Genomic DNA, 72,089 nt, shown 5'->3' with positions numbered 1-72,089 from the left:
GTTTGTATATGGAAATCAGTTCATAGGTTCACAGTTATATAATAGGCTAATGACCACCAGGGCCTTTATAAACCTAGCTGTGCAATCCAACCCAATTGTGTCCCTGTGTATCATGGGTGTTTAAATGCACAAGTGAGTTATATTCAGTCTATCATCCTGTCTATTTTTAAAAGCAAGAACCACTATTAATGTATAATTTAACTTTTTTTAAATCTGAACACCCTAGAATGCATTGAAAATGGTTTACAGGTTGACACAATATACATATTTTTTTCAAGTGCTTTTGACACAGATTATCATAACTTATTAACAGAAAATAATTGAAATAAATCTATTACTTTTACTCATAATATGGATAAGAGGATATTTAATAGATTATGAAATATACAATGGGAGAAGAGAAATAGTTTAAAGTGTTATATACATGAGCATATTTCTTGGTGTTCTGTTCTTGGACATCACTTCTTTAATATCTGTTATGTCTGATTTCAATTTTGATAAGACCATTTTATGGCATTTATGCAGATAATATAAAATTAGGAAAAATGATTAGTTCTGATTTAGATGGGAAAACATTATAGAAAGGTTTAATATGTTTGTGACCCGGTCATATGAAACAGAATGAACAGAGGAAAGACAAAATGCATATCATTTGAATCACATAAGTGCAATAAATTGTGCCCCATAAATAATTCAGTAATGTAATGTCTGGATATTTTCTGTGATCAGCAAATGCTAATCAATCAGATGTTGACATTTGAGAATGACATTGAAAACATTCTATCTGCAAATAAAACTGTTGGCAGTATGTTATGATCATTTAAAGGTAGGGAAGAACTTCTGATGAAGTTGTTTATGAAAGAATATAGAGTCTTGCCCTGACAAGTGTGGAGAAAGAATCAGGTAGATATACTTGAGCAAGTCTAGGGAAAATTCACCAAAAAAAATAGTTTCACTATGTTATTGTATTATTAAGAGGAGATTTGATTATGCTACATAAATGTTTCTAAGCGCTTTTTATTTGAATGTGCAGTATTGCAGAGGTCCAAAATCTGGGTTAATAAAGCTTTTCAGGAAAAATAATATTACTTGTAATTGTTTTTTTATTATTACTTGTAACTGGTTTTGGCAAGTAGTGGATAGAGAATGGAATAAATGGCCTAGTTACCTATTTTAGTGAATATTGCTTTAACATATAATGACAAGCAACACATATTGTTTATGTTCCTCCTTGCACTTAGGGTTGTCTTGTCTTGTTTTGATATAGTGATGTGGAAAAAAAGAAATAATGACCTTATCAGTGATAATAACAACCACCAGTCTGTGATTTCCTGAAAGTGTGTTTAATCACTATTCTTGAAGTACAGTCAGCAATGCCAAGTTCGTATACCAAGCTTTCATCACACAAAGCTGCTCTTGGTTCTATAATTATTTACCAATATACAGTTAAAGGTGTAGTGCATATAGTAAAATTGCCTATCAAATAATATAGTAAGAGGGGGGCGTGGCCAAGATGCCAGTCTGATAGCAGCAGAAATCCATAGCTCTGCTTAGATTTTAATATCCTGACAGGAAATATACTTTAATTTTTAGAAAAATCTAGCTAAAAGTTTACTAAAAGTTAGATTAACATTGACTCTTTATTATTTTCTAAAAATGAATATAGTCAAGAGAATTTTTTAATTATTAATGTCAATAAGTTTTCTACTGGAGATCTCAAGATGAGCAACTCGAAGAACCCACACCAGGAGAGTGCAGTGAAGAAAGAACTACATCTTATAGTAACAAACATCCAAGAACTGTCACTAAAAACATGAGCAACGTGAAGAACCCACACCAGGAGAGTGCAGTGAAGAAAGAACTACATCTTATAATAACAAACATCCAAGAACTGTCACTAAAAACATGAGCAACGTGAAGAACCCACACCAGGAGAGTGCAGTGAAGAAAGAACTACATCTTATAATAACAAACATCCAAGAACTGTCACTAAAAACATGAGCAACGTGAAGAACCCCCACCAGGAGAGTGCAGTGAAGAAAGAACTACATCTTATAATAACAAACATCCAAGAACTGTCACTAAAAACATGAGCAACGTGAAGAACCCACACCAGGAGAGTGCAGTGAAGAAAGAACTACATCTTATAATAACAAACATCCAAGAACTGTCACTAAAAACATGAGCAACGTGAAGAACCCACACCAGGAGAGTGCAGTGAAGAAAGAACTACATCTTATAATAACAAACATCCAAGAACTGTCACTAAAAACATGAGCAACGTGAAGAACCCACACCAGGAGAGTGCAGTGAAGAAAGAACTACATCTTATAACAACAAACATCCAAGAACTGTCACTAAAAACATGAGCAACGTGAAGAACCCACACCAGGAGAGTGCAGTGAAGAAAGAACTACATCTTATAACAACAAACATCCAAGAACTGTCACTAAAAACATGAGCAACGTGAAGAACCCACACCAGGAGAGTGCAGTGAAGAAAGAACTACATCTTATAATAACAAACATCCAAGAACTGTCACTAAAAACATGAGCAACGTGAAGAACCCACACCAGGAGAGTGCAGTGAAGAAAGAACTACATCTTATAATAACAAACATCCAAGAACTGTCACTAAAAACATGAGCAACGTGAAGAACCCACACCAGGAGAGTGCAGTGAAGAAAGAACTACATCTTATAACAACAAACATCCAAGAACTGTCACTAAAAACATGAGCAACGTGAAGAACCCACACCAGGAGAGTGCAGTGAAGAAAGAACTACATCTTATAATAACAAACATCCAAGAACTGTCACTAAAAACATGAGCAACGTGAAGAACCCACACCAGGAGAGTGCAGTGAAGAAAGAACTACATCTTATAATAACAAACATCCAAGAACTGTCACTAAAAACATGAGCAACGTGAAGAACCCACACCAGGAGAGTGCAGTGAAGAAAGAACTACATCTTATAATAACAAACATCCAAGAACTGTCACTAAAAACATGAGCAACGTGAAGAACCCACACCAGGAGAGTGCAGTGAAGAAAGAACTACATGTTATAACAACAAACATCCAAGAACTGTCACTAAAAACATGAGCAACGTGAAGAACCCACACCAGGAGAGTGCAGTGAAGAAAGAGCTACATCTTACAATAACAAACATCCAAGAACTGTCACTAAAAACATGAGCAACGTGAAGAACCCACACCAGGAGAGTGCAGTGAAGAAAGAACTGCATCTTATAATAACAAACATCCAAGAACTGTCACTAAAAACATGAGCAACGTGAAGAACCCACACCAGGAGAGTGCAGTGAAGAAAGAACTACATCTTATAATAACAAACATCCAAGAACTGTCACTAAAAACATGAGCAACGTGAAGAACCCACACCAGGAGAGTGCAGTGAAGAAAGAACTACATCTTATAATAACAAACATCCAAGAGCTGTCACTAAAAACATGAGCAACGTGAAGAACCCACACCAGGAGAGTGCAGTGAAGAAAGAACTACATCTTATAATAACAAACATCCAAGAACTGTCACTAAAAACATGAGCAACGTGAAGAACCCACACCAGGAGAGTGCAGTGAAGAAAGAACTACATCTTATAATAACAAACATCCAAGAACTGTCACTAAAACATGAGCAACGTGAAGAACCCACACCAGGAGAGTGCAGTGAAGAAAGAACTACATCTTATAATAACAAACATCCAAGAACTGTCACTAAAAACATGAGCAACGTGAAGAACCCACACCAGGAGAGTGCAGTGAAGAAAGAACTACATCTTATAATAACAAACATCCAAGAACTGTCACTAAAAATGGACAAATTCAAAAACAAAATGGATATTATCAAACATGAATACAGTCAACAATTGGAACTTCTAAATGGAATAGTTAAAAAACAATTTGAACAGATTCTTGCCTTAAAGGAAACAATAACTGACCTAGATACTAGAGTGACAAAAAATTAACATCACAATTAATTTCTTCTGAAACAAAACAGGTTGACTGAGAAACTGGAAGACCTTGAAAGTGGATCAAGGAAAAATAACATAAGAATATATGCAATTCCTGAGAAAGAAGAGGGTGCTAACATGATTCAGTTCCTTAATACGTGTTTTTTTATCAGCACTAAACATGCCTGAATCCCTCTCTTTTGGAATTGAGAGGGCTTATTGGTCCCTGGCAATTCCAGCTTCATCTCTGAGTTCATCTAACCCCAGGTCTATAATAGTTAGATTTCTTTCCTCGCAAGACAAGGACTTAGTGCTGAAATCAACTTGGACTAATTCCCCTATCAAGATGGGTGAAAAAGTTATTTGTTTTGACAATGACTACACCTCTATAGTTATATCCAGAAGAAAGCAGTGTGTTCCTCTAATTAAGTCCTTAAAAAAAGCCAATATTAAACTCAAATTCTTTTTCCTGCAAGAATAAAAATCATCTTGCCAGAAGGAGTGAAGATATTTGATTCCCTACAAGAAGCAGTAGAATTTATCCAAAAGAAGAAAATACTGTTGGGCATAAAATACATGGAATGGTCATCCCAGAGTTTGAAGAGACAGGCAACAAAAAATGGATGGTCTGTGAAGGAAGGAGCAAACACAACTAAAAAAAAAACAAAGGACAAATGAATAAACTCATTCTAATTTTAAATGCTTTGTTTTATGAATCATAATATATTTGATTCTGGAAAGTCTCTATGCTGTAAGGTAATGTAAATCATTTTTATTATTAATTTTTTCTTTTCTTTCTATATCTACTTTTTCTAATTACATATAGTACTAAGTATTTAAATAACATTCTCTCTCTTTCTCTCTCTCTCTTCTTTCTTCCTATTCCTTTTTGTTACCAATGTTCCTTTTCTCTCTTTTCCCCATTATAAGTACTTAACTACAAATGATGTATGTCTTCTAATTCTTCAGTAATAGTATAATTTTACTTGATACCAAAGTGCATTTTTTCTAGTGGGTCAGTGGTAGGGAAACAAGGTGTTTCTGATTAGTGTTTCTAACTAGATGGTTTATACTCTTTGTTTAGATACATTTAAACATTAATACAGTACTTTAATGGTGGTTTATAAATAGCTAAATATAAGTTATATATATATATATATATATATATATATATATATATCCACCACTATATATATATACATTAGGTTCGCCTTTCTCTCTCTCTCTCTGGCCTGGTTAACTGGTGGGTAAATGATTGAAAAGTTTAAGGCTCCAGAGGGCACCCCAGCACTACCAGGCTACAACTCATACCATACATTTCGGCCACAAAACCCAGACCGAAATACAAAAGGCGGGGGAGTATCCATATTCATCAAGGATACCCACACCTCCAGGTTAGTGGCACAGCACGATGCTTCAGAGATCATCCACGTGCAACTAACAATGGGCAAAACTGCTATTCAAATTATAGCTTGCTATAGATCACCCACCATGTCCCAGGACCCCCACTCTGCATTTCTGGAAATACTGGGAAACATAAAGGTCCTACCAAACACCCTGATATTGGGTGATTTCAATTACCCAAACATTAACTGGGAGAACTACTCAAGTACAAACTTCCTTGCCCAACATTTCCTAGAATTTATGAACTCAAATGCCCTGGATCAACTGATCAACACCCCCACCAGAGGTGACAACATATTGGACCTGGTCATCACCAACATGGGTGATTGGTGTTCCACACTGGAGGTCAACCCCTCGTTGGTTAGATCTGACCATAAACTAATCACTCTGGATATCCACATTCCACCACCACCCCCGGTCAAAGAAACCACTGTGAAAAACTTTTCAAAAGCAAACTTCACGTTACTTAAGACCGAGGTGGAAAGTTTCAAAGCTCCCATTCCTAAGGATAACACTGTCCAAGCTGCAAAGTCCTTTATTAATGCACTCTACGGGCACCTACAAGAATGCATGGATCATGCTATCCCATACAAAACCAAGACTCACTCCTCCAAGAAAAGGAAACCAGTCAGGTGGACCCCTGCCATAAACAAGCTATACAATAGAAGGAGGAAACCAGTACAGAAAAAAGTAAAATCCCAAGAAGGGAAGATATCCCTGATCAGTATCAACAAGAAACTACGTTCCCGCATAAAATCATCCAAGGCTAGCTTCAAAAGAAAAACTGCCATGGACTCCAAAGATAACCACAAGGCATTCTTTAGCTATGTCAAGAATCTAAGTGGTAATTCTCAGATCTGCTCAGAGTTAGTGCAGAATGGCACAACATACACTGAACCGACTGATATAGCCAACATCCTGGCAGACAGGTTCAGTGCAAACTTCACCCCCCCTCTCACCCCCAAAAGGGCCCATAACTATACCAGAAGAATGTAGTGCCCCTGAAATTACAGACACTTAAGTTAAAACAGTCCTCTCCAAAGCCAAAAACACAGCATCAATGGGACCGGACAGTGTCCCAGGCTGCATCCTACACGAGCTCAAAGATGAACTAACCCCTCACCTAAACACACTGTTTAAACTCAGCCTCTCCACAGGCTACATGCCCACAGAGTAGCACACAGCAACGGTTATTCCACTCCACAAAGGTGGAGTCACAACGGACCCTGGGAACTATCACCCTATAAGCCTGACTAGCTTGGTCTGCAAAGCTATGGAGCGCATCATCATGGATCTCATTAACAGAGACACTGGAAACCTCCAAACACTGGAACCTACCCAGTTTGGCTTTATTAAGGGCAGATCATGCCTCCTAAATCTGGTGGACTTCTTTGAGACAGTTACCAAGGCTATAGATGAGGGAAAGGTGGTCCACACAGCTTACCTAGACCTTGCAAAGGCCTTCAACACCATTCCCCACTCAGGTATTATAGACAAGCTCTCCTGCCTAAACATAAACCCCTACATCATGTAATGGGTTGCTAACTGGCTTATGGACAGAACCCACATGGTAAGAGTTGCAGGAGCTAGGTCTGACTCTAATCCGGTTACAAGTGGTGCTCCCCAGGGCTCAGTCCTAGGACCCCTCCTGTTCGGCATATACTTCTCAGAGGTACAAGCAAGCACAGGAGGACTATGGCTGACCAAATTCACAGACGACTGCAAACTAGGGGCTGTAACTGACTCTCCGGCTGACACAGACATCCTCCAAAAGGGTCTCACTGAGACAGATACCTGGTGTCAAAACCATGACCTCAAACTAAATGCCAAAAATTGCATAGTCATCCCCTTTGGAAAAAACAAAGTACCCACAAACTAACACATAGGTGGTACCCCCCTAAATACAGAAGACGTAATAAGGGATCTGGGGACCCAAGTAGATAGTGACCTCTCCTTTAATAATCACATTGCCAAAGTAGTTAGAAAATCCTTCTATGTGGCCCACATAATCACAAAAGGGTTTGCATCCAGATCGAAAGAGGTCATTGGGCCCCTCTATGCATCACTCATCAGACCCATCATAGAGTACAATGCCCCAGTTGAGATGTACCTTACAAGACACCTGCAACAACTGGAAAGACCACAGAAGTACCTCACCAAGAGGATCATTGGCCTCAAACAGATGCCCTATGCAGCTCGACTGAAGAAACTCCAGCTGTACTCGGTTGCATACCACCTACTCAGAGGTGATCTCCACCTGACATACAAGGCCATGTCCAACCTAGAATTGATGGACATGCTCCACCTAAAGAAAACCATATCCCCTCAAACCACATGCTCCAGGGATCTAAGCCTCACCACAACAATAAATAGGATGTGCTGGAGGGATAGATTCCTGTCCCAGAGACTTCCCATGTTCTGTAACAAGATTCCAATCTACATTAGCAGAGCTCCTCGCTAACCCTCTTCAAGAGAAACATTGACGAGTGGATGGGAAACAGAAAGTTTACCCCTGGGATCACTTCAATGGCTCTGCTGGACAGAGGCACAGGGAACTAATCTAAGGGGGCGGCGAAAACCAACACATTCTGGCTAGGTTTACAAATGCCTTTGGGCAGATAGCCTAGTACCTACCTATGAACCTATGAACCTGTAATATGATTTCTGATTTGAGGCAGCTGTTGTTACTTCTAAATAGGTGTTTTTATATGAAAAGGTTATTTTTGTCATGATAATGTGTGTGAATATATTGGTGTAGATGAGGAGAGGAGTGGGTAGCTCGGTGTATGAAAGCTTGCAGGTGGTCACCTATAGGGTCAGGTATAATGCCAGAGTTTAATACTTTATTAGGATTTGATACTAGGATCCAGTCTAGTGTGGTACCTGAGGGGTGTGTTTTGTTGGGTCTGGTAATGGAGTTAGTAAGTTGGGTATAGTTAAATAGACTGATGGATATGATGGGATTAGAGTTGTTGATTTTATTCCAATCAATATGTACATCTCCAAGTATGAAGGTCTCTAGCTTAATATTGGTAGAGGTCCAGAGGAGAATTTCTTCAAGAGTAGTGGTGTTATTACAAGGGGGGATGTAGAGGACAATCATACAAATGCTTTTATGGTTATTTATTTTTAGTAGGCCTATTACTAGTTTTGCATCGTTGAATGGAGGGATAGGATTGTGGTAGGGAGTGATGGATAGCAGGTTAGAGTAGATTAAGGCTACCCCACCCCCTTTTCTATTTAAGCGATTGTGTCTGAGGGATTAGAATCCAAGAGGGAGGATTTCAGTGTAACAAATATGAGTTTTTTGCCAGGTTTCTGGGATGGCAACAATGTCGGGTAGGTTGTAGTTTAGCCAAGCATGAAAGTGAGCTACTTTATTTCTTAGACTTTGGGCATTGATGGTGAAAACTTTGAAGTATTTATGGTTGGTTTTATTGCTTGTGACAGGGAAATTGGGACCTGAGGAAGTATTTGGTCCAGGATTTGGGTGTATGTCCCCTGCAAAACAGAGGTAGTTGAGGAAGGGTAGCAGTATTTTTGATTTGGTCTTTAATAGTTGTGGACAGTAAGATATTAGTTTAGGTTTGTAGTATTTAATTGAAGGGGGAAAAGTTTTATCCTGAAGTAATGGAGTGGGTTGGGTTGAACTAGAGAGGCGGATATGTTGTGGAAGTGTGTTTTAGTGGGATGAGGAAAAAGATTGGGGGTGGAGTTGGTTATAGGAGTAGGAGGTAGTGTGGTATAAAGGGAGTAAGAATAGAATGCAGATAGATGGGGTGAGAATGGTTTGAGGTAGAAGACAAGGCATGGTAGAGAAGTATATGTGTATATTAGCAGTATAAAATGAGTAGGGCAGATTGTGTATATGTATAGATGGAGTAGAAATAGATGTTTATAGGGACTTTGATGGGTGGGGTTGGAATGGCTGTGATTGGCAGGTGGAGGTAGAGAGGGAAGGGGTTACAGTGTTGAGATGATTGGTTGGTTGAGAGAGGGTGGGGTTTGGAGTTTAAATAAATGTAAGAGAAGTGGGGGGGGTGGAAATGAGGGCAGGGTAGGGGAGCGGAGTGAGCCCATTGGGAGAACAGAGCAGGAAGAGCTGGACAGAAGGTGGCTGGTGGAAACCAATCAGCCAGCTGTAGCTGAAGCGTGGGAGCTTAGGGGAAGTACAGGAACAGCAGAGGTGAGTCTAGGCTGGGGAGTGTAGTGGGAGAAAGTTAATAAAACAATGCACAAGTCAAAGCAGGCCAGGGAGGTAAATATGCTATGAGAGTGGGGATTGCTTGGGAGAGAACAGAAAAATTATATAAGTGATCTTTACACTATAAATGGTTGAGTGATGCCACCTAGTGGCAAACTATATAAAATATAGCTTGGTGGGTAAGGGAATTAAAGGACAAAGAAAAAAACACTGTAGGCTGTGTAGCAAGTGTGGGGAAAAGCACAGACACTACAGTAATTGTAAGATATAAAGTTAGTTAAATGTGGAGCCCAGCAAGGAACAGATGTAAGATTTTAAATAAGGGAGGGACTGAGACACAGTTAGGTACTAAATTTAATGTAACAGCAGTACCAGGACACTGCCTCCCTTAGCTTAAGAAAGCTAGGTTAGGCTTAATAGGTCTTGTGGGAGAGGGGGGACAAAATAGACCAGAAAAAGTGGTGGATAACCAGTAGTATAATGAAAAGGGCTGGCCCTGATTAGGCTGCAGTTGTTCTTGTGGGGAGGGGGAGGATCAGAATACACCAGAAAAGTGGTGGATAGCCAATACTATGATGAAAAGGACTGGCCCTGATTTCACAGATATGCAAGTCTACAGAAACAATAAGAAAAGGCAGTAGGTACTCTGACTTGCTTGTTTTGCATACCTGTCTTATTGAAATAAAATAAGCCAATTTTACCAAGGAGTTATGTGGAAATTAGGAAGACAAGAATTTATAAGAGAAAGGGTTTAGTAGAAGTAGAAAAACAGCAGAGCATACAGATAGTACAGCATATAAAGACAAATTGCAGATAGAAGTACATAATGGGGGGCAGCTAGAGTCTTGAAGCAATTAAAAAGATTTCTACAGAGAATTGCTGCTTACAAAACTAAGTTAAATGACTTTAGGAAATGGATAATGAAAGAAATAGACATGTTTATGGAAGCAAGTGATAATGGTGAAGTGACTGATATTATACTATGGGACACCTTTAATGTTTATATATATATGGTAGAATAAAATCTTAGTACCTTAAAAAAAGGAGAGAGTGGGACAAAGAACTTTTAGACTTACAAAAAAGCACAGACAAGATAAAAATGGATGCAAAATCAAATAACAAAGTAGCACATAATGAAGTTAAATCAAAAATACTTAGAAATTCTGAATCATAAAGTAGCCACAAACCTGGAAAAATTTAAATTACAATCTTATGCTGTAAATCCCAAATATCTACATAAAAGTGCGGTACGATCCAAAAAAATAAACAATCAAAATCTTATTAATGAGATTAAATATAAAGGTGATGGTTCAGTTAAGAGTACGTCTAACTTAGTGGGCATATTAGAAGTGTTCAAAAACTACTATAAAGATATAAATAATAACACACCATTTTTGGAGACAGATACTGTAATAAATGCTTTTATTCAAGAAAATAAAACTAGTAAGGTGTCAATACAACACAATATATTAAATAAACAAATAATACTAACAGAAATGAAAGAACAAATAAAAAAATAAAAGATAATAAAGCTCCAGGACTGGATGGAATAATTTCTGAACTATATAAGATGTTTCTTGAATATATATTAATGAAAATGATGAGTGCCTTTACTATGGTTAAACAAGAATGTATAACACCCCCATTGTGGAAAGACTAAATTATCTCCCCCATATTAAAACAAGGTAAGGACCCCAAATCTTGTGATTCATATAGTCCAATTTTGTTACTAAACACTGATCATAAAATTTTCATGACAATATTAGCTAATAGAATAAAGAAGATATTACCTAATCTAATAAATAATGATCAGACAGGGTTCATTCTTCATAGAAAAGTGCAAGATAACATTATTAAATTACTATCATTAATAGACATAGCATGCAAATACAAAAAACAACTATTATCAGCCTAGACATAGAAAATGCTTTTGATTCTATTAGTTGGTCCTATCTACAAAAAAGTCTGATTGGTTTTGAATTCTCCTCAGATTTTGTCAACTTATTAATGAAAATTTATAGTGGGGCACAAGCTTATGTGAAAATCAGATCATATCTATCTTCACCACTAGAAATCCTCAAGGGAACTAGACAAATTGTTTGCTTTTTCAATGCAACCTTTTGCTACATATATTAGAAACAAGCAAAATATAAAAGGCTTTCAAATTAAAAAGGACTATTGTCCTAAGATAAAGTTATTTGCTGATGATATGTTAATGTTGGGTGATATTGACGGTTCTTTGCATGATGTTATAAATACCTTAAGCAAGGTTGAATGAATTTTAGGGCTTAAATTTAATCATAATAAATCCAAAACATTACTAATTAACAAAAAGATCAACAAAAACCTAAGAGAGAATAGCCTGTTTAATTGGGAGAATGATGTATTAGAATATTTGAGTGTCAGTATAAAGAGACCATGGAAAGAGTCTGTTAAACTAAACTACAATAATTTAATAACCACCATTAGTGAACTAATCAAAAGATGGAATAAAATGTTCTTCACAATAGAGGGATACGCTGTCTTTAATTGAAATGATAATTCTACCTAAAATTTTGTTTTATATACAGTCATTGATACTACCCCGTCCCAAAAACATATTTAAAAATTAGATTCCATGCTGCTTAAATTTTTATGGTTCCCCTTAAAACCTAGGATTGCATATAAATGGCACATTAGAACTTTGAACAGTAATGGGATAGCATTTGTTAGCTTAGATCTTTATTACAAATCAGTTATAATTAATGTAATATTACATTGGATCATGCCTACCTATATATCTGTCTGGAAAGCAATACATGAGATTCAAATAACTGATGTCAGAACTATAGAAAATTAATTTAAGGAAGAATATGGAATAAGTAGAGTTCATTGGCTTTTACATGAATTTTGTTTATTTAATAAGAAGTTTGATCATTTTTCTTATGGCATTAATCAAATATTTAATAACTTTAAAAATATAATTGATTGTAATTACATTAAACAATTTATATTTCTTATAGCCCCTATAGTATACTCCCCTGATTGCCTAGATTCTTTCAACATCAATGAGATGCAAAAAAATAAAGGAAAATAACTTGATATTCTGGCATTAGTTTATTGAAAATAAGAGTATTAAATCACTAAACTCTCTTTTATGTAGTTTTGATAATAGTCAAGACAGTTGGTTGTTTATACACTCATTACAGCAGTTTATAGAAAACAAAATGAGAGTACTAATCAACCTAGAGACTAAATCTATATCTAGTTTGATTCAGCTTTTTATTAGGTGTCTTGAAAAGACAGATAATCAAAAATTAAGTATCTAACCTATCTATAAGATGCTAAGAGAAGACACTCTAAAGTTTGACTCAGATTTTTGGAATTACTACATAAAGATTAATGGAGAACAAATATCTGATGAATCCAAAAAATTGTTATTGAATTCTACGTATGGTACCTCTTCGTCATTATATTGGAGATTGTATACATGCAAATTTATGAAGAGGAGTTTCTATAGTCCTCAGAAAATAAATCTTATACTCAAAAACAGTGAAAGTAAATGTTGGAAATGTGATGAATTAATAGAGGACAACTGGGTTCACATCTTCATTGAATGTAGAAATGTTCAATACTGGAAAGAATTCAGATATTTTGCAAATGCTTTATGGTCTGATAACTGCCATATTTCTAACTCACTAATCCTATTCAATGTTCCTATACCTAATGTAATACTTAAATTTCAGAGTTAGTCACTCTGGTCAGTTCTTGCAATTGCCAGAAAAGTTATTACTTTGAAATGGAAAAGTAAACAAGATTTGATGTTTAAAGATTTTATTAATTTAGCAAAAGTTTGTAAAAAAGAACTGCAAACCATTTGTTATAGAACTCATAACATTACTCATAAAAAATAGCATGGCAAAAATTGGAACACATTTTGAACAAATACTGATAACCTCTCATGGATAAAATTATTGTTTATCATGGATGAATGTAAATATTGAAATAGTTTTGTTATTTTTTTTTTTTGTATTTGTTATATGTACATTTCCGTATGTTTATAATGAAAAAATAAAAATGTTTTTGAAAAAATAATATAGTAAGACTTATTTACTTTGCTCATCCCCTTTTCTTTTTGTGCCATTTCCTGTGCTGTCATCTTATACCATAGCCATATGCATCATTAACCTTTAGCATATGAGAAAATTAGAGTGTATACTTTGGATGGATTTGCTGATTATTTCTGCAGAGTTCCCAAATATTTCTATCATACATTTAAAGCTGAAACACTAATGAGGTCACTAAAATGCTAATGTAAACATATTTCTACTCCATGGCTTACAAAGTATGCATTTGTCTGAACCTCTTATGGGAGCTATATATTTCCACCCTTGCAGTATATCTATTGTTATCTGTTGAAAAGTGGAAGAATTTTGCAGTTAAATAAACATCTTATAAAAATCAGCACTTCTTTTTGCTGTCATATATAGTTCAAGCCTTGATATTTATCACACTTTCCAAAATAAAGATATGCATCAGACACTGAGTAACCTAAATGGAAGAGAATGTTGGCACAGGGGCCGTCAGTGGTAGCTGGGTATAATGCTTGTTGTTCTTCTGAAATATCAAGTTCCACTACCCTGAGAAACATCAGATTTGCATGCTTCACCCTTGTGCATGGATACACCATGGAAAAACTAGGGGTACAGTTTATTATATCACTATATATTTTTAATTTTTTAGTTCTAATCGTACAACTTATTTTTAACTACAAAATGAAAACCTGACAAGAAAGGGACTGTAGCTGAATTTTAAAGATCTTATGCTGTTTAATGGTGATATCCTGGATATGAGAGAGCAGCAGCCATTTTGTATATTCCTGCTTTGACTGGAATATGTCATGAAAGTATGCAATGATTGCTTCTCAACACACCATGACTAGACAATTGCTTGCAGATTGTTTTTCACTGCAGACAAATAAATGTGACTAGTAACTCATGAGAGTAAAATGACGTTATATTTGCCATATGTCTTTGAAACTGATAACTAATACAGACAGACATTCCCTTCATATCATAACATAAAGCAGCAGCAGTAATGGATATGTTGAGAAAACGTCACAAACAAACCAAGAAAATGCCTGTGGATTCCTTGCAGCGAGTTAAACTGTTTATTATATTAAGCGCTTTTCATTTGGATAGTCTGTAAACTTCTTCAGATAAATACAAGTGTAATAATCCATACACATTTAAAAGCTTTAGTCACAATCACATGATTTATAAGAACCAATGTGCACACTCCCAGTAAAACCTAAGAAATCAATCTTAAAGTTATATTAGCATGCTAAAATGTCTCACTTTATACAAATGAACTGAACAGATAAAAAATAAATTTAAAATAAAAATAGAAATACTAATATGTTATTAACTGTAATGATTAATCAAAATAACTATTAAATAGGATTTAACTCTATCTTTCCAGGCTCCTCAGTTCCAATAAGCATGTAATACTGCATGCTTCATTTAAACCTGGAGAATTAAAAGCATTTAATGTAAGTTGCCAGTACAACTTCAATTCCTCTAGCAATAATGTAACTGGACCACCTCTAATGTCCATTAATACTTGGTCAATTACTCTAAAGGTAAAAGTATGACCTCTTGACATTTCACAATGTTTAGCCAAGGTGTTTTCCAGTTTACTTTTTTCTATTGCATGTAGGTGCTCATAAACTCTCTCTCTCTGAGCCTTCGCTCCATCTTTCCTATATAAAAACATAATAACTTAATAACATTTAGCATGCTAATATAACTTTAAGATTAAACAAATGAAAGGCGGACTGGAACACAATAGGAGACGGCTTTAAAATAAAAACTGATTTAATGAATCCAGATAAAGTGAGCGCTTTCGGCAAAACAAATGTTCTGCCTTCTTCAGACCAACAGCAGAATTACAAATAACACAAAGTTTTATGCTATGAACATTTCTTTAAAACCAATCAAAGACAAATGCATTATTTAATTGCTAGTATCCAAGGTAACCTTAAAAAGACATAGTGAATGCCAAGTAAAACACACATCCTATTTTCAAATGCTGCAACAACGTATTGCAAACCAAAATCATTAAAAAGTGCATTTACGTGAAATATAAAAGATGTAATGAAGTACATATTGTGTACTAAAACAGGACATAAAAATTTTTTTTAATTTTTTTAAAGAGCGTTAAGCCCAAAAACCAACATAAAAGTTAGATTTTGACGATCGTTCCCATAAACAGGTATGAACCTCCAGGATATTTACGCATCCATTCACCGTATTAATCTAAGGCCAATTAAAGTGCATAATTATATTTCCACAAACAATGCTTAAAACGACTGCAGATGTTCAAATATAGTTCAATGCAAAACAACCTGTGTAACTAAAAATTAATAAAAATTAAACTTAAACTAAAGCATCGTACACACAACTACCCATATCAAAATAATAACAAAAAGTGAAAATTTATGATAGAATAATCATACTTAAATTTCTACCAAATCATTTGTTATCTACAAATAAGAATTAATATAAATATAACTTATTATTAATTCTAAATGTAAAAAATGTATATTTGCGTTCTGAAATAAAATAATTGTTAATACTATTAAATTATCTATTATAGGAGAGCCAATTGAGGACACATTTAATTGAAAGGGTATCATTAATACCTGGCATCAGGTGAGCTCTAGTGCGAATCTGCCACAAAAGTTCATCAATTTCTAGGCGGATTTGCCATGGGCCCCCTCTTATTTCAGGGATTCTTTGCTGCAAGACAGTAAAACTAAAAGAATGCCCACTATGTTCTACAATGTGCTTAGCCAAAGCATTATTTACATCCTGCTTAGCAACAGCATACATGTGTTCATATATTCTAGTTTTTATCTTGCGCTCAGTTTTTCCAATGTAAAATGCTTTACAGTGGTTACACAGAGCTGCATAAACAACAGATTTCGTTTCACAATTATAATGATTATCTACCTTGTGTTCCTTGTCATTAATGATAAAATGTGTTCCAACCTTGATGTATTTGCATTGTGCACATGCACCGCACTTGTGCATACCATGTTGGCGATTGGAGTTGGATTTTTTCTTAGAGCTCTCCAAAATTGTTTTCAAATTGTCACCCCTCCTATAAGTTATTTTAGGTTTTTCACCTAAAATACTAGAAAGGTTCCTGTCGTGTTTTATTACATCCCAATTTTTATTAATAATTTCCTTAATTTGATGGTAGTCTAGGGAAAAGGTATGCAAAAAACTGGTGCAATATTTGTTACACTCAAGCTTATTTCTCCTAAAATCTCCTACAGTAAGTGAAGAATTCTCGAAATTGTCACTAGCTTGGTTGTTGTTGTTACTAGAAAGAAGGGGGAAAAATGACCCTCATCTCGTTTACGAGACACTTCAGAAGTAATACTGTTAATCAAATTAAATGGGTAGCCCCTAGATATAAACATGTTCTTTAATTTATTACATTCAACTTGAAAATCATAGTCATCTGTTACCATCTGTGCTGCCCTGACAATTTGACCTTTTATAACAAATCTTTTTTGGTGGTATGGGTGGTTACTGGAAAAATGTAGTAAAGAATTAGAATACGTGGGTTTTCTATAGATGACACTTTTAAATCTGTGATTAGTTGTATCCTTAATATATGTCAATGACCTATATACTGTTATACTCCAAGAGATAGGGCTTACCTGGGTGAGAGAATTTATGACTGCCAAAAAAGTTGGACGGGACACTATTTACTTAGTTGAGACCCTATTGGAGCTAGTATTAGCAAACAACTTCTTTATGTTTGAAAACAATTTTTATCTTCAAACATCAGGGGTTGCCATGGGTTCCCCCTGTGGTGGTACTTTTGCGAATGCAGTAATGGCACACTGGGAGGCTGTATTCCTTTTTAAGGATGAGGTATTTCAACAATATGTCACCTGGTACACCAGGTACCAGGATGACATTTTTTGTATTTGGGAAGGTGACAAGGAGCTCATTCCTTCATTTATCGACAGGATTACTGGAATGACAGACTTTCCTCAGTTCACCTTTAGCATAGCTGACACGGAAATCAATTACTTAGATATACTTCTTATTAAGGAACATGTTTATATCTAGGGGCTACCCATTTAATTTGATTAACAGTATTACTTCTGAAGTGTCTCGTAAACGAGATGAGGGTCATTTTTCCCCCCTTCTTTCTAGTAACAACAACAACCAAGCTAGTGACAATTTTGAGAATTCTTCACTTACTGTAGGAGATTTTAGGAGAAATAAGCTTGAGTGTAACAAATATTGCACCAGTTTTTTGCATACCTTTTCCCTAGACTACCATCAAATTAAGGAAATTATTAATAAAAATTGGGATGTAATAAAACACGACAGGAACCTTTCTAGTATTTTAGGTGAAAAACCTAAGATAACTTATAAGAGGGGTGACAATTTGAAAACAATTTTGGAGAGCTCTAAGAAAAAATCCAACTCCAATCGCCAACATGGTATGCACAAGTGCGGTGCATGTGCACAATGCAAATACATCAAGGTTGGAACACATTTTATCATTAATGACAAGGAACACAAGGTAGATAATCATTATAATTGTGAAACAAAATATGTCGTTTATGCAGCTCTGTGTAACCACTGTAAAGCATTTTACATTGGAAAAACTGAGCACAAGATAAAAACTAGAATATATGAACACATGTATGCTGTTGCTAAGCAGGATGTAAATAATGCTTTGGCTAAGCACATTGTAGAACATAGTGGGCATTCTTTTAGTTTTACTGTCTTGCAGCAAAGAATCCCTTAAATAAGAGGGGGCCCATGGCAAATCCGCCTAGAAATTGATGAACTTTTGTGACAGATTCGCACTAGAGCTCACCTGATGCCAGGTATTAATGATACCCTTTCAATTAAATGTGTCCTCAATTGGCTCTCCTATAATAGATAATTTAATAGTATTAATTATTTTATTTCAGAATGCAAATATACATTTTTTACATTTAGAATTAATAATAAGTTATATTTATATTAATTCTTATTGTTTGTAGATAACAAATGATTTGGTAGAAATTTAAGTATGATTATTCTATCATAAATTTTCACTTTTTGTTATTAGCTTGATATGGGTAGTTGTGTGTACGATGCTTTAGTTTAAGTTTAATTTTTATTAATTTTTAGTTACACACGTTGTTTTGCATTGAACTATATTTGAACATCTGCAGTCGTTTTAAGCATTGTTTGTGGAAATATAATTATGCACTTTAATTGGCCTTAGATTAATACGGCGAATGGATGCGTAAATATCCTGGATGTTCATACCTGTTTATGGGAACGATCGTCAAAATCTAACTTTTATGTTGGTTTTTGGGCTTAACGCTCTTTAAAAAAATTAAAATAATTTTTTATGTCCTGTTTTAGTACACAATATGTACTTCATTACATCTTTTATATTTCAAGTAAATGCACTTTTTAATGATTTTGGTTTGCAATACGTTGTTGCAGCATTTGAAAATAGGATGTGTGTTTTACTTGGCATTCACTATGTCTTTTTAAGGTTACCTTGGATACTAGCAATTAAATAATGCATTTGTCTTTGGTTTTAAAGAAATGTTCATAGCATAAAACTTTGTGTTATTTGTAATTCTGCTGATGGTCTGAAGAAGGCAGAACATTTGTTTTGCCGAAAGCACTCACTTTATCTGGATTCATTAAATCAGTTTTTATTTTAAAGCCATCTCCTATTGTGTTCCAGTCCGCCTTTCATTTGTTTAATTGAGTTTGCTTTTTTCGTTTTTGTGTATAACTTTAAGATTGATTTCTTAGACTTTACTGGGAGTGTGCACATTGGTTCTTATAAATAATGTGAGTGTGACTAAAGCTGTGTATGGATTATTACACTTATATTTATCTGAAGAAGTTTGCAGACTATGCAAACGAAAAGCACTTAATATAATAAACAGTTTAACTCGCTGCATGGAATCCATGGGCTTTTTCTTGGTTAGTAATGGATATGTACCATTTTGGGCTCTGAATTCATTAACATCCTTGGAGTTAATAAGTTTAATACAACAGTTTAAATTTGGCTGTCCATAGCATTTAGATTACACTGTACACTCCTAAAGCAAACTAACATGCTATGTGAGCGATGTGAATACACTGGAATTGGAGTCAATTTTCTCATGTAAAAACAAACTAGACATTAAACAGGTTGCCAGCGCACACACGCTACCTCTCAAGCAAACCTCACCTCTCACACAAATCAAGGTCATGACACATAAACCCACATATGTGGAGATATTCACTAACAGCCTACCAAAAGAACAGAGACCTCCCAAATTCACACCACACACACTCACCACTAAGCATAAAGAAACTACTACACATATCAATACACATATCCATGTCTCAACAAATAAGCCCATAAGGCAAAACACCTCAAATATGTTGGTTATAGGTGACTCCATAGTGAGACACACTGATGTCCCTCTCACTAGACTGGACAAGGAGAAGGTCACAGTCAGCTGCCTATCAGGTGACAGGATCCAATAAATCATGCATGCACTCAAGTCACTCAACAAGAAGTACCATTATGACGCTTTCATAGTTCATGTTGGAGTTCATGTTGGAGTGAATGACTTGAGACATACCTCTGTGGACTATATAAAGAGAGACATGATGTAACTCTCTGATTATGTATCCCAGACAGGTACATGGGGACAAAATGCTCCACACTGGAAGTATATCCCTCATTGGTGAGATCTGATCATAAACTAATCTCACTGGAAATCCACATCCCGCCCCCACCCCAAACAAAAAAGACCACAGTGAAGAACTTCTCTAAAGCAAACTTCACACTACTCAAGACTGGTGTGGTATCCTTCAAGGCCCCTGAGCCAGTGGAAACCACAACCCAAGCTGCGGAAGCCCTTACAAATGCCTTCTATGAACACCTCCAGGACTGCATGGATCAGGCAATCCCAAATAAAACCAAGACTCTTTCCACAAAGGGCAAACGTCCAGTCTGGTGGACCCCAGCCATTAACAAACTTTACAAGAGGAGAAAGCTATTACATGATAGAACAAAATCCATAAAAGGGAAGTCACCCCTGATCATTATCAGTAAAAAAATACGAACACTCATAAAATCAACTAAGGCCAATTTTGAGAGAAAAATTGCCATGGATTCAAAGGACAATCATAAGCCCTTTTTCAGCTATGTTAGGAACCTGGGTGGAAACTCCCAGATATGCTCAGAATTAGTCCAAAATTATACAAAAATCACTGAACCCACAGACATTGCCAACATACTGGCAGACAGGTTCAGTGCAAACTTCACCCCCCTTCCCCCTAAAGGAGAGATAACTATCCCAGCAGAGTGTAGCCTCCCAGACATCTCAAATGCGCAGGTGAAAGCTGCTCTCTAAAGCTAAAAACACAGCATCAATGGGACCGGATGGTGTCCCCGGCTGTGTGGTACATGAGCTAAATGAGGAATTAAACCCGCACATAAGGCAGCTGTTTAATCTCAGCCTTACCACAGGATACGTGCCCAAGGAGTGGTGTACGGCAACTGTGGTCCCACTCCACAAAGGCGGTGCCTCTACGGACCCTGGTAATTACCGCCCCATAAGCTTAACAAGTCTAGTCTGCAAAGCTATGGAGAGGATCATAATGGAGCTCATAAACAAAGATATAGGGGACATTGGACCCGACCCAGTTTGGCTTCGTCAAGGGCAGATCATGCCTTTTGAACTTGGTTGACTTCTTCGAAACAGTCACCAAGGCCATTGATGAGGGAAAGGTAGTCCATATAGCCTACCTTGACCTTGCAAAGGTTCGACACAATACCCACTCGGTATTGTAGAAAAACTTACCAGCTTAAATGTAAACCCATATGTCACAAGATAGGTTGCAAACTGGCTTAAGGACAGAACCCACAGGGTTAGAGTTGCTGGCGCTATGTCAGACTCCAAGCCGGTCACAAGCGGTGTCCCACAGGGCTCCCTTATTGTTCGGCATCTACTTCTCAAGTACAGGCCAACATGGGAGGACTTTTGACAAAGTTTGCAGACGACTGCAAACTGGGCGCCATAGTGGAAAGTGCATCGGACACGGATATCCTTCAGAAGGGACTCACGGAAACAGATAGCTGGTGCCAGAGCCATGGCCTGAAGTTAAACGCCAAAAATGTATAGTCATACCCTTCGGGAAAAACAAGGTAACCCCAAGCTACCATATAGGTGGCAATCCACTAAGCACAGAAGAGGTTATCAGGGACCTGGGGACCCAGGTTGACAGTGGCCTTTCTTTTGACACTCACGTTGCTAAAGTGGTTAGAAAGACCTTCTACATTGCCCACCTGATCATGAAGGGATTCACATCCAGATCTAGTGAGGTCATTGTTCCCCTGTACTCTTCACTTATCAGACCAATGATCGAGTACAATGCCCCATTCGGGATGTATCGCACCCGACATCTGCAGCAATTGGAGAGACCCCAAAAGTTCCTCACCAAAAGGATAAAGGGACTCCAAAATCTGTCATATGCTGCCAGATTGAAGAAACTCCAGCTCTATTCAGTTGCATACCGTCTGCTCAGAGGTGACATGTGCCTGACATACAAGGCCATGTCCAACCCGGAATTAATGGACATGCTCCACCTCAAAAAATCCAAATCCACCAAAACCACTAGAGCAAGCAACTTAAACCTTAGCACGGATATAAATAGGACGTGCTGGAGGGATAGATTTATCACTCCGAGACTCCCTATGCTGTGGAATAAAATCCCGGTCCATGTGAGGCAGAGCACCTCGCTGGCTCTGTTCAAGAGAAATCTTGACCTGTGGATGGGAGATCGTAGGTTTATCCCGGGAATCATCTCTGTGTCATTGCTGGACAGAGGCACAACAAACTAATGGGCACAGTATTTTTTCATATAAGGGGTGGCGTAAGCCACAAAAATTTGGGCTAGGCTTATAAATGCCTTAGGGCAGATAGCCTAGTATAAACCTATGAACCTATGAACCTAGCCCTAAGCAGTATCCTGCCCTCAACCAGGATGATGCCACAATATAAACAAAGAATGATTGACTTCAATAATTAGCTCAACTTCTGTTGTCAGTCCAGGGGGATCCAGTATCTGTCTGCCTGGGAGGATATGGTAACCAGACCTCACTGCTTTGCTAGAGATGGTCTGCACCTGTCCCCCCCCTAGACTTTCTGATACTGGCAAAGGCCCTTGCCTCCCTCATAGTTCCTTTTTTAGGCAATGTCAAAACAACAAATTTTCCAATGTAATAAAATCTAATTGAGGCAACCTCAGGGTCGTGCTGCTTAATGCTAGGAGTTTAAACATGCAACTGCACTCCCTGGAAGCACTCCTCACCTTAGAGGATGCTGATTTCTGTGCAGTTACTGAGACATGGTTCAAGGCTGCTCACAGCACCCCAGCCATGCAAGGCTACAATGCCTTCCACATGTTCAGACCTCAAAATGAGCATGAGGGAACCAAGGGTGGAGGTATATTCGTCATTAAAGCCAAATACACTTTGAGACTGGTGAAATAACATGACTCTCTCAAAGTACTCCATGTCTAATTAATTAATGTTGGGAAAGTACCATACCATATCATTGCTAGCTATAGATCCCCCACCATAAACCAGGATAAGCACACAGCCTACTTCAATTTACTGGAATCCCTCGCCGTACAGCCCATCTTAGTCATGGGCGATTTCAACTATCCTTCCATAGACTGGGGGACATACAAGCACAGAAACATGCTTACCCAGAGGTTCCTGGACTTTGTTAACAGAAATGCTCTGGAACAGATAGTCTGCACCCCCACTAGAGGCTCTAATGTTCTGGACATAGTAATCACCAACATAGGGAGTTGCTGTACTTCCCCGTGTATGATGCCCTCCCTGTTTAGCTCAGACCACAAATCAGTCTTGTTTGAAGTAACTACTGGAACTGACACCCTCACAGGAACAAAAATTATAAAAAAAACTTCACCAAAGCTAACTACAGCATACTAATCAATGGTGTAAAAAGCTTCATACCACCCACAATCACATACACTGATGATCACTATACAGAAGTGTACACAAATGCCCTGTACAAACACTCTAGTGACTGCATAAACTTTGCTGTACCTGACCGGATCAAAACCAGGTCTTCCAGTAAAAACAAGCCTACAAGTATAAACAGATTATATAACAAGCGGAAGAAACTGTTGTTCAAAAGCAAGAGAGATATCACTCTGCAGAGGAATAGTTCCCTCCTAAGCCTACACAGGAAAATCAGAAATCTTGTTGTCTTCTGAAGAAAATTATGAAACTAAAATCACATCTCTAGCCAAGGATAATCATTAGGCGTTCTTTAACTACATCTGAAGTCTAAAAGGGAATGCCCAGCTATGTGTCAAACTGGTTGGATATGGGATCACTCATACTACACTGAAAGATATTGCCAATCTGCTAGCGACAGATTCAGCTCAAACTTCACTCCTATCCCCACCTACCATATCCCAAAGCATACATGACACCAGCCCTCTGTCTAGTATCTCTAGAGAACAGGTCATCTCTGCATTCACCAAGGCCAAAAACACAGCCTCATTGGGACCAGATAATACCCCAGGTTGTTTCCTAAACAATGTAAAACAAGAACTAGTAGATCTCCTTGGCATTCTCTTTAATCATAGCTTTAGAACTGGCTATGTGTCTGCAGAATGGAGAACAGAAACAGTAATCCCCTTGCAAAAGGGAGCCATCAACTGACACTGGGAACTACAGACCCATAAGTCTAACCAGCCTCATCTGCAAGGCCATGAAAAGAATGATCATAGACCTTATTAAAAAGGACATAGACTACCTCCAAACACTGGACCCAACCCAGTTTGGCTTCATTAAGCATAGAGCATGCTTATTAAACCTTGTAGACTTCTTTGAGAATGTCACCAAAGCCATGGATGAAGGTAAGACAGTGCACACAGCCTATCTCAACCTTGCCAAGGCTTTCGACACAATTCCCCACTCTGGCATCATTGAGAAACTCTCCCAGAAAGGGATTAACCCTTATTTTACTAGATAGGTATCTAAATGGCTCACCAACAGAACACACTCTGTTAAAATTGGTGACTCCACCTCCACCAGTAGACCCATCACCAATGGACCCACTCAGGTATCATTCACCAAACTAGGGATCAATCCTTACATCACTAGGTGGGTTGCAAATTGGCTCACAGACAGGACCCATAGAGTGAAAGTTGTGGATTCCAAGTCAGACTGTTGACCAGTCAAGAGTGGAGTCCCACAGGGCTTGGTCCTGGGCCCTCTCCTGTTTGGAATCAAGTTCTCAGAAGTCCAGGCCAACACAGAAGGACTCTGGCTGACCAAGTTCACTGATGACTGCAAGCTAGGAGACATTATCAACTCCCCAAGTAATGCAGAGATCCTACAAAAGGGCCTCTCTGAGGCCAATGACTGGTGTCAGAACCATGGCCTGAAGCTTAACGCCAAAAAATGTGTTATCATCCCCTTTGAAAAAAACTAATTTCCCTCAAATTACCATGTTGATGGGACCCCACTGAACACTGAAAGGGCCATAAGAGATCTGGTCACCCAGGTCGACAGCGACCTCATCTTTGACTACCACACTGCCACTGTGGTTAGAAAGTCCTTCTATGTGGCACATCTTATAACCAAAGGTTTCACATCCAGGAAGAAAGAGATCATCATCCCCCTCTACTCATCCCTCATTAGACCAGTCATTGAATATAATACCCTGTTTGGCAGTTACCTGACCAGACACCTACAACAGCTGGAGAGGCCACAAAAGTACCTCACAAAAAGGATCCTAGGCCTTAAATACATGTCCTACATGGACAGAGTCAAGAAACTTCAGCTGTTCTTAGTCTCTTATCATCTACTTAGAAGTGATCTCTGGTTGACTTACAAAGCCATGTCTGTCCCAGCCCTACTTGAAATGCTACAACTAAAGAAATCCCATTCCCCCATGCCACACGCTTCAGAGATCGCAGCCTCATTACTACAATTAACAGAACATGCTGGAGGGACAGGTTCAGCTCCCAAAGACTGCCCATACTCTGGAATAAGCTTCCCATTCATGTCAAACAGAACACCTTGCTGGCCCTCTTCAAGAGAAATCTTGCTGAGTGGATGCGTAACAGTAAATTCACTACAGGGATCATTCCAGTTGCCCTACTGGATAGGGGCACTGTGAACTAACATCGGGTGGCACAGTGCCTGGGCAATTTTTGGGCTAGGCTTGTAAAGCCTCCAGGGCCATTAGCCTAGTACACACCTATGAACCTATAAACCATTTCAGAATTAATAGGCTTAAGCTTTTATTAGAGAAATAAACCTACAATTAAATTAGCTATTGCATACTATTTCTAAATGTAAATCCATAAACGGCTAAATCACTACTTCAGAAATTACTGAAATTATATTTGTAACCATCTTATATAAATATTATTGATAGCCAGCCCAGGACTAAATATGGTTAGGTTCAGTGGGTTAACATTTCTCGCAAGTAGGCTTTCAAGATGAGCTGTACTGAAGTCTTGATTGGTATTAGATTTCATATCCTGTACAAAAATCTTTTTTTGCAGGTATAATTGTAATGTTCATTTTGATTGAAGACTTTCTTGAATCTCAGATTTTTGTCAGTTATTTTGATGCATAGAAAAAAGGCTGTGAGCTGCTAATGAGATTCATCCTGTAGTCCAGGATTTACTTTCCTCATTCTCTGTTTCTTTCTTTTTGAGTCACTGCAAGTCATGTAAGCAGACAGTGCTCCCAGGTTACCCTTGAAACAACCACTTACCAGGTTAAAAAATAAAATAAAATGAAATATTAAATACAGACACTTTGTCATTGATTTGAGAAGAATGATGAAATATACATTTATATTCCATGGAATTTCATAAAAATATATTATTTGTGGGTTTATCTCTTTTCAAATATGTATTTATTTAATTTTTAAGTTATAGTAGGACCAGACACCTTCTCTGAGTTTGGGCATACACAAAGGTTATAAAATCTATAGTGCTTTAGTCTTTATTATACCATGAACCCCCCCAAACGTGCACGCTGATTGGCCAGCGTGCCCGTTGTAAATCGAGTTATACTAATGGAAAAAGGTCCGGTCGCCCGGACATTTTTCCATTAGTATAACTCGTTTTTTTCACTGTCTCGCTATGTTAAATGGGTTTAACATAGCGAGACAGCTTTAAAATAAGCAACGGACATCTCCGTTGCTTATTTTAAAGCTGTCTCGCTATGTTAAACCCATTTAACATAGCGAGACAGTGTTAAAAACGGAGAAAGCAAGATCTCCGTTGCTTTTTATGTTCGCTATGTTAAATGAGTTTAACATAGCAAGACAGTTTAAAATAAGCAACGGACATCTCCGTTGCTTATTTTAAACTGTCTCGCTATGTTAAACTCATTTAACATAGCGAACATCAAAAAGCAACGGAGATCTTGCTTTCTCCATTGCTTTTGCTCACAGCTCTGATGTACTGCGCGAGGCGCAGTACATCAGAACTGCCGGATGCCAGACATCTGCAGAAGGGCAGTAAACAGGCATTATACTATGCCATTATTTAAGAAAAGGAATAGTTTCTTTTCTTAAATAATGTCATATAATAGCAATAACCACTTCTGGGTGTGGGTAATGCTAAATTTACCCACGGTTGGCTTTGTTTGGTCCTTCGGGCTTCGCCCTCGGGACCAAACCACGCCAACCGTGGGTAAATTTAGCATTACCCACACCCAGGCGTGGGTTATTGCTATAATATTTGCTGAGAGAGTGCCAAGCAATCAAGGCACACCCAGAATCCCTTCTGGCATTCACTTGAGGCCAGCTATGGTGGTGCATATTTAAACAAACATAAACATGTTTTTTACTAACTTGGCTTCCCCAAATGTTGCTTAGGCTATTTTAATAATTGTGTTATATGTTCTACTAGTTTCTTTATGAAGGAAAGCATGGTGATTTATTAGTGAAAGCTTCTGCTTCACAGTGTCAGAGCTTAGGGTTCACTTTTGATATCTGGTTACTGGCTGTGTGCAGTTGGATTGCTCTGCCTGTATCTGCATGTTCTTTCACCTCTTAAACTTATTTTGCCTGGCATTCAATATAGTCAGTATAGACACACACACACACACACACACACACACACACACACACACACACACACACACACACACACACACACACACACACACACACACACACACACACACACACTACCATCAAACACTAAATGCTCAAAAGAGCTAACACAAAAGATTGAAACTAAAAATAAATAAAATAAACACTTTTTTTTTCCGGCGCATGCATACATACACACATATTTATATATATATATATATATATATATATATATATATATATATATATATATATATATATATATATATATATATACACCAACTCTGAGATCGCACAGCAGCAGGGAATGGCAAATTCTGAGACCTCACTGTATCATGACCTGGCAGGCTGAAAAACAAGGAAAAAGGAATATTTGCTCTTTTGAGCATTTGGTCTTACAGATTACAGCTAAAGATATATTATATTAATGCTTGCTCTTGTTCTAATGGAAAAATTATCATAGAAGGGAAAGAGTAATACACTTACCAGGTTAACACATAAATAATTAAATGCCTTGCTATTTTATGATTTTTTAATCTAATACTATGCAAAACACTCTAGCCCCTGAACATGGCAATTTCTATAATTAATAACGCCACTAAACACTTTACTTCATCAATAAACTCTCAATTATTGATTTATCAAGTAGTATTGGATGATCCCATGTGATTATGCCTTCCACTTTTAGTAGGTCTTTGTAATTCATGTTTTTAGTATTTTTTCTTCAATGTGTCTCTCTTTTTTTCTATTCATCACGTGGATATAATGCACATGTTCATGGAGTAAAAACATGATTGCCTGTTCAGATATTAAGAATGCCTAAAATAATAAATGTAACATAATACAGAACTAAGCAAGTTGCTGATCTCATATCACTATATTACTTGTGGCAGATTTGTTGATGCTGTTTGTCAGACATCAGTCAATATACTGGTACAGGTGTTCCTCTTAAAATTTTTCTTGCTTACCTAATGAAATGCCAGTTAATTAGTTTAACACCATACAAAGGAGTTCAGTCCAGCGATTGCATAATATATGCTAGAGATGCTGTTGTTGAGTTTATTTGAACATAGGAAAAGGCCAAAGCTCACATTACTGAATTATTTCTATATTGTGGGGAGATGTTGCAAGATGTAGTTATTTTTCCAATCCTACTGGGAGACATCAGTAGCTAAAACGTACAGTGAAAAAGACCTGCCTGCCATTAAGGAAATTACTTGAAGTAAGTAATATTTAATTTCGATGATGATATGCCATTTATTGTTACCACACTGAACTAAGGTAAGTTAAAGAAACCAGTATGAGCATGTGAGAAGAAAATTGATGTCTCCCTAATATAAATGGGTCAATTTAGTAAGGCACATAAAGGTTGTTTTTCCTCACATATGACAAAATATGTTTGTATGCAAAGTGCACTGAATTTTTGAGTCTTTGATGTCCTGTTTACATGTACCTTGGCCACATGAGTGTTAAAGGAATGGAAATTGCATTTATTCTATTTTTCTGAAGATGAACTATGGCATATGCTGAATGTGATAACATCGTTTGAAGTATACCATGCATTTTTTTATACCGGCTGGCATAAGGGGCACATTTTACATGGTCCGGTCTACTTAGCAGAACTGCAAATAAGACATGACTCTGAAAGCCAGAAGGTTGAGTGTAAGGAATGTCTGAGACTGAACTTGAGACAGACTTCATGCAGTGGAATTTTCAGATTGTTGCACACTAAATGCTAGTCTAAACAGCACATAAGAATTCTATCTATTAGTATAAGCACTTGTGGTGCTGCGGTAGCATTGTCGCCTCACAATAAGACGCTTTCCGGTTCGATTCTCAGCTAAAGCGTCTTCTGCGTGGAGACATGCGTGAATGGGCGTACCTTCATTGAAGGCTGTGCATCAGGGCTGGTAACTCAGCACTTAAACATCAACTACCAATCAGTAGCGGACCGGAGTTCTGCTGTGGCGACCCCTAACCGGGAAAAGCCGAAAGACACAACAAGTATAAGCACCTGTGGTCAGCTGATCAGGTTTTCCATCTATAATATGCATTCTGCTCTGTTGTATTATACCAAAGCAGATATTACCAAAACATTTTACATAATTCTTACTAAAGTAGTATGCTTTCAGTTGGAGCTTATGATTCTGCATCAAAGAAAATGTCATTAGGCCCTGTTTCCTCCGTGATTTTGACAGAATTTCTGTGACTTCCATGCAATTTTGTGAGAAGCACTATCTGGCATGTCGAGTGAACAGTTCACTTACTGTGGGCAGCAATGTCTGAAATGTACAGCCTGATTTGGTTAAAAGCTGTGGCTCACAGCTTCAGGGACTTGGGATCATTCCTGAGTCCTGAGCCCTGGTCACTGTCTTTGTGGAGTTTGCATGATCTCCCAGTCTTGATATCTGTTTTCGGTTATTGACAGGTGGTCTGTTCCCCCTCTTCCCAAAAACATGCTAATTGATTGGTTCTGTGCAGTATAATTTTGCATTTCTTCTTGTATTTGTCAGACAGATTGTAGCTAAAAATGTCAGAACTGGACCACTTCACTTACCTGGTTAGGAAAACAATATAGACATACATTAGTCTGCAGCATTTACATTTGTAGTAAACATAACAAGTGAAAAGAAATAAGCATACAATGGGTATGAGGAAGAAGTGCAAACACTGGAAATTAAGTTTATATAAAACATATTCATATGGCATGCAAGGAACAGGTAAGAGCATAGTACCAAAGTTAATTGTTGGTAGCACTAAACCAACATTAGCTGGCCTCTCTGAAGCACTTACATACATATACATCAATTAGGTGTTGAGTCAGCTAATGCTGATTATTTCTGGTGGGTGCTGATTCCAGGTAGCTAACACGGTCTTAGAGAAGACTGCTTCCCCTATCACTAATTTGAATGAGGTTCTCTTCAGGGAAGGAGTTCTCTGATTCTGAGACCTCTGAGGATAGTTGCTGGTTCTGACTGTTAGTTTATGGATATGGATGGGGGGGGGGGGGTGCAGTGGGATAATATTCCATATGTAACTGTTTGAATGTCAGTGAGGCACAGAGCAGGACTGTTTTGTCTATGACTAGCAACCCATTGGTTTTCTATAACTTGTAGGTAGTGAAATTTGTGGTTGCCACTAACATCTGCAAATTAACATGTTTTACTGGGTCTATTTTAATTCAGCAACAAGTTGCTACAACGAATGGTATTTCATCGGAAATACCATTCATTTTATCCCACTCATGTGGGGGGCTTTGTCTCCCTCACCCCTGCTAATTATATATACCAACTCAGATCTCACTACAGTGAGAAAATGACAAATTTCCCGATCTTCACTGTACTGCGATCTGTTTGAACAGTTCGACGAACAGCATGTTTGATGTAAGTGAACCAAAAATGCCTTTCACTGAACTGAATTTTTGCTGAACTAATAGGGACCCATTTTATTTACAGTGATTTGAATAAGCCCTGTACTATAGGAATAGTGGAGGACTACTTTTGGGAGTAAGTATTCTAAATTAAGAACAAGGAATTTAATACCTAATACTTTTCCGGCTTCAAATGTTAATATAATGGTTAGTCTACAGCAAATTCTGTGTTGCTTCAGAACCTTTGTGTACACTGGTTTCAGCCTGATGTTTAAATGTGTGAGTTGGTTCCTGCTATTTGTGTAGTTGAACCAGAGCAATGATGGAGTTAAGCAGATCTCTGACTGGTACTCGTTAGGATTCATTAAGCCTTAGTGGGATCTCAAAGATCATAGTGGCAGTTTTGCTAACACTGACAGATAAGTTTATTGGTATATAACTATTTCCACATTTGGTGATGTGTTTTTGAATGTCATTTTACACTGCCAAAGAGATCTTTCCTGATTTTAGTAGTAGACAATCTGCATAAACTGTACATTGTAAAATTAATGCATTCCAGATCAAGGACGGGGTCATTAACAGAAAGAAGAGGATAGCCCCGATACTGAACCCAAAAGGACTTCCAATTTGGAAATAGCCTATGTCTGAATAGGAAATACCAGTTGTTACCTAAAACTCATAGTCAGATAGCCTGGAAACTAAGTGACTGGTCTGCCCCCAAAAGCAAGTTATTTGAGCTTACTAATAAACAGTGGACAGCTAATGTTTTCAAAGGCCCTTCTCTTGTCTACAGATATGCCTCTAGTCAATATTTCCCTCTCCGTGCCTTCTACATGTTGTTTGTTGTATCTGTGACACACCAAATCCCTTTCAGGGTACTATATCCCTTCCTAAAGCCATGTTGTCTGTGGGGGAACAGGCCATGATTTTCAACCTAATACAGGACCTAAAAAGTATGTTTTGAAATATATTGACAGTGGATCAAAGGTTTGCTGTTGGTTGATAGTTGTAAGAGTTCTAGCTAGGGTGTCCTCTGCACCAGCTGTTCACCCAGGCCTTCGAAAAAGCAAACTGATATCAGAGTAACAGAAAAACATACCCATTAAATTGAGAGCATTACAGTCCAATAATGAAAGAAAAATAAGATAAATACTACTTAAAAAGATAGGATTCCACTTTGACTTACTTTACTTAAAATGCTGTAGGTCAATTGTTTTTCTTATGTCTTCCTTTATGGGAGGAGAGGAAGCTAAGAATACAGAAAGTATTTAATAACACAGCCTATGCCCCACAGCAGGCTTGTGATACTGATGAAAAGAGTGCATTTAGACAGCAGTTGCAGGACCTGCTGGATAAAGCAGGACAACATGAAATGGTGTTGATAATGGATGTCCTGAATGCACATATTGGGACATACAGAAAAGGATATGAGGACTATCTACTGCCTGAGTCCACATGGGTGAGGCAACAAGAATAAAGAAGGAGAAGCCATTCTAGACTTCTGGCAAATGGCTTGATAGTAACCAACACATGGTTCAGAAAGGGAGACAGTCACAAGATCACATACAAGAGTGGCCAACATACAATTCAGGTAGACTTTCTCACAGTAAGGGAAGGGCACTGGGGTAGAAACAGTGATTGCAAAGTCATTGCCAGTGAAACAGTCATCTCACAGCATAAACCACTGGTTGCTACAATCAGCTGCAAGTAATGGTCAGACAAGACTCTAAGGTCAACACAGACCATGCTGAAGATCTGGAAGTTGACTGGAGAGAAGGCACAACAGTTCAAGGAATTATTCTGGGATCTAGCACCCCACGAAGAGGAGGAAATAGGTGGAGCTGAAGAAGAATGTCAGTGCCTCAAAACAGCATGTGTGAGGACTATAGAATAGATATGTAGCTGAGTCAGGTATGGAAATAAGGTACATAAGGAAAGCTGGTGGTGGAATGTAGTAGTCCAGGAAGTCATCCAAAGAAAGAAGGAGTACAGGAAAAAGTGGGAGAGAGAAAAGATTGACCAGGCTAGGAAGGAATACTGGTTGGCTAACAAAGAGGCTAAGGGAGGTATTGCAATAGCAAACAATAAGGCATCAGAGGGACTCTACCAACTTCTGGAAAGTGACTCTGTAGATGGCACAATGAAACTATAGCAGGTTGCAAGGCAAAGACAGAAGGATAAAGAGGATAGTCAGGCACCCTTCATAATGAATGCCAGGAACAACCTGCTCATCAGTCCACAGGATATCAAAGGCAGATGGAAGAAATACTTGTAGTACCTTCTGAAAGAAGAAAATCCCACAGCATAGCAAATAGTGAGAGAAGAGGAGGAGCCCCCAATAGAAGAAGTAAGAACATCACTAAGGAAAATGAAGTCAGGGAAAGCAGCAAGATTAGACGAGGTCACAGCAGATATGATAAAGATGTTGGGTGAGATAGGGGAGAAATGGCTCCTGAGGGTACTCATGGCAGCATGGAGGGAAAGGTGTATCCAAGATGACTGAAGAATAAGTATACTAATGCCAGTGTTCAAGAATAAAAGGGACATTCAAATCTGTGGGCAGTACAGAGGTATTAAACTCCTGTTCCATTACATAAAAGGTCTGGAGAGGGCGATTGATAAATTAATATGTTTAATATAGAAATGAGGAAAGAGTTCAACTGGCCATTCCTAGACTTGGATAAAGCATATGACAAGGTCCCAAGAAAGCTGAGTTGGGCAGTCCTGCAGTAGTTCAAAGTCTCCGAAACATTGGTAGAATTAGTGCATGCTGTGTACAAGGACCCAATGACTCTAGTATAAACAGTGTTCGGTCTCACACTGGGTTCCTATTGGGAGTGGGTGTGCACCAGGGTTCAGCTCTAAGCGCACTGCTGTTCATACTGGTGATGGACTACATTAGCAAACAACTCAGTGGGGACAGGTCAACAAAGTTGCTCTATGCAGACGATGTGGCATTACAGGCAGACTCTGAGCAAGAACTTCAGTAAAGGATAGGGGAATGGAATGTAAAACTGAGGGCACATGGGATAAAACTAAGCACAGATAAGACAGTGGTAATGGCAGTAAACTGGGGAAATTATAAGAAGTTGAGAACTGAGGTTGGCTGCAGTGGTGCAGTGGTTAGTGTAGCCACCACACAGCAAGAGGTTCTCTGGTTCGATTCTCATCTGGGATGCTTTCTGTGTGGAGTCTGCATATTCTCCCTGCAGTCACATGGGTTTCCTCCGGGTGCTCCAATTTCCTCCCACATCCTAAAGATATGCTGTAGGTGGATTGGACACTCTAAATTGGCCCTAGGTGCGACCATGTTAGTGTATGTGCCTTCTGTGGAAGGTTGGGCTCTGGGCTGGCAACTCAGCACTGTAAAACTCCATTGCCAATCGTTCTGTGGATCATTGTTCTGCTGTGACGACCCCTAACTGGGAAAAGTCAAAAGTAGAAGAAGAAGCTGTGAACTGAGATAAAAGGGAAGATAATGGAACAAGTAAACAGCTTCAAATACCTGGGAGGGGTGGTTGAGGAGAAGAGAAGTCTGAATGAGGAGGCCAAAGCTAGAATCAGACGGGATGCAGCCAACTGGCATAGAGTGTCAGGTGTAGTATATGACAGAAGAATGCCAAAGAAGCTGAAGAGTAAGGTATACAATACAGTGGTGTGACCAGTACTACTATATGGCACAGAAACCTGGGCAGTAAAGGCAGAGCTGTTGTAGACCTGATGGGGATAAGTGCCTGAGACTGGTTGCAGGATGCACACTGTGGGACAGATGAAGAAATAAGGACTTAATAGCAGAAGCCAAAGTAGCTCCAATTGCAGAAAAGGTCAAAGAGAATAGATTATGGTGCTTTGGGTACATGTGCAGAAAAGCAAAAGACAATCTGGTAAAGAAGATTTAGGACCTACAGGAAACGAGGGCATTCAGCCAAGACATTGATGGATTGTATGAGAGAAGACCTGCAAACATCAGGAATGAGTGCTGAAGAAGGTTGGGCAGTGGCTTTGAATAAAAAGATATAGTGACAGTTGACATGACATTCCAACCCCATGTAGAAAATGCGAAAAGGGGGGGGTGGTTGATGATGATTTATGATGATCACAGCAAACGTCTTACTATTTGAATTACCTCTCCCTTCAAACATCACTGCAGCTGATATGCCTTCTGCCATAGTGACACAACCAACCACTACATCTCCAAAGCATACAGGAGGTTCTGTTGTGGCTGGCATTTCTTATGTTTTTTGAAGTCATCATTCTGTCTTTGGGAATATCTCTAGAGCACCTGGGTCACCAAAAATGTTAGTTACTAACTACAAGATTTGTGTATTTGTTGTTGCTGAGCTGCCATCTAGTGACGTCATGCTGCTGGATCCTTTGTTTCATTCCTAGCATTTGACAAGCATTTGCTTCTGCTTTTCTGCAGTGATGCTGTTCAATCTCACTTCATGTGATAATCATTCTAAGACCATTTCCTCTACTAACATTTTCAGGTGTTTACCCCATGTATGTCATGATCCATGTGTTCTTCATCATAAAATGCATCACCTTACAGTTTTGAGCATGGAATTTGAATTTCAAATTCTACCTTCCTGACCCCAGACCATAATTATGTACAAATCTTTCTGTAGCCTACTTTCTTCTTGGATTGTACCTACTACTGACCCAGTTTTAATGTCACCATACTGCTGTTGCCAAAGTAGTGGCTGGTGTAATACTGAAAAGGACTATCCAAGGACTGATCTTACCTGAAACAGAACACTAGGCCAAGAGCTCAATGGACCCTTCCTTCCATAGTGTACCAACTCCCTAATGTGGCTCCCACTCCCTACAACTTTCCCCTTCCTAGTGCTTTAGGTATTCCTAGTTTTCTTTCTCCTGCTCAAAATGTTATTTGCTGTCCCACATCACCCCCCCCACCACACACCTGCACACACACTCACCCTTGATGTGGAGACTCACATAGGGGAGCACATCAATATACCACTTTCTTTCCAGTAATTTCTACTTATTATTCTTGGCCTTCCCATTTCTTGAGAAAGCAGGCCTCCCCATGTATTGTACCAGCTGTTCCAGTCTTATACCTTTACTGCTATGCAATTTTAAACATTTATGTTAGTTGTTGTTGTTGTGTCTTTCGGCTTTTCGTGGTTAGGGGTCACCACAGCGGAACTCTGGTCCGCTAATGATTGGCAGTTGATTTTTACGTACCGAGTTGCCAGCCCTGACGCACAACCTTCAACGAAGGTACGCCCATTCACGCATGTCTCCACTTAGAAGATGCTCTAGCTGGGAGTCGAACTGTACAGCGTCAGAAGTCCAGTAAATATAAATATGTAAAATTAATAAGATCACATATATTTTAGATTGTATAAATTAGTGCCTATATAGCACTGCATGGAACATTTTTTTCCAGAATGGTTATATTTTGCTTAACCATATTACAGCATAATGCTTAGTCTCAGCTTTTGCTTTAAAATGTTCCTCTGCTCCTATTAAAATATACAAACCATTTTTTTTTACCCTTTGGCTTTCATATTATTTGGGATATTTTGCAGGCACCCTTTTGATTATGAACATCAGGCTGGATTTTAACTTCTGTGTTTCTAAAGTATACCAAACAATCCACTTATGCTGTACTGACAAGGTCACAAAAGAGGCTGAAACATCAATGCCTACAGCTAGTGGGTTTTGGCTTTACTGGCCTGATTGTACCAGTAAAGACTCAAAAAGTAAAAGTTCATGGGCATTCAGAAGCCATGTAGCTGAAACACTAAGTCCTTAAAGGATCATTTGCAGATATCTCATGAGCCTCTACTACAGGAGTTTTACGTTATTACACAATGAAGACTCCGGCTTGGCTGGGTCTTTCTTGCAGTTTTTACCCCTCTTAAAATGTGTGATATTTATGTTATAATAATGATTCTTGCACTCAAAAAATAATGCCACTGGTTATAGTCATGGACTTGTTAAAAAATGTATGCTAATTTAAATCATCATATGATATCAACTTTCAAAATCAATGATGCCAATATTTAAGTAAGTGTCTTGGATTATGGTTATTTATCCCTGTTGCTTGAAGAGGTTAGATACTTAAAGCTATTCACTTTAGCTCATGTTTCCCCTGTAAAAGGTTTCTAGACTCTGTATACCCTACCAGGTTAACAAAATTAAATAATAAACACACAGCATATAAGTTGTCCATGTGCTTTTTCACTTATCTCAAAAGGCATTGATATGAGGCTGCATTCAGGGAGATAACCTGCACCTTACACACACACACACACACACACACACACACACACACACACACACACACACACACACACACACACACACACACACACACACACACACACACACACACACACACCACACACACACAGTGTCACATGGGACTGTCCAATATTTTTAAATTATTTTATTGGGTTTTCCAAATACATTTAATGACTATATTACATTTACCTGCATTATTTCCATCATACCAGTAATAATTAGCTTTACACATATACTTGAGAGAATTACACAGATGTATTTAAAGTTAACAGTTTGTTACATATTACAATCATTATACAACAAACCCTGCAGAGACATTTACAGGCTTAAGCGTTTGCTATAGTTGTGACTATTCAGCCCAATGTACAGATCAGATGCTGTCCTTGTCCAGTGGTGCCGACTACACCCTAAAGAAACTCTATTCCAAAGATGGCAAACTCTCTCAAACACTGGAAAAATCCCTGTATTTATATCCTCTTTACATTCAGGTGTCCTGAATTGCTTGAGTTGTTGCATTTTGTTTCCTTTTATGGTGAAAACTGCTGCTTAAACCTCATCACCTGATGTGCACATGCTCATATTACTGGAACTCTTTATATGATTCTATAACACAAAATGGAGGCTCTGCCGAGTGGAACTTATGACATTAAAAAATGGATGCTATTAATATGGTGACTATGTATAACATCATACAACCTTTGACCCTAGTGTAATATGTATGACGTACTATTTACAGTTTACATTGCAATGGGGAAGGTCATTACATTTACGTAATCTCTATCAATACTTGCAAATGAAACACATTAGTAATGTATCTCACTAGTGCTAAACATGGCATAATAATCTTGGTGTAACATATGTCTAGAATTCTGTAACTGGTTAGCATGTCTGGTGACAGTTTCACACACACCTGCATTGCAGTTCATTTGCCAGCCAATTGGAGCAGGATTTATTTTTTTATTAACTCAGCTATTAATGAGTACAAGCATGACAGAGACAGCGGGTGTTGTTCAGGCAGGAAGACTGGCCAAGGATAACATTTTTATCTAGTAGCTTAAAGATATGATGTGATATACCATTTAAAGGAAGCTTTCCCTCACAGTGCAGTTTTATGAATAAGTTAAGACTTTTTAATTTTCTGGTAATGTATGTTAAATAAACAAATTTAGCCTCATAAAAGGTATACAAAGGTTTATAAGCAGTAAAAGAATGTAAAAATGAGTATTGCAAGAAGGGTTACAAAGATTTTGAATGGAAGATGGGTTACTTGGAATGTTAATGGTTAACCAATGCAGCTAAGTAGAATATAATTTTTTTAAGAAAGATTAAAACTTAGATTTAGCATTTCATATAGGGAGTAGTGTTTTCATTTTTTTTCGGAGGGAGGAGGGTTAGGTTATTGAGCTCATAACATTCCCTGGGATTCATAAAAGGCCCTAGCTCACACTAAAAAGACCCAGTTTCCACGATGCAGTATGTTGTGATTCAGAGACATGCTAGCCGTGATGAGGAAAGACTTCATTATTGGCTAATTTGCATGTCTCTGAATCGTAGTTACTACATTGCTGATCTGCACATCAAAGCAGTTAACTGCTGTGGCTGCATTGTATAGACATATGCATCTCCCCCCAGTCAAAATAGAAACACACACAACACAGTTGCTATACTTGTCCCTGAGTTGTCCCTCCAGTCCCCATACTAGTGTAAGTAATGTTAAGGCACAAAGGTTTACAGTACTCTCTGGTGGCTAGTGCTTCCCCCTCCTCTCTCTTCCTGTACTACTGTTGGTGCCATTATGGCAAAGGTGCATGTCCTTGTTGGTTAGTAAAGACACGCAAATAAAATAAAAATAAAATAAAAATAAAATTCGCCAAAGAAGACGAACAAAAGGCTTTTATTTCTGAGGAAAACACCTGAGCCCTTTCGTCTTAAAATAAAGACTTCCTCAGAGTGTCAGATAACTAAAACCACTATAATATATACACACACCCAGAAGCAATATGCCAATCAAAGAATACAATTAATCAACTACCATGGTAACACTAAAACACTAATCAAACTGAGCTTTAACACTAAATTAACTAAGACATAGTGCTGAACATAATAATGAGGCATAAATACACAAGGATAAAACTGCCCAAAATATGAATAAAGACATAATTATAATAAAAACTGGGGACCATTGCCTTGTAATAAAGTAATGTTATAAATAATTAAACCTTAGCAGCTCTAATCTTTAATATACTAGAAATGGAAATATTATCATTAATGCCAGGCTAAATAGTAGCATTAAGCTTCATTTACCAGCACAGTTCTTTGTAATGCAAGGTAGCACCTAAATCCCCACTTAAAGGTGTCACAAAATCCCTATTGATGGCAAAAAGGTGAATTATTTAAATTAGAACACACCTGGGAATGATGAAACAACAAATTAGTTGTCTTTTTCTTACCAATATCATAAAGATGCTCATTAATCCTGTCCCTCAACCTCCTCTTCATTTTACCAACATAAAAGGCCTCGCACAAAGAGCATAAAGCTAAATAAACTAAGTGCATGGTATTACAATTCACCTTCCCTGGACAGGGAATTGAATGACCATACTAATGGACAACAGCATATGATCCAGTAGAGCAGTGTTTTTTTTTCTGTGGGCAAAAAGACCTGAGTGTAACAGTGCTTCTGCGCATGCGGGGTTATGCGGTTATACTTTTAAATAAATATGGTATGCATAAATACATTATAAAAAAAAGTTCAGGAACTACACTAGGGAAGAGGAGCTTGGACAGGGCAGTAGGACATGTGGGCACCCCTTTGGTTCATTTGCTAGGCTGCAGAGGGTGGACAGAGTTAGAAGATCCATGGTGGGTTTCTTTTCGTGGGCTTGGGGGACCCGCATGTAATGGCTGCTTCCGTGCATGCATGGTTAGCAATTTTTCTTTTCGTGTTACAGGCAGAAAAAAAAAGGAAAAATAAAACACAAAATAAAGTTCCTCATATGCTTTTTGACTTTGGGTTCAGTGTGGCTCATTAGCTTTACAGAGCAGAGCTCTGATTTAAGATGACGCAGCAGTCAGGGATTTAAAAAAATAAATAAAAAATAAAAAAAAATAAAAGGAAAACACATTCATGGCTTGCCAAGGGGGAACAGATGCACTGCACAACAGGACAGCAGTGGGGCTGTTTCGCAGGCAGGTATAACCATGTGTAAAGGCATAAAGCTGAAACAACCTTTTGTGTTAAAAATAAACAAAAAAAAAAACAAGAAGAGACTTTAGCAGTTAGGTGGTAGCTTAAGGCTCTTGCTTCTGGCCTAATGGGCTAATAATGCATTATACTGTAGTGGGCAAGGTCCTGGGTTCAATACTGTGCAGAGCAACTTTTCAGTGGTGAATACTGTAGTTAGTAGAATGTTCAATAGCTTCAAACTGAATGATTCTCTTCAGACAGGGGCACACTTTTTAAGGAGATATGCTAATGAGGGACAGCAATCATATTTTGTGGATGTAAATTTTTTTGACTCATTTTACTTACAGTGTTCTTATCTCATTTCAGGTGTCTGTGGCAATATGGCTGATTTCCAGGCACTTCGGCAGAGGTGGGCAAACATTGTGGCCCAGACAGAGGAACTCTTCTGGGAGATGCCAGATAGTGGTACCACAATGATGAAGTTGCAGGGCCCCAACACTCATAAGAGATGGCAAGTGGTAAAGGGCAACCAGGCAGCTAGAGGCAAGAGAGCATGACAGCCACCACCAGCTGAAGATGTGGCAGCAGAGATCTCACCATTGGAGTCAACACTTGCAGCTCCACCAGGTAATGTTTGTACAGTCCCTATGGGGGAAAGCATGAGCAGGGGTAGCAGAATTAGAGGGTGATATGTTGGGAAACAGGGTCAGTAGCATAAATGCATCTCTTGAGGAGCTGAATGGAGGCCCTGGGGGTCTGCAGGCTTTAGCGGGGCAGGATTTTGGCCTTAGGGAACAGCTTTTTTGTGGGGATTTTCCAGCCATAGATGATAGTTGTGAGACACGGGATGAGGACACTGCCATCTGTCTGGATGAGGTAGAGTCAGACTTTGGGACACGAGCGGGAGATTGGTTAACTGCACTGGTGCTGGGACAAGAGGGTACAGCAGTAATTTTAACTCCTTACATAACACTTATGGTGAAGGAAAAAATATGGAAAGGAGAGTATGTGGATGTACTTGAGCTAATTGATGCAGATGGTGTCCAGCACTTGCTGGAAGCCAAGATGGCAAATGGGAAGGACTTGTTGGCAGCCTTGGCTGCCCTAAGTAGGAAGCGAGTGGGGAAGTTGGGGCAGAGGATGTGGGAAAATTGGGTATTGGGATTTGTCTATTACATGGCGGTATGGTTGGAGAGGGATAGCACTATAGCTCTTCTGCTATTGGCTTATTTTCTGATGATATGGGTGGCACAGAGGATATTGTTTGGGAATGCATGTTTGTGGTATGATCAAAACTTTCACAAGTGGAAGGCAGTCAACAGGTCTATGCATTGGGAGGTAAGACTCCCTGATATACGGCTGTCTACTATGTTGGACAGCTTCGGAGTTGGTGGTAGAGGCAGTAAGGTTGGAGAAGGGGTGTGGGAGTATGTTGGGCCGGGAAATGTTCTTGGGCAGCATGTAGATTCTCTCATGCTTGCTCAAAGTGCACAGGGATGCACCCTGTGGTGCAGTGCAGTAGGCGTGAGGGTCCATTGCTGGGTTCAACCCCATCCTTTGTAGGTCAAGCATCACCCGGGCTAATTCAGAGGGGATTGGGTGGACCGGATATGGGGTTGCAAGGGGGATGTGGCAGGGGTACTTTTCGTGACCAAAGAGGGGGGTTCCTTTTGTGGGACAAGGGGGCAGCTTGGGGGCACACTCATCTATTAAGGTGCACATTCTGCAGGACATGCCGCTGTACTATCAGCAGCCAGCAGTGGTGTTGGACTTGATTGAGGGTTTTTTGAAGGGGTCTACAATTAAGTCACGCTTGGTTGGGGATAGCAGGATGGGGAAAAATTTGAGATCAGTGGTAGGGAGTGAGGATATTTTAGAGGCTTTGGTCGAGAAAGAACATCAGCAGGTTGCTGGATCCATTCGATAGCCCCCCGTTTATCCATTTTAAGGTGCTGCCCCTGGGGTTGGTTCCCAAAAAGAAACCAGGTGAATTTTGTTTGATTCACCATCTATCTTACCCAGAAGGGAGTTCTGTCAATGACCTCAGCCCAATGGAAGAAGCTAGGGTGAGTTATGCATCATTGGATGATGTGGTCTGCATCATCACAGGTTTTGAGGATCCATGGTTGGTGAAAGTGGACATTAAGTCTGCCCTTCATCTTTTGCCGATACGTGAGGAGGATTGGCCATTGTTGGGCATGGTAGTTGGGTATAAGTTGTATTTTGACATGGCCATGCTGATGGGATGTGTACTGGCTTGTTCCACTTTTGAAAGGTTTTAGCAAGACCTTACATTAGATATGGCAACAGTAGGTGAAGAAACAGAGAGCAGTGCATTATTTGGATGATTTTTTACTAGTGGGTGAAGGGACAGAGGGAGCGGCATTGGCTATGCAGGAGTGTTTGAGGATATGTGAGGAGTTGGGGGTCCCATTGGCTACTCACAAGTTAGAGGGACCAACAAAGGCATTAGAATTTTTGAGAATGACCGTGGATGCAGGGCTAGGACTATTTCACTTACCAGAAGAGAAGGTAGCTAAGTTAAAGGAAAATATGGTTTGGATGTGGGCTATGGATAAGGTGCAGGTGAGGCATGTCATGAAACTTTTGGGATTATTGAATTTCGCCCGTCAGGCAATTCTTCCAGGGCTGACATTTTGTAGGTTGGTGGCATTTCTTTTGAAAGGGGGCAAGAATAAGCACCATTGGGTGAGAGTTATCAAATTAGTGCATGAGGATTTGACTTTGTGGCTGACATTTTTGCAGAACTTTAATGGTGTCAACTTTTGGCAGTCAGATTGGGTGGGTCAAGGGGATTTACATCTGTTCAGTGATGTGGCAGGGGGTCTGGGCATGGTAGCGTTTTTTTGCAGGGCAGTGGTTTGCAGTGCCATGGCCACCTGATTGGCCGGAGGATTGGAAGTGGGATGTCACCTTTTTGGAACTGGTGCCAATTTGGGAGGTGTTGGTGGGATGTCAGGAGCATTTGGGAGGCAGGAGGGTTGTCTTTAATTCTGATAATATTGCAGTTTTGTGAGTTTTACAGGCTTAGACAGCTAAGTATGAATGTTTATTGTTAGTTTTGTGTAAATTGGTTCTCCAAAGTTTGTTGATTAACTTTTCTTTCACAGGGGTACATGTGCTGGAGGTGAAGAAAGAGAGTGCTGATAGCTTGTCTCATTTTCAGTTTTTCAGGTTTTGCCAGGTTGCACCAATGGCAGAGGAGGACCCCATGGTGGTGCCAGTTGAGGTATGGTGGCTTGGGCAGCAGTGATCGACAGGTTGGTTCAGCAGTCCTGGGCAGTGTCCAACAGGAAGGCTGACTGTAGGACATTGCCAGAGAAGGCATGTGTGTGGTCGGAAGGGTTGCTCTAGAAATATTTAGCTGGGGCTAAAGTGCAGGGTAGGGTGGTGAAATCAGTGAGACTGGATTTGGTGGCAATTAGTGTGTTTGCTCAGATGGCAAGACTGAAGCATTTAACTAAATCCTAGACAGTCAGGAGAGTGTTGAAAGGATGGGGCAGGGAGGAAGGTTTGAGTAGGGATAGGCATTGGGCAGTGACAAAGGAGATTTTAAAGGTGTTGCTATGAGGTTTGGATAGGATTGTGAGGAACACTAAGTGTATGGATGTATTTTGGTGTATTTAGAGTGTCAGAGTTGTTGGAGTCATTAGTGTGGAATGATGCTATGTTGTTGCCTGGCATAGTTCATATTAGGTTAAGGTCATCTAAGACTGATCAGGTGGGAAAGGAGGCGCCAATAGTTTTGGGGGAAGACAGGTTGGAGCCGATGTGTCCAGTAACTTGGGCAAGGAGATTGTTTGCAATTCATAAAGGTATACCACAGGAGTTAGTTTTTCAGTCAGTAGGTGGTAGGGCATTAACAGGTGGACAGTTGAATTTCGTCATGAGAAGGGCATTGTGTAGTGTGGGCTTAGAGGGAGAGAAATTTTCTACTCATTCTTTTAGGATGGGCAGGGCATTGGATTTGATAAAGGCGGGGTAGCTCGACTGAATTTTTAAAAGGGTGGGGTGATGGTCTTCCAATGCCTTTTTGGCTTATATTAGATAAGTGAGGGTGGTTTGCTATTCTGCTAGTAAATCTTTTCCCCTTTCTCTCTCTCTCTTTTATTTTTAGGTAAAACAATTTTCATCATAGGCCATTCCTACATGTGTTGGGCAGCAAGGAGGGCTGCGGTCAGGAGTAATGGTTCAGATTTGAGATTACACCATTTTGATTGGAACGTCACATGGTATGGGATTAGAGGTCTTAAGTGGAGTCGGCTGTTTCAGATATTTAAAAGGATTCAAACTCAAGTGGGGCTTGCTCGGATTTTGTTGGTGCACCTAACAGGTAATGATTTGGGTGTAACACCAAAGCATCAGCTAGTGTATCAGATACGGGTGGATTTTTTTAGCATTCAGGAATTTGCATCCAACATTATGTTTGGTATGGTCAGAGATTATTCCTCATTTGACTTGGAGAGATGCTAGAAAGTATTCTGCAGTAGAGAGGGCAAGGAAGTTTGTAAACTTTAGGTTGTCAAAACAGTTGTGGGTGAGTGTCATACGGTATGATGAGTTTGCTGACAGGGATTCTATGTGGTTCAGGGAAGATGGAGTCCATGTTAGTGATTTGTGGTCTGGACTTATTTAATCTGAATTTGGGATTGTTTTTGGAAGGGTTGGCCAGTGATTGGAGGGAGTGAGGGGGAACAGCCTGAGTTAGGCTGGTGGGCAGAGAAGAGGGACAGGCTAGCCCCGCTTCTCTTCCTCTTCTGGTGTATAATTGAAGGAAGGAAGTTTGGAATGGCTGGAGTGAAAGTATGGACGCTGCTTGCACCAGCTGGTTTGGATGGAAATGAAGGTGAGCGGTTGAACGCTGTCTGAAGGATGAGAATAAGCGAGCAGCTGGAGTAGGCTGCTTACTCATCAGTGTTGAGTGGTTATGAGTGGTGTTTACCTTGTGAAACAGCTCTGCTAAACAGGGCACACAGCCCTCTCCTTAAGTGTGCAGCAGCCTCTCTGACCTTCCAGAACACCCAACAAGTGGCTTCCATCCAGGAAAATTACCTTGTAAAACAGCTCTGCTAAAAAGGGCACACAGCCATATCCTTAAGTGTGCAGTGGCCTCCCCCACCTTCCAGAACACCCAACAAGTGGCTTCCATCCAGGTAAATTATCTTGTGAAGCAGCTCTGCTAAAAAGGGTGCACAACCCTCTCCTTAAGTGATTGGCAGCCTCCCCCACCTGCCAGAACACCCAACAAGTGGCTCCCATCCAGGAAAATTACCTTGTGAAACAGCTTTGCTAAACAGGGTGTACAGCCCTCTCCTTAAGTGTGTGGTGGCCTCCTCCACCTTCCAGAAAACCTAATAAGTGGCTTCCATCCAGGAAAATTACCTTGTGAAACAGCTATGTTAAACAGGGTGCACAGCCCACTCCTTAAGTGTGCGATGGCCTCCACCACTTCCAGATCACCCAACAAGTGGATTTTATACAGGAAAATTAACCTGTGAAACAGCTCTGCTAAACAGAAGTGAGCGATGGGCTCCCCACCATCCAAAACACCAAACAAGTGGCTTTTATCCATGAAAATTAACTTGTGAAACAGCTCTGCTAAACAGGGTGCACAGCCCTCTCCTTAAGTGTGCAGCAGCCTTCCCCACCATCCAAAACACCAAACAAGTGGCTTCCATCCAGGAAAATTACTTTGTGAAACAGCTCTGCTAAACAGGGTGCACAGCCCTCTCCTTAAGTGTGTGGTGGCCTCCCCCACCTTCTGGAACACAAAACAAGTGTCTTCCATCCAGGAAAATTACCTTGTGAAACAGCTCTGCTAAACAGGGTGCACAGCGTAGGTATTTTCCTGTCATTATCTGTCCTGCCAGTAATTCAAGTCTTAGGAATAGATCATACTGTTCTGCTAATAAAATAATTGAGACAATTCTATACTGTGTCAAAATAACAAGTTACATGGAGGCACACTTGCCAAACTAGGTAGCTGCTTACCTAGTACAGTCCAATCAAACACCCAGTGCTGCTGGATGTTTTACTACTAAACGCTCCTAACACCGGCACTCAGTCATGTATCACTCTCAATCTAGTGATCCAGGTCACACAGGGAAAGTGTAGTTTGTACTTTTTCATAAGTTTAACTGTAGTAAGCCATTATCCCCTTTTTCAAAATGCTTGCTCAACCCTTAGTACCTCTAAGCCCTTTCCAGCTCACAGATATTATTCCTGGTCTATGACCACTCCCCCCCCCAAGGACTGGCCTATAATGCTAACTAACTTAAACATTAGGTCTTTTTTCTTTTGTAACACCCAGTAGTTATGACTGCTAAAAACAATCTTCTCAGACAGCCACGGTATTAATGTCCTACCTGGTGAGCTGACTCTGGGCTGATTGTTTAATTTCTAGCACCACTACTGTAGTCCCAGCAAGATTAGCACAGCAAAACAACACTGAACTGACTGAAATTGCCATAGTTTCTGAGTAGTTGGGAAAGCCCCCCCCCTCCTCTCCCCACATCCTGAATGTATAAAACAGGTATGGAGTACATAGGCGCTATCTTTAAAACTCTACACCTTTCTCCCCTGAGCCATGGAGCCTGCCATCCTCTTGCAAGTGTGCCCATCCATTAAGTAACTGTTATTTTAATGTAACACCTGATGTTCTAATTCTGTCTTGTTATCCTGTCATTGTATCCTATATGCTAAGCTATATAGTGATATATATGACTAGATATGAGAGCCTGTTACTGCTGATAACCACCTAGTGAATTAGACGTTAGTAGCTGTTAGTGCCTCGCTCAGTGACCTTCAAATGTTAGTTGTCACTGTGCAAATGATGGCTACTACATAAATACACTGTTATACTACATGTTGAGTATGTTGTTTTTCAACAGTATGACTGCCTAGCATTTGGAGATTTTACTTCATTATCAATCCCGAGAGTGGTCTATGTAGAGCTGTTAAGATGGTTGTCCTCACTGTGGAATGAATGATTGTTGTAAGGCTTAAGGAATGATTAGTAGCAATAGCGACATCTCACTTACTGTTGCAAAGTATTGCTAAACATGTTATATAGTGCTAAGTCCAACTAGGGCATAAAGTGCTAAGTTTCATACTAGCCAGTACATAATGTGCTAATACACATGTAAAGTAGTTCATCCTAGCTAAAGACCATATTAGGTACCCTGTATGTGTTTCTTATACAGACTTTTTCTTTCTACTTCTCTTCCAGCCTCTTCTTAAGTGTGTGGTAGCCTCCCCCACCTTCCAGAATACCCAAGTGGCTTCCATCCAGGAAAATTACCTTGTGAAACAGATCTTCTAAACAGGGTGCACAGTGTAGGTGTTTTCCTGTAGTTATCTGTCCTGCCAGTAATTCAGTTCTTAGGAATAGACCATACCATTTTGCTAACAAAATAATTGAGACAATTTCATATTGTGTTAAAATAATTTACGTGGAGGCATACTCACCAAACAAGGTAGGTGTTCACCTAGTACAGCCCAATCAAACACCCAGTGCTGCTGGATGTTTTATATTAAACACTCTTAACACAGACACTCAATCATGTATCACTCTCAATCTAATGATCCAGGTCATACCGGGAAAGCGTAGTTTGTGCGTTTTCATAAGTTTAACTGTAGTAAGCCATTATCCCCTTTTTCAAAATGCTTGCTCAACCCTTAATTCCTCTAAGCCCTTTCCAGCTCATGGCCATTATTCCTGGTCTATGACCACTCCCCCTCCCAAGGACTGCCCTGTAATAATAACTTAAACATTAGGTCTTTTTTTCTTTTGTAACACCCAGTAGTTATGACTGCTAAAAACAATCTTCTGAGACAGCCAAGGTATTGGTATCCTACCTGGTGAGCTGACTCTGGGCTGATTGTTTAATTTCTGGCACCACTACTGTGGTCCCGGGTTGGCTGTGCTCGGGCTCCACTTCACTCCCCTACCCTGCCATCATTTCCCACCTGCCCCACTACTCCTACTTTTATTTTAGCCACAAACTCACCTGACCCCACAAAACCACCACTATCCAATCCTCCACTCCCAATCAATCTAGCCCCTAACATACTTACATCACTAATTAAAGCTCAATACCTCACATCATAGCACACCCATAAATCATTTTCCCACCTCCAACTTCTAAACTCTACTCCCCAAGCTCCTTAACTGCTATCTTCTAAATGTTTTGCCACAAGTCTCACTGTCTTTAAACCCTACTTCTAAACCTCCCCTATTTCTAACCACAAAATGTGCCACTTTATCCATACTCTCTATCACTACCTCCTACCACCGCATATTCCCCCAATATAGCAAGCCAACATATTCCACCATACCCTTTCCCGCCCCCTACCCAAACAGCCACTTCAAAATATCCCCAGCCATTTACACATAATCCATTATTGATCTGACCATTACCAAGTACTATGCTACCCAAACCAAAAAGCAACCATGTCTTAAGCTTAAGTCCCTTCTCAAATCATACCTCAAAACTATAACAAATGTCACCACTCAGTTACTACTAGGAGGTGACCTCCACCTTAACCCTGGACCATCACCAGCATCAATCATGACTAGCAACTCTCAACCTTCCTTCCACTGACAACCCACTGACCTACTCATAGTTAATATTAGTATCCAACAGCATTATGAACAAAATAGAACTACACACTACAATCTCATTATATAACGCTGATATTATGATCTTCACAGAAACCTTGCTCAAGCCACACATTACGGACAACTCCATAACCCCACCTGGATATAACATTCTTAGATTTGACAGGTTAAACAAAAGAGGAGGCGTTGTTGCCCTGCTCTGTAAAACTATCTTAAACATCCAGCTCCTTCATAAAGAAACCCCAGACTTCAAAAATGCAGAAATGCGTCCTGCAAAACTCCTCATAAACCAGCACAAACATCTAAACTTACTGGGTGTTTATATACCCCCAGGCAACAACCCTACCACCTTTGAATCAATACTACATTGGAATTCTCACTCCCTTCCACAGGAAACTATACTGCTAGGTAATGTTAACATCGACTGGAATACCATCCACTCTTCCATCCCTACTAACCATATCAACCTGTACAACTTTACCCAACTCATACAAACACCCACCCGGTTCAACAAAACCTCAAAAAGGGAATCCGCATTTGATTAGATCCTCACTAATTAGCCCCATATTGCCCTTCAAAGTGGTACTCTACCTGACTCACTAAGTGATCACAACCCCACCTTTATCATTAGACACAAAATTAAAACTGGTAACCCACCAACCCTACTTCAAACTCGTACCCAGAAAAACTTCCCCATTTCTCACTTCTTAGATGCCTTACAATCATACAACTGGTCTCCTATCAAAACCCTTCCTCTAGACATAGCAGTTGACTACTTCAGTTCCACACTTCTAGATATCCTCAACCACATAGCACCACTTAGAACAGTCAGAATCCACAGCAACCCAGCCCCATGGCTACAGAAATCCACAAGATCCTTACTCAAAGATAGGGGCAAAGCTTGGAGGACCTGGCGTCAACTCAAAACACCCGCAACTAGGCAAGCCTTGCTCGAGCTCCATAATACGTCATAAAAAACAAATTAGGACAAACAAAGCCACTATATTTCACTACAAAAAAAAAAAAAACACTGTACCAATCCACAGAAATTCTGGGCTGCAGTGAACAACATCCTTCAGCCCAGTAATTCCTCTACCCGCTACAAAATAGATGGGTCAAACACCGACATAGCATCCAGTTTCAAAAACTACTTTACCTCCTCCGTACTTAAATTTATTAATAACACAAACTCCTGGAACCCCCAACCTCCTACAAGTCTAATAACTAATCCCCCATTCTCACTCAAATCAGTGCCAACATCCACTATCCAAAAACTCTCATCCACAATCAAACCCACCATCCTCACGGCTGATAACTTCCCTGCACAGTACCTTCAGCTTGCATCTAGAGCCACAGCCTACCCTGTTTCCTTACAAAGGTGGCCCCTCCACTGACCTCTTCAGCTATTGTCCTATCGCAATCCTTTCACCCTTATCTAAGATTCTAGAAAGATGTATCCACCGCCAACTCCTTACCCATCTCCTCAACAAAAATTTACTATCCAAGACTCAACATGGTTTCTGACCTAATCACAGCACCGCCATTGCCCTAATCAGCTTCACCAACACCATTAACACTCATAGGAACCAAGGTCAACTAGTCTCTGCTATCTTCCTAGATTTATCTAAAGCATTTGACACAATCTTCCACAAGAAACTCTTATCCTGCTTGTCTGAGCTCAACATGGACAACCTCTCCCTACTTTGGTTTAAAAGCTACCTTGAGAACCGCTCCCAATCCGTTAAATGGGTCAACTTCCTATCCTCCCCACTCCCAGTCACAATAGGCATACCTCAGGGTTCAATTCTTGGTCTCCTTTTTAACATTTTTACAAACCAACTCCATCCAGCAACCACCAAAGCAGACATAGTGCAATATGCTAATGATACAACCCTAGTCTGTTCTGCACCAAACATGCAGCTCCTTCAACAGTACACCCAGGAATCCTTCACCAACATAGAAAACTGGCTAAGCAAATCCCAACTAATACTGAACCCCCAAAAAACACAACTCATGCTATTTCACCAAAGAAAAATGACCATTTCAACTTCTCTATCTCATCAGCCAATAAGACCCTCATCACCCCAGTACCTGAAGCAAAATTACTAGGGCTTACAATTGACCAACAACTCAGAGTCAATAAATACATATCCCTTACCATCACCAAAGTCCACAAATAACTAGGGACCTTATATCGCAGCAAAAAGTACCTTACTTCCGAGTCTAGAATAGCTATAGCTCAAACCCGTCTCCTATCTACACTAATCTATGCCTCACCAGTCCTAATAAACCTTAATAAAACTGACTTAAATAAACTTTTCACATGTTACAACAAAACTGCCAGGTTCTCCACCAGTTCCAAATCTCGCTCACACCACTGCCAATCCTTACTTACACTTCAATGGCCTGAATTCCCAATTTATTGCACTCCCACCAATTACTTTACTATCCTGAAAAAAAAAACTCTGCCCTAGCTGGATAACTAAACTTCTACAGTACTAATAGACAACTATGCTCCGCCAACAAAGCCCTGGTCAAAATGTTCTTTGTAAAAATAGCTTTGGGGATTCTTTCTTCTGCAATGAAGTTGCAAAAGTTTGGAAAACCCTTCCCCCTGACATCAGACTTCAGAACAGTACTCCTACTTTCAAGAAACATCTTAAGTCATACTTCCTCACCAACTGGCTTTGTAATTGCACTGCTCCTCCCAAACCCCCTTAAACACCTTCTTCAGCTACTATTTCCTTAAGCTGCTTTGTGGGCCAATACTACTTTGACCACAATCAATGTACTTCTTTTCATTTCAGGACATTTCTAACTGCAGTTTGGATTATAAACTTATATAAATCTGTAACTGTTACTTTTCAAATTCTTGCTTTCCAGTTGTTACTACTGCTTTAACTTAATTTACTGTTTCCTCTCAACTGCTACTATTGATGTTTTTATTATTGATGTTTTTTATTATTGGTGTAATTTTTCTTTTTTAATTACTGTACGGAGCTTTTCTCCTCAGGCCTCCGCTAAAAATGGACACAAGCTGTCCAGCCGGATTATCCTGGTAAACAAATGTTAAATAAATAAATAAATTATGAATGGTCATTTAATGTTTGTCAATGTGCAATGAAGGAAAGTTACGTTTAATAAAGTGTGGAACATTTATTTCTTATGTTTAAGCAATAAAGATCATCAAAGGTCTTTGGGGTTTTAGTCTCTTTATTAAAGTGGAACGTGACAAATGATGTTTGGAACAAACTAATTTGTCACGGGACATCTTTAACGGGAAGGAAGGGGTAGTGAGCAGGTAAAGGATGCTGGGGTTAAGTAGGATGGGTAGGAAGGGTCTATATCAGCATTCCGAAAATTTAAAAGTTCGAATCACATAATATCGAACTGAAATGATCGAACTATTAAATTTTCAAATGCCGATATAAAAAAACAAAAAAACAAACAAAAAAATCTAAAGGGTGTAGGCAGGGGGGCTAGACCCCCTGCACCCCCAGCATGGGGGGCTGCATCCCCCACAACACCCGCTACTTAAATATACCAATTTTGAGACCGCATTACATTGTAGTAAATGTAAATCTCCCCTTATGGAGATTTCCGTTTACCCGTTCGATGTTCTGCACTTTCGGCATTCTCACGTTGACAATATCACATTCGATATTGTCAACGTTTGAGATGCTGATAGGAACCCGGGTAGGAAAGGCAGGCTTTACAGGGAGAGTGGGTGAGAAACGGTTAACTAGTGGAAGGAGAAGGGAGGAAGTGAGGTATGTAAAGGGGGGGTTGTTAGGGCTTTTGAAGTGGGGAGTTGCTTGCTGGGATTCACATTTTGGTGTGATTTTGTGTCCTGACCGTCCCTCCCTTTCTTTACTTTTATTTGGAAGTTGTTAGTGTTGAAAGATATGAGCGTTTCATTGTGAGGAGGTTTAAGGGTGGAGAAGAGGGATGGGCTTGCCCCTCTTCTGTTCCCCCTCTGATGTATAATTGGAGAAAGGAAGTTTGGAGTGGTGGAAGTGAGTGTCTGGATGCTGCTTGCATCAGGTGGTTTGGATGGAAATGATGGTGAGCGGTTGGACGCTGCCTGAAGGATGAGAATAAGCAAGCAGATGGAGTACGCTGCTTATTCATCAGTGTTGAGTGGTGTTACGCTGCCATTATGAGTGGCCATTTAATGTTTGTCAATGTGCAATGAAGGAAAGTTGCATTTAATAAAGTGTGAAACATTTACTTCTTATGTTTAAGCAATAAAGATCGTCAAAGGTCTTTGATGTTTTGGTCTTTTTATTAAAGTGGAATGTTCCAAAATGTTCCTCTGCCCCTCTTAAAATATCCAAACCATTTTTTACCCTTTGGTTTTCATATTTTTTGAGATATTTTGCAGGCACCGTTGTGATTATGAACATCAGGCTGGATTTTAAGCTCTGTGTTTCTAAAGTATACCAAACAATCCACTTATGCTGTACTGACAAGGTCATAAAAAAGGCAGAAACATCCATGCCTACAGCTATTGGTTTATGGCTTTATTGGCCTGATTGTTCCAGTAAAGAGTTAAAAAGTAAAAAGGTCATGGGCATTCAGAAGCCATGTAGCTGAAACACTAAGTCCTTAAAGGATCATTTGCGGATATTTCATGGGCCTCTACATCAGGAGGTTTAAGTTATTACACAATGAAGGCTCTGGTTTGACCGGGTCTTTCTTGCAGTGTTTATCCCTCTTAAAATGTGTGATATTTGTATTATAATAATGGTTATTACACTCAAAAAATAATGCCACTGGTTATAGTCATGGACTTGTTCAAAAATGTATGCTAATTTAAATCATCATATGATATCAACTTTCAAAATCAATGATGCCAATATTTAAGTAAGTGTCTTGGATTATGGTTATTTATCCCTATTGCTTGAAAAGGGCGATACTTAAAGCTGTTCACTGTACCTCATGTTTCCCCTGTAAAAGTTTTCTGGACAAAGTATACCCTACCAGGTTAACAAAATCCAATAATAAACACACAACATATATGTTGTCCATGTGCTTTTTCACTTATTTCAAAAGGCACTAATATGAGGCTGCATTCAAGGAGATTACCTGCACCATACCCCACACACACACACACATACATACACACAGTGTCACATGGGGCTGTCCAATATTTTTTAATTATTTTATTGGGTTTTCCAAATACATTTAATGACTATATTACCTTTACCTACATCATTTCCATCATACCAGTAATAATTAGCTTTAAACATATACTTGAAAGAATTATGCAAATGTATTTAAAGTTAACAGTTTGTTACATATTACAACCATTATACAACAAAACCTGCAGAGATGTTTACAGCTTTAAGCATTTGCTATAGTTGTGACTATTCAGTCCAATGTACAATTTTTGGGCTATTGAGCCCAGATGTTGTCCTTGTCCATTGGTGCTGACTGCACCCTAAATAAACTCTATTCCAAAGATGGCAAACTCTCTCAAACACTGGAAAGTACCTGTATTTATATCCTCCTTACATTCAGATGTGCTGAATTGCTTGGGTTGTTGCATTTTATGTCCTTTTATGGTGAAAACTGCTGCTTAAACCTAATCACCTGATGTGGATATGTTCATATTACTGGAACTCTTTATATGGTTGTATAACACAAAATGAAGGATCTGTCATGTGGAACTTATGACATTAAAAAATGGATGCTATTAATATGGTGACTACGTATTACATCATACAACCTTTGACCATAGCGTAATATGTCTGGCTTACAATTTACAGTTTACATTGCAATGCAGAAGGTCATTTATATTTACACAATCTCTATCAATACTTGCAAATGAAACCCATTAATAATTTGTCTTACTAGTACTAAACTTGGCATAATAATCTTGATGTAACATATGTCTAGAATTCTGTAACTGGTTAGCATGTCTGGTGACAGTTTCACACACACTTGCATTGCAGTTCATTTGCCAGCCAATTGGAGCAGGATTTATTTTTTTATTAACTCAGCTATTAATGAGTACAAGCATGACAGGGACAGCAGGTGTTGTTCAGACAGGAAGATTGGCCAAGGATGCAATTTTTATCTAGTAGCTTAAAGACATGATGAGATATACCATTTAAAGGAAGCTTTCCCTCACTGTGCAGTTTTATGAATAAATTAAGACTTTAATTTTCTGGTAATGTTTGTTAAATAAACAAATTTAGCCTCATAAAATGTAATACAAGGGTTTATAAGCAGTATCCAAAAGTAAAAATGGGTATTGCAAGAAGGGTTACAAAGATTTTTAATGGAAGATGGGTTACCTGGAATGTTAATAGTTAACCAATGCAGTTAAGAAGAATATAATATATATATTTATATATTTGTTTCTTTAGGAAAGAATAAAACTTGGATTTAGCATTGCATATAGGGAGTAGTGTTTTCATTTTTTTTTTGGAGGGGGAGGGTTAGGTTACTGAGCTCATAACATTCCTGGGATTCATAAAAGGCTTTAGCTCACACTAAAATGGCCCAGTTTCCATGATGCAATATGTTGTGATTCAGAGACATGTTAGCCGTGATGAGGAAAGACTTCATTACTGGCTAATTTGCATGTCTCTGAATCGTAGTCAATACATTGCTGATCTGCACATCAAAGTAGTTAACTGCTGTGGCTACATTGTATAGACATAGGCATCTTCCCCAGTCACTCTTTCACACACATTGGAATAGAAACACACATTGCACAGCTGCTGTACCTGTCCCTGAGTTGTCCCTCTAATTCTCATACTAGTGTAAGTGATATTAAGGCACAAAGGTTTACAGTACTCCCTGGTGGCTATTGCTTCCCCCTCCTCTCTCTTTCTGTACTACTGTTGGTACCATAATGGCAAAGGTGTATGTTGTTGTTGGTTAGTAAAAATACGCAAATACAAACAAAAATAAAATGAAAATAAAAGTCGCCAAAGAACACGACAAAAGGCTTTTATTTCCAAGGAACACACCTGAGCACTTTCATCTTAAAATAAAGACTTCCTCAGAGTGTCAGATAACCAAAACCATTATAATATATACATACACCCAGGAACAATATGCCAGTCAAAGAATACAATTAATCAACTACCATGGTAACACTAAAACACTAATCAAACTGATCCAAAAACATACAACGACTAGTGTGTAGAGCTTCTCCCAAAAAAGATCCCAAATCAAGTAAGCAAAATAAGGGAGAAGACACCACGACTGGAGGAGGTTACCCAGCAAATACAACATTTTAATGTAAAAGTAAGCGCTTTCACACCCCAAGGAGACTTCTTCAGACTACAATACATTCAAGAAAAAGACCCAACGTATTTGTAATACTAAAACCAATTAAATCACAATCAGCTTAAACCAATCACTCAATTAAACAGTGAAACCATGTAAAAACATCTTAAAGTGATATATACCTATGCTAATACATATGCAAATTATTCTATATTATATACAAATATATAAAATGCATAAGGAAATACATATATTAAAAAAATACATATATTAAAAATACAATACTGTACATATTCTAAAGCATTAATCTAAGAATGGAATACATTAATGGAGTACATTAATAAAATCCATGCATGCTTTAAAAATACATCATTTAATGTTTCAAAGGTCTATCAACTAAAATGAGTCTGAGTGCTACCTTGTCATTGAGACCATTCTTAGATGAATTAATTTCTGACCTCTCTTCTATAAAACTTCATGTATACAACATATCAATTAAAACCTCAGGCACCCTGTTTGTAAAAAACATTACTTTTAATTTATTAAAGTAATTTTTACAACTCTCATCATCTGTTGCTAACCTACATACCCTGATGAAACGTCTTAATTACTCCCTTTTTCTGGTGAAATGGCTGATTACTTTTGTAGTGTAAGAATGCATTATAGAATGTAGGCTTCCTTTAAATTGAAGTGTCAAATCTACTATGTTGCCTTTTAGTAATCGCAATGTCCAAATAGTATATTTTGTTGTCATTGATGTTATAGGAAAATCTAAAAAAAGTAGTTTCCTCTAAAACTGAACAAACTGATAAAATTGAGACTCACTCCCTGACCATACCATCAGGATAGCATCTAAAAAATGAAAATAACATACACAATATTGAAAATATTCAAGTTTGACCACCATTTGCTTTTCGCACCACAAAAGAACAGCATTGGAAAAAAATGGGAGTGCTAGCAGCCCCCATTTCAACATCCTGCTTTTGTTTTAAGTATTTACCATCAAAAAACATAATTATTTTAACACTAGTTCCATAAAGTCAGAGATGATATCAACATCTTTGCTGGAAAGATGATTAAACAGAGAAATAATTCCCCAAACCAAATCAGTCCCAGTTCATGTGGTATAACTGTGTATAAGTGTTTTATATCCATGGTCGCCAGCAAAAAAATTGACCGGAGAATTAATGTATCTCAGCTTGTTGAACATATTCCATGAATCATGAAGAATGTGAGGGTAATCACAAAACAAAATTTTTACCTTACAATTAATGAACTTAGCAAATGTTTCAGTAATTGACCCCTGTGCTACCACAATCAGGTGTAATGGTGAAGCTGAGATATTAGCATTTATTTTTGTAATCCCAAAATTCTTGGGTATCACAGGGGCCTGAACCTTGAGAAAATTGTACAAATCAAAAGAAATATGCTCGAACAACACTAATTCATCCAACAGCATATTGATTCCATGATATGATATATTAATTTTATTGATTGAGACCATCTAGTAAGTGGTCTCGTCAGTTAACAAAGGTGTCATCTGCCCAATATAATTTATTACTTCCATCATCATCAGGCCGCCTCCTTTGTCTGGTTTCATGCAATGATTATTCTTGTTTTGAGTGATACTATTCAAAATGTACCTCTCCTTTTGGGTAAGATTATAGTATTTATGTTTATTGGTTTCTTGCAATAAGTCTCTCATATCTCATTCAAAGAACTTCTCAAAAATGTTAATGGTGGAATGTAAAGGAGGATTAATGGCGCTTCAACTTTTAAATTGACTTCATTGCCAAATAAAAGCTGTAAATTGAGTTTCCTGGTGAAGAATTTTAGATTCAGGATGATTTGCTCTCTATTGGCCCTACCAGCAGGGATAAAAGAAAATCCCTTCAAAAACAATTCATGGTGTTCAGGACCTATATGCAATTCAGTAAAATTGTAAATACTGAATTGAAAAAAAGTAATAGATACAATACCTTGTTGACCAATCAAACCATTAGTGTTCATTGTCTCATGTTCCTATTGCTAAACCCGCTCTTCTGCCTCCACTTTTTGCCCTTCTGGTTGGTCTGCAATTCTGCCATAGGATTGACTCAGTCCTTGTGTTTGTTTGCTATCTGGTCTGATTTTCTCATCCAGGGTTGCTCTAAAGGGGCATCTTCCTAATTGTATACCTCCTTTGTTTCCAAATGAATGCTATGGGAAATGGAGGGTTGGGATGGAGAGCGTATGTTAGGGTACACAATATTAAGCTGATAATTATTATTATTGTTTTGAAGTTTCTTGTTCTTCCTGTGTTTGATGGATAGCATTTTTAAATCACTTTGATGAAACACATTGTTGCATGTAGACTTGTGATGTGAAAAAATTAAATCTCTAGTAATGGAACTGGACAGTTTAGATAGCTCATCTTTAAAGAACCCCATACATCTCTCATTCTTCTTCACAATCAATTTAGTGAAGTTCAAGTCTAGTTTTATCAAACAGTTCTAAAAGTTCCATGTGGAAAGCAAAATTCTCTTCAACCCCCTGAGGGAAATTCCACAGTTGCAAACCTTTTGGTACATGTTGATGTTTCAAACTCTCATTTAAGAACAAATTGTCCAGTTGTAAAGATTTGAACTTGAATAATACATTGTCCAAACATTTGAACTTTAGGTCAATGGTGATAAACACAGCCTGTGAGGTTCTAATATAGATAGTTTATTCAGAAAAATTAAACCTCTCCAACCATTTGTTGATATTAGTAGTTTCAAAAAAATCATTCTGAGAAGTATTTTGAAAACTGTCCAGGCCATGATTGGTTCCCAACCCAGAATTTTAAATAGGTTGGTCCAAGAAACTGCCATCTCCACTCCCGGAAATGGAACCACCCTCAATACTCTTATGCTGTGGAAGTATTTGAGAATTTATACTGTGTATATATATATATATATATATATATATATATATATATATATATTGCTGTTGGCTGTTTGAGTTATACAGTCTGAACTGAATGACTGGCCTGGATAAAGTTATAAGCAGGTTATTTCAGATGTTAGATGAATTTGGGAATAGTGAAGTGGTGTTTGTTTTAGTCATTTGTCAGTATTGGAACACTAGTTAAATGCTTGCATACAACTGGAGATTAATGTTGCAAAGTGAAATAAGGAAAATTAGAAAGGTAAAGATTGGACATAGGTGGAAATTAAGCCAGAACATTAAATACCGGTGTTTAATAATTTTCTCTTCTTAGTGCTTTCTTTCTAAAACATTGGCTATGTGTGGTATTATCTTTTTGAAGGTGTCAAAAGGATTATAAATTATAAAAAGGGAAGTGGTCAACATGTAGCAAACTCTATCTCTGATTTTCAGGGACATCCCCTTATTTTAGCTCAGAATTTTGCCCTGTCTCTCCTAATGCCTACTAAAACTGAGGATTGTGTGAGAAAAGGTGGTGACCTGCAGTTGAATAATGACAATAACTAGAGTTACAGACTTCTTTTACTTTAGAAAATGTGTGTTAATTGATGTTGTGTAATTCTGTCAGCTTCTGAAGTTAATAGTAATAATATTTTAGAAAGTGTCCCTGAGTGTCCCTGACTATTTTTGCATTTGTACCTTATTGTAGAGGTAAGAGGTTGAGAACTTAGTGTAATGTTGTTAAAGAGGAATGTATTATACATAAATCCATTTTAGAGTTATAGCTCATACTGTTAAAATGTTCTCATCATTTATTTTCTTGTTTACAAATGAAGAATTTTTTTTATTAAAAATAATCCTTCCCATTATTCCCTGCTCCCCATTAACAAATGAATGAATGATAAATTGGACTATCTTTACCACCTTCCTCTATTCAAAAAGCAGTGTTGGACATCCACCAGACTTGCTGACCTCATGCAGGTTTGAGGGATTTCTTAAATGAGTCCAGTATTAGTCCAGCCAGTCCATCAATCAGTTCTTTCAGTGTCCTATATACCTTTATCTCACTGTATCATATGATACATTTCTATAATTTATCAACAGTATATACTATCACCTCAGCATGCGCTAGTATCCTTGTAATGTCAACTGTACCTAAATCTCTATCTCTGTAATCTGTTTAGACCTTTTTTAATTATATGGCTGTAACTGTTTAGAGCTATTTTTTACTACTGTTATACTTTTTTGAACTTATTTTTTTTTACTGTACAAAAATATCTGTGTTTTCTTTTTTCTCGGGGCCTCTACTGAAAATGGATTTTATTCCAGTTAGACCGGCCGCAAAAACAAAAAATAAATAAATAAATAAAATAAATTTGCAAAATGCCACCAACTTTCATTACTTTATCTTGTCATCTTTTTAATTCCAAGAATGCATTACACAATGAACCATATTTCACTATTCCACTGCCTATTCACCCCAGAGGAGCCATCCTTTATTCCTGAAGATTAGCAAATACTCACCCAGCTCTTGTGTGTTCCCTTCACTTCCATCACGCTTAATGATATTTTTGAGAGTTTTTACTTCATCAGGTCTGCAGTGTTGTCTTTCCTTAACCTAACTACAAAAGGATTTGCCCTTATCTTTGAGAGTGCATAAGTGCTTAGAAATCCCGGTCACCCTCAGACAACAAGCTGTTCCCCAGCCCTCATTTCACACTCTTTTATGTCCTTTCTCAGCTTTGTCCTCTTCTAGTTGACTGCTTCAGGTTGTGTATTAGATGTTATTACCTTGCTAGCTGTTGTTGCAGTTTGCTAACTGGCTGTGTTTTTCCTTCCTTAGAGTTGTCTCTTAGGATCCATACTACTGGCAGTCTGATTTATGAGTTTAAAACATCTACTTCTTAACCTGAATTTCTACCAGGCATGTTATTTACTGGTAATTTTTGCTTTTGCAACTCTTTCTCTTGTTATAGCTACTGCAGATTATTTGTTTATGTAACAGGGTGGTGTTGTTATTGTATACACACCTGACCAATATGTGTTGTCTGTCACTTTTAGACTATTATTATTATTATTATTATTATTATTATTTACAAGTGTACTGTTCTTAATGTAAATTAGCAAGCAAGTAAAGTAAACAAGATGTAAGTTATGTTACACTGACTCCATTTTAAGCTGCATTGGACTGATTTGTTAGTTTGTCTATATTAATGGTTACACCTCCTTATGTATATCTTGCTTTTTTTTTTTTTTTTTTTTGAGTCTGATAACTGAATTTGAGCAGTGCACCTAAAATCAAGTGGCTGTATAGCCTGTACATACAGTATTGTGTGTTGCCTGCAGTTTGTCAGCAGTAGTGACTGATTCATAGTCATGGGCTGACCTCTGTCTGTGCTTCTTGGATATATGTTTGGGAGCTGCACAACTGCTGGACTTCAGAAATACTGTTTGGTGCTGCTAGAATTTATGGTTGGATATTTTATTGTTGGACTATTATTGTTCAGTCTATTCACCAAAATGTATTTTGTTGATGATCTCATTATACCATTGTGACTACGATATGAAGATATCTGTGATTTTATACTGTCTGAGTGGAGCTTTTGGAGATGCTTTCTCTTTGGATCCACCTTTTATTTGGACCATGACTTAAGCAACTCTTATTTGTTCTTGGGCTGCAGAACTGTAATAAAGTTATGTATCTTGTCCAAGGTTTACTATCAAAATATGGAATGGCACTTACGTGAAACAGGGATGGTCAAATACATCTTTTCCAGTTTAAATTATGCCATTCTGAAAATGTTCGAATGCACATTAGAGAATAGTAGTGTACATTTGCTAATGTGCATTTGATGTTCTGATAACAGATCGCACTACAGTGGGGATCAGGAAATTTACCCTTTTCCTCACTGTAGTGCGATCTCAGAGTTGGAATATATAATTTCAGGGGGTGTAGCCCCCTGCAAAACTGTAAAAACTTATGCTGTAGACATACAGTTCATATGACAGCTTCAACACAACTTCCTAAGGGTCTGACGTCACATCCTGACCTTCCGAATTTGTTTGAATGCAGAAGTCGAGGTAATGATTTTCAACATTCCATAAAAGTGACATTGCCAAATTAGGAATGTCATTTCGATCAAATGACTTTCAACTTTTTAATAGTAAACCCTTGTCCAAGCATAATTTTATCTATGCAGGGATTAGAAAAGTGCATTTTCACAAAATGTTAGTATTTTGTTCAGTGAAGCCTTTGACTGTCATATAGTTGCACAACCCTGAACCCGCTCATATTTACATTGTACTAACATTTTAGTTTGTTTTACCAACTCTGTTGTTGTATATTTGAAGAATTTATATGAAGTGTGCCATGCTCACGTTTATTATTTATTGCTGTAGCACTAATGCCTAGGATGCTTTTTTTTTCCTTGTACCATTGCTGCTTGTATGCACTCCATCCTATTGTAGTTTCCTGGATTCTGGTCAATGTGCTTGGATTATTTCATGGGATTGGAGTCAGATAGCAGTTAAAGGTATAGACATTACATGGTTTGATACTCTGAGCAGGGCCACCCGATTCCACTCAGCATCTCTGTGCACCATTGAGGGTAGAAATGCAGCCCATTTATGACTGTCTTGCCTGTGTAATAAAACAATAAAAAGAAAATATACTGTTTAGCACAGCTCCAAAACGAATTAATAGCAAAGCACTGAACAAGACATGAGAAATGAAACCGATTTCTTGAATGCTTTCATCCCACACTCATTTAATAGAGACTTTTTCAAAAGAATGATATAACATACAAACTCTGCCATTTAAATGCTATTAATAATCATCATACCTATTGAATTTAACCACTGAAGACATAAAATTATTTATTATTTATTTATTTTTATTTTATTTTACATTTGTTGACCGGGCTAGTCTAACTGGATATATGTCCATTTTCAGTAGAGGCCCGGGGAGAAAAGCTCCAAGACAGAAAATTATAAAACAACAAATAAAAAATAACAGCAACAGTCTTATATACAATGCATATTACAGGCTAACACAGAATATTCAGCAAGGACAAAACTCATAACAGTGCAAAAAGCAGGTACAATACAACATACATGTACAATACATAATAAAGAAAAAAAATAAAAGAAAGAAGGCAGGTTAATTGTATTTAATACAGAATTCCCTCATTAATAGGTGTCCACAGAGATTGGAAATAGTGTAATTTAGAGGGAGATGGTATTTATAATCAATAAGGGAGGTATAACAGTTCATGAGTAGTATGGGGTAGGCAGAGCCAAGTCTGAAGCAATAGATGACTAGTCAGGTTTAGTACAGGGGCATAACCAGTGTGTTCTGAGGAAAAGTTTCAGTCTGTTTTTGAAGAGTGATAAAGAGGGAAGCGAGGAAAGGTCACTGGGGAGAAGATTCCAGGATTTTCCAACAGCATTGGAGAAGAGAGAGTCCCCAGCCTTGTTGTTAGGTTTAGAGATGTGTACAAGAAGCTTGTGTGATGACCGTAAGGACTTCAAATTTTTATAGGGGGTGATGAGGGTAGATGGAATAGGAGTATTGGAAGGTTTATAAAGGGTGTTATGGGCAATGGTTATTTGGTGGAATTTAATCAGGTTTTGTAGTTCAAGCCATCCTAGCTGCTTTATATTAATGCAATGGTGGGTTCTAAATGGGTTGCCTGTAGCAAATCTGGCAATGTTATTGTAGGACATTTTCAATTTGCTAAGGTTATTTTTAGATAGCTTAGTAAAAATGGGCAAGGCATAGAGGAGTGTGGAGATTAGATGAGTGTGAGCTATAGTTGTTTTGGCTGTAGGTGAAAGGAAGGGTTTAATCCTATAGAGAGAGCCAAGTGTTTTGTTGACAGTTTTTATAATATTGTTGATATGGATGTCAAAGTTCAGATTGTTGTCAATGGTGATACCCAGTAGTTGGGTCTGGTGATATAAATGGTACCATTGGTCGATGTAACTGAGAAATCAAAAGGAGAGAACTTGTGGGTAGGATTGAAGAGGAGGAGATTAGTTTTTTTGGGGTTCAGGAGAAGGCAAAGCTGTGTGAACCATTGTTCAACTGTGTTAAATACCTTCTGGGTAAGAGAGTGAAGTTCAGGGGTGGATGTGGCTGAGCATTATCAGTGTGGAGTCATCAGCATACTGTATGCATGTGGTTTGGGGGATGGCTAGATGAAAGTCATTAATAAATACGGAGAAAAGGAGAGGTCCTAGGATGGACCCTTGAGGGACACCAAGGATAACTGGCAGGAGGGTAGATAGAGTCTTGTGCCATAGTACAGCCTGTTGTCTTTTATCTAGGTAGGACTGGAACCATTTTATGGAAGGTGCATCTAATGACAGGGATTTGAGTATGTTGATGAGAATCTGGTGATTTACCATGTCAAATGCTTTAGACAGGTCAATAAATAGTGCAGAAGAAAGATTATTAAGGTTGCGTTTTTTATTAATGCAATCAGTAAAGGAAAGGAGGGCAGTGGTAGTGCTGTGTGAAGGTCTGAAACCATGTTGACAGCTGGAAAGTAAGTTATTTTGGATTAAGTGGTCAAGTAATTGCCTATGGATGCATTTCTCCACGATCTTTGCCAAAGGAGAAAGAATAGCAATGGGGCGGTAGTTAGAGAGTTCAGTGGAGTGTCCACCTTTATGGAGGGGGATAATATGGGAGACTTTCCATAAGCTAGGGATGTGACCTTCGGTAATAGTTCTGTTGATTAGAATGGAAATGGGATACGTGATAGCCTTGGCTGATAGCTGTAGAAATTCAGCAGGTAGTTGGTCTGCTGAGGGAGAGCACGGTTTTAGTTTTTGTATAAGGGTTAGAATATATGTTGTTGGGACAGGTTGAAGATGAAAAGGAGGGGGTGAGGTTGAGTTATAGGAAGGTAAAGGGAAGCTATTAGGTGATAGCTGACTAGCTAGTGTTTGGATAGCATTAGTAAAAAAGGTATTGAAGGTATTGGCTGTATGCATGGGAGTTTTGCGGTCAGTATTTTGAGGGTTTGGTGTAGTGGATTGACCTGGATGGAGTAATTGGTTAATGCTAGGCCAGAATTTGTCTGGGTTGTTTTGGTTAGCTTGTTGAAATTTTAGGTAGTAGTTTCTTTTATCAGAGAGTGTAGCTTTCTTAATGTCATTTCTTAACTGTCTAAATGTTTGTTGGGGTCTAAAGGGTTTTTAGTCATTCTCCATTTGGCCCAATATTTATTTCTAAGATGGATTTTGTATTTGGTTTCTTTTGAAAGCCATGGGGCAGAATTGTTTTTAATTCTAATTAATCTGTTTGGAGCATGGTGGTTAAGAATGGCAAGGAAGTTAGAGTTAAAGTATTTCACAGCTTCTTCTAAAGGGAGGTGTCTTAAGAGATACCAGTTGCAAGCTCTTAGTTCCTTTTGGAATAGATCAGGGTTAAAGTTCTTTTTGGATCTGATATTTCTGACAGGTGTTGGAATGGGAGTATTGGCTTTATGCCTGATGATGTAGGTAAGCGAGTGGTCACTTATATCATCAGGGAGGGTTCCAGAATTATAAATGTGATGATGATGGTTTGTGAGAATCCAGTCTAATATGCTTGCTTTCTTGTTAGCTTTATTTATCCTGGTAGGGGAGGCAATGGTTTGTGAAAACCCATATAGGTTAATGTGGGTGGTAGGGAGGCTGCTACAATAGCAGTTCCAATCAATGTTTATATCATCTAGGATTATGGTTTCTTGGGGCAGGTGTTGGGATAGTCAGCAAAGGATATTTTCCATGGTGGCAATGTTATTACCAGGAGGTAGATACATACAGATAATATAGATGGATTTGGCATTGTTAAGATGAAGTTTGGAGATGAGAATTTCTGCATTGGAATCTAGAGGTATTGTACAATCGTATGTGGTTTACTATAAGCCAGATTTAAATAGAATAGCTACCCCACTGCCCTTCTTGGCTACTCGGTCGAGTCTCAGGATATTATATCCAGGTGTGATGATTTCATTATCTTTGGTTACAGGTTTTAACCATGTTTCTGCTAAACAGAGAATATCAAAGGAGTAGACTTCAACTAGAGCTTGGAGTTGAGTTACTTTGTTGTTAATGCTACGTATATTAAGATGAGCTACTAGGAGGGAGCTAAATGGTTTAGTAAGGGAATAAATAGGTGACTGATTGTAGTTGTGGAGAGTGATAGGAGTTGTTGTTGGGTCTGGGTTAGGGTGGATGTCACCATCCTTTAATGAGAGTAGTAGTCCTAGATAGCTTGGGTTCAGGAATCTGCTGTATAGAAGTAGACCTTTCCTGAGATTTAGAGTATTATATTTAATGTGTAGTATTCTATGATACTTTGCAAGTAGGTAGTTGGGTGAAGATGTTATATTTGCATGGATATAAAGGAGTGGTAGGGATGGAGAGCTGGTTTCCTTATTAGGGTAGTGAGGGTGTGGATATAGTGGGTGTTCATAGGACGTGATTAAGTAGGCAAAGGTTAAAGGAGGTAGTAGTAAAAGTGTGAATAAAAGTAGGACATATAATGGGGTGGGTGGTTTATACATTGGAAGAATTAACTATTGGATGTCTGTATGTAGAATTTAGAAGTATAAAGGGTGAGGATGGGGGAAGGAGAAGGGTGTGGTAAGATTGAAGGGGAGTGGTAAGAGAAGGCAGATATGAGAGAAGATGGCCAATGGTAAAGTGTGTAGAGAGTAATGGGAAGAGGAAGACGTGTGGTTGGTAAGTGTAAGAGTAGGATCCCTGGGGGTGGGTGGATATTGGGGGTAGGGGCGAACGGAGCGGGTAGAGACAGATAATGAAGCAGTTATAAAAAACAATCAGCAGGACTGACTCCAGAAGGTAAGTTGGAAAAGTCAGACGTGGGTAAAGGACAGTGAAACTGAGCCTAGAAAAGGTGGATGTAGACAGTAGAAGTAAGGGGTAAAATGAGAGGACTAAATAGCAATTCAGGGACAAAAGGAGAAATTGAGTTAAGTAGTTGAGCAAAAAAAGATGATAAGAAGGAGATTATGGCTGGAATAAGGGTGCCACCTAGTGGACAGGTCTTATATTGCAGGCTGATATGAGTGGGACTTGGAGTACAACAAGGAAAAGTGGGTGCTAGACAAAAGGGATTTCTATAGAGGATGGGTAGAGGGTGTGAAGGTACAGAAGAGGGGGGGGTAGTGGCTGCTGGCTGTCCTAGCTCAGGACTTGCTTTAACGCCTGTAGTAGTGGTACAATAGTAGAAAGTCTTTCTGGCAGGAATTATTCAACAGACATACTTTACTGGTGTCCTTGAGAGAGGGATTGTAGGGTAGATATGCAGTGAGGAGAACCGCTGATATTTGGAGAGGGTCCTTTAGAATTCCTACAGACTAGTGCTAGAAGCACAAGATGAGCAGGGTAACTTAAGGAGGCAAGAGAGACAACGTAGTGATGAGAAACAAGAGTTAGCACATAGCAAGGTATGATTGCTCAAAAGTACACTAATCATTTACAGAGACAAATATATAGATAGCAAGTTTACATTTCCAAAAACCCAAACATTTCAAAGTAGACTAATCATTCACAGAGACAATATCTATAGATAGCAGTTAAACATTTCCAAATCCTTGGTAGCAGCAATGTAAAATTCTTTAATGCAGTAGTTATATGCCCTTTTATGGTAGCAGTAAAAAAGGTAGCAATTGAAACATTCCTACCTACTTAACTGCAGCATTAGAAAATCATGTTAAACAGTTTCTTTAAGTACAATGCTAGAACAGGACACTTTGTGAGGACACAGTAGGACTACACTTTACAACTTGGGGTAATGTATTGTAATGCAGCACATGGGGAAAGTATTATACAGTTCATAGCACAGCTACTGTAATTAGCTTTAGGGGTACTATGCGGCAGCCCTAAGGGACTGCTACCCAGGGGTGCATGTATCAGCTATCCAGCTTCTGTACAGCACATCAGTAATTTATCAGCATTAAATACTGCTGGAGGGAGGTACATTTAGCCCAAGCCCTTTAAGAGTCTCTACATGGATGGCGTACTATCAAAAGACGTTTACTGGCTTATAACAGCAGAGTTTGGGAAAAAAAATGTTTTTAATTACATTAATAAATACACCCTCTTTTTAACGGTCACTCTCAAGAAGTAAATACATTTAATATTAATATGTCCATTCAATGCCAGAAATTCACTACCTTTATAAAAAAAACTGCCTATCTATTTTTCTAGACTAACAGTTTTTCAAATCACCCCCAATTAATAGGGCTTGCTCAATAACTAAAAACACAAATTTCTTAAAATTCCCATAATTTGGCCATTTTAAGGAAGAACAATGTTTTCAGATTTATGCTTGATAGCACAATAATGCTTGTAAATCCTTAGTTCCAGCCTTCATACTGTTTTGCCTCCACAGAATGCAGGGCAGGAACAGCTCCTAGCCAAATATACTACTCCAACACAATTACTATTAAATGCCCTTTTGCTGGTAAAAGTCTATCATAATTAGATATTTCAATACAAGGTAATGTAGCCACAAAATAACTGGAATTTTGTGCTCCAAACCATTGCTGACTTGCTCTTTGACACTAACGCTTACTTTTTATATGACCATTATCTTATTTCCAATTTTGGGCTCCTCTGGTAAACTTGCTGCCTGACAGTATCTTGATTATTCCTTACCCCAGAACTGACAACATTGGGGAGGGGGCAATTTCCTTTGAGTTCTAGCTGGGCCTGACCCATGTTCTATATGAGGCTACCGGCTACCCAGGGACAGAAAAGAATTGTTTGTGATTTTGCAGGACTAGAGTTGAATCGCTTGAAATGGTTAGTACTTGGTTACTTTAACGCATCGGTCAATGATGACTGCATGATCATTACTAAGGAGTTTGTGGCCATTGTGACAGGCTTTAGATTTGTTCAGGTTATTTATGGCCACCCTTTGGATTTTCTAGGCAAAGAGAAAGGGATAGAGGAGTGCTAAGCAAAATACCAGCTTTGGGAGAGGTTTTAGGGCTGGAACAAAAGCTGCTCTTTAAAAAGGGGTCATTTGTGAACTATATGAAATATTGAATTATAACTATAACAATCAGAGGAGGTTAGAAAAAACTGGGAAGAGTGAATGGAAAGACAATTTACAATAGAACAAATGGATGACATCTCTATGGCTCCTAAGTATTTAACTAATTCCAGAAGGTTTAGGATTTTTGCTTGGAAGTGTTAGCATAGGTATTTTATACCCCAAGCAGACTTCAGAGAATGTTTCCACATATAGATAGCAAATACTGAAGCTGTGATGGGAAAGAGAGGGGCAACTGGGAACATATTTTTGGGAATGTAATGAGTTGGCAGATTTAAAAAAAAGTATTCCTACAAAATACTTTATCAGAAATGTGAGTGCAAATTGGTTAACTAAAGAAATTATTCTTTTGAGTTAATACACAGGATATGAATTGCATTGATGTAATAGGGCTTTACTAAGTTTAATGCTATTGGCTGCCAAAAAAGCGATTACTAGAAAATGGAAATCAGAATCTAAACCAACTGTAACTGGAAGTGGGATCTTTAGAAAAGATGTAAATAACATAGAAATAAATATAATTTTTAAGAATAATACATGCAGAAACTTGTTTAGGAGGAGGAGGATGGAAATTTAAGGTTAGGCAGGAAATGACATGTAATATTGAAATGAATACGAATTGTTAAATGTATACTGCATGAAAATAAAAGAAACACTATTATGGCTTGCTTCCTTCTATATTACTGTATATGTACCAATCCATCCATCTACAACTCCCCTTTTCCCATTTTTCCACAAGAGGTCAAGGTATCAGATTAACAGTTACAATCATCTAGACCCAATGTACAGGTGGTTAGCCCTATAAAAGTTATTGAATATGTTACTTAAAAATGTCATGTTTACTAAAGAAGTTAAAAAAAGTTTACACGAAAAAAATGAATGCAGTATACTGTGCATGATGTGCTGTTACCGTTACTCAACTCTTATTCAAGCAGCTGCTATCCCGTCACAAATCAAACATATATATGAGCACTTATAATATGTGAAACTCCCAAATATCGATGTCCACTTTAGTGACACACTTTATTCTACAAAGCAGATGGTTCACAAGTGATAGAGATTGACAGTTCCTGGGGTTGGGGAATATGCCCCTTCCACGGAGAATGTGCGATCTTGGAGTTAGTATATACTATTAGTGGAGGATGGGGGGGGGTGAAGGGAAACTTGCCCCTGCAAAGAACAGTCGATTTCTTTTGTATGGGCCTTCCCAGTTCTTACTCATACTCTCGCACACACACACACACACACACACACACACACACACACACACACACACACACACACACATCTATTTATATATATATATATATATATATATATATATATATATATATATATATATCTACTTCACAACACAGAAAACCTACAATACCGAAATCCATATAATTGAGCACAGAATGCCAAAAACTCTCAAAACACTGAAAATGCCGATGTTCGAAATACCAAAACCAGCCACGCAAATGTTATGATAAAATTCCTTATCTGCATCATAACTACAATGACAACCACACATCACACTTCCAAAACCAAACACTGTTCCTAAATAAATAAACTGCAAACTCTGCAAAGTTAAACCACTATAACTAATATAACAAATCATTCTCACATTGCAAACCATATTCACTACATAAAAATACATCTTACACAGTACACAATATCAATAACTACAAACTAACCTATGATGTACAAACTGTATTAAATAAAACCCATCTAGGTGGGGGAATGCCCCCCCCCACGCCCCCCCCTAACTAAATATACCAGCTTCGAGATTGTACTACAGTGGGGAAAAGGACACATACCTTTTTGGGACCATATTGGAGTGTAAATACTCTTAATACTGCAGGCAGTGTTGCAAGAAATGTCTGCCATTTTTTTTACACTAAAAAATATTTAAAGGCACATACCTCTATTGATGTACACTTACATACTGCTACCTGCATTATAGTGTGTATTCTGGAAATCGGCATTTCCAATTTCAATATAATAAAATTTGACATTTTCAACTTTCAGTGTTTTGAGTTTTCAGTATTCTGTGCTTGGTAGTACTGATTTCGATATTGTAAGTATATATATTTGTGTGTATGTGTGTGCGTGTGCACGTGCGCGCGCTGTGTGTGTGTGTATGTGTGTATATATGAGTGCTTATAATGGGCAAAACTCCCAAATGCTGACATCTGTTTTGTCAACATGCTTCGGTCAACAAAACAGCTGACTGACATTTATGTGAGATCACTATTTTACCAGGGATGGGAACATGCCCTTTCCCCCACTATTGTGTGATCTTGGAGTTGGTATATATATTATATATATATATATATATATATATATATATATATACACACACACACACACACACACACACATATATATATATATATATATATATATATATATATATATATATATATATATATATATATATATATATATATAAAGTGTATGTGTGTGTGTGGGTGGGTACACTTAAAATACTGAAACACCCAAATGCTAGCATTGCTAATGCTGACACAAAAAAAAAATCAGTTGGTACTGAACTGCACTTGTTGCAAGACATAACCTTAGAACACACAACTAAAAAACAATGTAATATAGTGATCATACACAAATGTCAATCTGCT

This window comes from Protopterus annectens, chromosome 4.part0 (assembly GCF_019279795.1).
Source record: "Protopterus annectens isolate FY-2018-M chromosome 4.part0, PAN1.0, whole genome shotgun sequence".
Lineage (NCBI taxonomy): Eukaryota > Metazoa > Chordata > Ceratodontiformes > Protopteridae > Protopterus > Protopterus annectens.
This window is presented reverse-complemented; position numbering follows the sequence as displayed.